Source organism: Diceros bicornis, chromosome 41 (genome assembly GCF_020826845.1).
Source record: "Diceros bicornis minor isolate mBicDic1 chromosome 41, mDicBic1.mat.cur, whole genome shotgun sequence".
In the NCBI taxonomy this organism is placed as follows: Eukaryota; Metazoa; Chordata; class Mammalia; order Perissodactyla; family Rhinocerotidae; genus Diceros; species Diceros bicornis.
In genome coordinates, this window is record NC_080780.1 from 10,691,668 (window position 1) to 10,753,252 (window position 61,585).

The 61,585-nt window shown below is 39.1% G+C and overlaps 1 long non-coding RNA gene across 1 annotated transcript; it reads right to left on the bottom strand.

Moving 5' to 3' along the window:
- Positions 1 to 2,219: 2,219 nt before the first annotated feature.
- Positions 2,220 to 16,835, bottom strand: LOC131400095 (uncharacterized). Its single transcript, XR_009217293.1, has 2 exons — positions 16,652 to 16,835; positions 2,220 to 2,362 (listed from the first exon to the last, which is right to left on the bottom strand). It is a non-coding gene; the product is annotated as an uncharacterized LOC131400095 (long non-coding RNA).
- Positions 16,836 to 61,585: the final 44,750 nt, after the last annotated feature.

Sequence of the window (61,585 nt, forward strand, 5' to 3'; positions counted from 1 at the left end):
TATGCAGGGGGTGGGGGAGTCTCTTGATGACACTCGCCCAGGGACCTGAATGACTGAACTACGAGATGTCCCAAGACAACAGGAAATGCGAACGCCCCAGGGTGGGAGGGCTTAGGGTCATGTGGTGGGCTCTCGGCGGGGAGGAGAGAACGTTCAGGTTGAGGGTAGGGAGGTAGACCTAGGGTCCTGCTCTGGCCAACTCCAGCTATGCCTGACGGATGCCAAAGGAAGGTCCTCACCCTGTGGCCATCCTTCTAGAATACGCTCTGGTCCCTGGACTTGGGAATTTCTGATCCAAACAGTCCAAGCCTGCTTCTAGAGCCTTTACAGATCTCTTCTCTTTTCTGTCCCAAGCACCAAGTGGGACAGGAGCGGCAGCAATGTGGATGGAGCCTGAATACGGAGACTGGCTGCGAGGCTGTCCATGCCGCTCCCTGCCAAGGGCAGGGCTGGGGCTGTGGGAGCCTTCCCTGCACTCCTGCCCTCCACCCCCTGCCAATGTGAGTGCAGGCATGGGGGGCCTGATCTCTTAGGACCTTGCAGGAGGGCCAGGAGTACGCCTGTACCCCTAGGGCAGTGGGAAGCTATTGTATGTTTTCAGCAAGAAGCCATGTGCTTACCTTGACTTTGACCTTATAAATTCACTCTGCAAACATGGATTGAGCGCCTGGAGGCAGGAAGCACTGGAGACACAGCAGTGAGTGAGAGAAGCACACCCCGGGGCCCCCAAAGTTTACCACCCAGCAGGGAAGATAGACTTGAAAAAATAATTACAAGTGAGGTACTCGCTGCAGAGGAGAGAATGGGTTGCACTGAAGCTCAGATGTCTAACTTAGTTTGGATATTGAGATGGGGTTAAGGGTGAGGGGAGACGGAGTCAAGGTGGGACCTGGACACTGAAACAGAGTTAATTATGAGGGCAGGACATTCTAGGTCTAGACACTGCCCAGGAGCAGAAAGAACCTGGAGATTTCCAGAAACTAAAAAAAAAAAACCCTCAGGCAGAAAAGTGGAGAGTAAAATAAAGGAAGCATGATCATGTGACATTGAAAATACATGTTAGGACCAAATCATACAACCCCTGTAGAACATACAGCCAGACAGATTCCATTTTATTCTAAGGGCAATTGGAAGATATTATAAAAGGGTTTAAACCCAAGAGTAACATGATCAATTTGCATTTTAAAAAGGTCACTGACTACAGTGTGGAAACTGGTTGGAAGGAGATAAAAGCAGATGCAGAAAGACAGGTTAGAAAGCTGTACATGGGAGGTAAAGATAGGGTGACTTACATAGAGTCTTGGAAGGAGGGAGGGAGGGAAGTAAAGGTCTCAGCGCTGCGTCCAGACCTAACAGACATTCCATAAATATGTGCTGAATGCTCTGACCCTCCCCACCATGTGAGAGCAGGCGTTATAGCCCAGTTTACAATTGAGGAAACAGATTTCAAGAGGCTGAGCACAGCGTCCAGGGTCGCAGAGCTGGTGACCCCAAAGGCCGGGGTCTGAGAAGATGCGTGAGCTGTGCTTGTCCCACAAGGATGCCCTGGTGCTGCCCTCAGGTGTGAATGTGGACAGGAGGATGACGACAGGAGCTAAGCTGTCTGAGGGATCCGTATTTGCCAGGCACAGGGCACTGGGCATGTATGAGATTCTGCACACAGCCGGCTTGCCCATGAGAACTCAAGCATAGAGAACCTCTGCCCGAGAACACAGAGCTAGTGAGGGCTGCAAGCGGTAATTCACGAGTGAGCTCCAGCCTGGGGGTCCTGCTCCAACCACTCTGCAATACTGCCACCTGCTGTCCTCAACAAACTGAACACCAACCAACACTGCTGGGCTGTATGAACAGCACGTGTGGTCTGCAGGTGGGGATGAGAGCCTTTTCTGTGAAAAAGGTTGTACTTGAACTGGATTGGAGGATGGGGGTGATCGGCAGGTAGCGAGGAGGGAATTGAGGAAAGAAATCAAACACAAGACCCGTTCAATCTGCAGACTGCACAGGGCAATGAGAGGTTTCACATCTTCCCACTTATCAGCGTGCGTGTGAGCAAAAAGGGACAGCCCTCCCACCCAAATGAGATCTGCTGGTCAGCTGCGCTGAGTCTTTGGTCTATCTAAGCCTGTGACCAAGATTGTGACACATCTGCCATGATTGTCAACTGCAGTCCCTCTACCTGTTTACTTAGGCTGATTTCTGACACAGAAAAGTCCAAAATCTCAGTGACTTCAAACAACATGTTTATTTCTCACTCATACTCATCCATAGCAGGTCATGGAACACTCTAAGAAATGATTTAGGGACGTAGACTCCTTCTATTTTTTTTTTTCCACCTTCAAAATGTGGCTTCCAAGTTCACCACCTAAGGGAAAAAGGAATGATCAAGGGTGAGGGAGAGATTGTGTGGGCTGTGCCATTAACCAGCAGTGACATAGCCCCACTAGTGCAAAGATGATGGGAGGCATGTTTAGCTGTGTGCCCAGGAAGAAGACAAAAGAGATATTGTGGAACGCTAGCTGACTTAACCAGACCTTTCAGGCTCCTGAACATTCTTCCCATGCATAGAAGACTCTCGGGTCCTCCCCAGGCAGGCCGCCAGAGAGCCACCAGTTGCTGCATCCAAATCAAGGGCCGAGGCCTCTGGACAGTTCCACTCCAACAGGCCCTGTGTGCCTCTTCTTGGTGCCACAACCTAGAAACTAGAGAGACGAGTGATCGCTTTCCTCCCACTCAATATACAAGGACAGGATAATTGCAATAAACACTGCCATTTGGAAAAAGAACAAAGGTACCAGTCACTGATCCACAAGGACACTTGGGCCTTGCAGGACAGGCATTGTCATGCCCCTGTGCTTGGTTTTGGGGGGATAGACTCTGGATAGACTCCGGTGCTTCTCTCTGGTCTGTTTTTCTCAGAGAACCCTGGATCTTCCGTCTGGGAGTCCTTCCTTTTTTCACTAGGCTCCATCATCTGAACTGGGTGTTGGGAGTATTCCTTCATAGGACCTACATAGTTTTGGATCCCACTTTCTGCCCATGACCCAGTCAAAGACTTTTTAGATTAGGTTTGTAGTTTCTTTGGCAATATAATTCCTTCAAAAACTTAGAAGGCTTCTGATCCATTTGCTTCCAAACAGTTCCATATGGCTGTAACCACACCCAAAGCATTTTCATACGCAAAGTTTGCAAATTTCCTTTTTTTTCTTTCTCATGCCCTTGCCTATATCAGCTTAATAGTGGAAAAACAACTCCTTAATCTGATCACCATTCAGCTGAGTCATAATATGTCTTTGTAGCTCAAAGACTTTATTTCAATATCTTATTTCCTACTGTTTGTGTTCCAGAAGCAGTGGGAATTTTCAACCCTTCACAGCCCCAATTTCTGGATTTTCTGCTTGCAAACTAGCCAATTTTATCTTGAGTTTTTCTTTTTTTTTAATAGCATGCCAACACAGCCAATTGTAGCAAACACACATTAATACTTTGATTTTTTCCCAACCACTTTTGCTGGAGTTGCCAAATCATGAGGCTCACAATCTACCTCCCAAGATATTGCAGGTAAAAACTTTACTCAATATTTCCACTATATTACTTAGATCACCATCTTCGTTGCAACCTGACTCTAAGGTGATGTCAGACATCAGATTTTTGTTTCTACAGTCTTTCAAAGTATCAATTTTTTATATTAGTCCTAATAGTTTAATTGCTGTACCAATTCTCAAATTTCAGTGCCTTAACACAATAAATGTTTCTTCTTCACATCACAGCCCAATCAGAGTTGGCTGGTTTTCCTCCAAGCAGTGACTCAAGGACCCAGGCTCCTTCTATCTCTGGCATCTCCATACGCGACATGCAGCCTCCAAGCTTGCCACTGGAGGAGAGGAGCTTGATATGTGCAGCCTGGAAGTGCTGACATCACACCTTCCACTTCCACTGGCCAGAACACAGTCAACTCCCAATTCACTGCAAGGGCGCTGAGACATCATTTATCTGTGTTTCTGGGAAGATGAAAAAGCAGATACGGCAGAGCTCTGGCAATCTTGGCCACGCTGTTTATAATAATCACAAATGGGTTCCTTTAGTCCCATGCCTCTAGAATCTTACAGGTGATATATAATAAAGTGAATAAAATTAAGTTGGGAATGAGAATTTTGTACTCTCAAGAAGCCATTCAGATTTCAAGAAAAGTACTTGTCAACAGTACTGGTAGAATATTGTCGATGCATTTGTGTGTTGCAAAGCAAGCAGGGGGAGGGGTGGTTACACTGAGGAATCTTTCTGATGCTCGTACATCATTAACAACAGTCATAACATGTTCGTTGTTCATATTACAAACCTTTCCCAAGTGTCTGCTAAATGCTAGGTACCAAGCAAACAAAGGGAGCTGAGAATGCAATGGTGGACAAATTGTTTCAGTCTCCGCTCTTGTGGTATTTACATTCTAACATAGGAGAGACAGATACACAAATAATCACCCACTTAAAGAATAATTGATTAACTTAATAAACGATATGCATAAAAAATACAGGACAATGTAAGAAAGCAAAAGGACAGACATAGCTTGGGAGTCAATAGAGGTTCTAAAGTATTAAGCTGGGACCTGAAAGATTAGGAGTTAGCCAGATGAAGAGATGGGGAAGAAATATCAAGGTTTCTGGCTTTTATGATTAGGCAGGGGATGGTGCCACCCTGAGATAGGGAAAACTGTGTTTGCATCTAGTAGCCTTGGATGGGAACATCATAGTTTCATTTCAGGATACACTGAGTCTAACCCTTGAGACCTCCAAGTGGAGATGTCAAATAGGCAATTGATATTCAAGCAAAAAGCTCATTCAAGAGGTCTGGAGTGGTCCTATAACCTTAGAGATGTTTTATTGATACTCTATTCTATCCTCAAAGATGTGCCTCACCACCCATTCCTTGAATTCATCATCCACGAGGAAACTGCCAATAGTCCCAATGGTCACCTACCCAACATTCAGCCCCTGTCATCACAGGGCTATATAACTCTAGGAGGATTAATTTTAAATGGGAGCATTCTCATTGGCAGACCAAAGATTTCGTTAAATAATGAATCAGTAACACACAAGTAAGAAAGGCTTCCCATTTTTAAGAATCACTTCTCAGATAAAGATGGAAGACAGCAACAGCACTACAAGAAGCAACCACAACAAGCAATTGGCCATTGTAGGAGCCAGGATTCAATAATAATAACAAGAAAATGTTCAGCAAGGGAAGAAGGCAAGGCAAAGTGACTTATTTTTCTATTTTTCTTTTGCCTAGTTTATTCAGTGCCTTAGGCAGTAAGCACTGATCTAAAATTCAGCTCTGCATTGTTTTAAACACATATCTTTGCATAAGAAATGAATGTTCATTATAGGTTCTGAATACGAATAGATCAGTAGGAGTGCCTTTATTTTAACTCGCTTGATGATGACTTTACTAAAGCTTAGGGTATAGTGTCTCTGAAAACCTTTTGAAAATGGTTTGAAATGACGCTTCAGATGAATACAAATATATGAACAGAAAACTGGTTGAAGATCATCATACAAAGAGCCAGCACAAGCAGCAACAATTAAGAACAGGCATCTATTTTAATTTCTCAGGCATGTGTTGATGAGGAGAGTTAGAACTGTTTTAATTGCTAATCTCGCAAAGGAAGGAACCACCATGTTAACTAAATTCACTGATGATAGAAAAGGTGGGGGTCCTTAATTACTTCTAATGGCAGAACAATTTTCTTTAAAAGCTAGCTGTACAAATAAGAACTGGAATTCACCAAGAGAACCCTGTTCTTAGAGAATGCACATGTGTGCATGCACACACACACACACACACACACACACACATACACACACACACAGAAAGCCAAACTCTGCCAGTGCATAGATCATAGGCTGTACATTTTTAAGTTATTTAAAAAGGTCCAGGGGCCGGCCCAGTGGCGCGGGTGGTTAAGTGCGCACTCTGCTGTGGCAGCCCAGGGTTCGCGAGTTCGGATCCAAGGCACGCACCTACGCACCACTTGTCGAGCCATGCTGCGGCGGTGGCCCATATGAAGTAGAGGAAGATGGGCATGGATGTTAGCCCAGGGCTAGTCTTCCTCAGCAAAAAGAGAAGGATTGGCAGATGTTAGCTCAGGGCCGATCTTCCTCACAAAAAATAAATAAATAAATAAAAATAAAAACGTGCGGTAACTATTGAAGAATGGCATCTCTGAACAAAGATGTACCAGGCATCTGCTGTACATATAAAGCAGTGGCTTGAATAATGAAAGAAATTAAATAAATGTATCTCTTCAACTATGTTTTTGGACCATGCATGTTTCTATACAGACTGTATATCAATCATTAGAGACCAAGTTCACTTTTCTGCAGCACCTCATTAAGGTAGCATCAAAAAAAACCTTAAGGGGGGCTGGCCCCGTGGGGTAGAGGTTAAGTGCGTGTGCTCTGCTGCTGGCGGCCTCGGTTCAGATCCCGGGTGCCCATTGATGTACCGCTTGACAGGCCATGCTGTGGCAGCGTCCCATGTAAAGTGGAGGAAGATGGGCACAGATGTTAGCCCAGGGCCAGTCTTCCTCAGCAAAAAGAGGAGGATTGGCATGGATGTTAGCTCAGGGCTGATCTTCCTCACAAAAAAAAAAAAACCTTAAGGGGACGAAGATTTGAGTGTATCATTTTATTGACTGAAAATGCTTTAGACGCCCTGGCATATAATAAAGTACACATCTCCAGGGAGATTCTGAGTTTTGTCTTTATAAATGAAGATGGAAAGGCAAATAAAATAAAGTTACAAGGATTATATAATTTAGACTTTGATCAGGAAAACGTCTGGTTCTCCAGATCCCACACTGGAAATATTAGAATTATTAAAATCTAGAGATGGAGCAGGCAGGCATCCAGCAAGACCTGTAAGCAAGACTGCCACAGAGGTGAAAGGAGGTGGAGGTGCGGTTCTTGGCGATTAAGGCTCCCACCACATTCCTTGGGGAGTATAGATTTTCTGTAAGTGCTGTGTCCAAAATAGTGGCTGGGACGGAGGGCACAACTAGCCCCAAACAGAGAACCCAGCATGACTACGAGAACCAGCCACTACTCATGGCTTAAAATGAAAACTGTTTTGTTGGTGGTCTCCCTCCTAGAGGTCAAGGGGCTTACCTGGAAGCAGCAAATATCAAAAAAAGCAACATAGAACACCTACTCAACAGTCAAGATCCACAAATTTGTATCTTCTAGCTCATACATTTGTTCTTTGTTCTTATCAAAATAGTGGAAACAACACAAAACCCTACTGTTTTTACTTCATCTTCTGACTAATGAATATTCTACCAACACTTTCTTCCATCAGCTTGCTCATAAGGAAGAACTGAAGGAAGAGGAACTAGGGGTGCCCTATTTTTTCCATTTCCTTCTATGTTATCATTTTCAGCATATGTGGTTGGCTAATATCGGAAAGTAACAAGAGCAAGAAAAGTTCCCTGATTGTTCATATTTCTTAGAATGCAAGTTCTAGTTCAGACAGAAAGTGTGACCTCTCGGGGCTGTCAGCACCCTGCTTACTTGGACATAGAGGTAACACCTTGCCTTGTAACTCACTGTGAGTCCCGATGAAGTCCCAGCATGGCGGATCCACAGGAATTCTGTGCTCACGGGGAATCTGAATGCTATATGCAATTAGGGGACAAAGGAATGGCAGGCACACAAATTGTGCATATCTCTTCTCACAAGCAAGCTCTACTGTCGCATCAGACTTCACCTATAAGTAATACAAATTCAGAGATACAATGTTTAAAAATTTCAAGATGGCAGCAGTAGAGCATTCAAGACCCTTTTGAGAGTGGGGTGCTTCTCAGGGTGAGGCCCTTTGCCACTGCACAGTTTGCACACCCATGAAGCACCCCTGTGGGGAAGGACTGATAATGACACCTTGCATCTTGAGAGGTAGGGTCCCTATAAGCCAAATGCTACCCGTCAGAACAGAATAATGTCTCGTAAGAATTTCCACCAACTGTTGGAGTTTTTCAGGGTTTTTATCTGCACAATATGCCAAAGAACCAGGCTGTAGAGTAGGAAAAGATTGCACCCCAGCAATAATAACAGCTACTCCTTGTTTAGCCCTTATCAAACGTGTGCTCCACACTAAAAACTGTGCTGAGGGAATGCTGTCCATCAACCTGCCCTGCAGTCCCGACTTGTGAAGGTAGTTCATCCAAGCCTCTTAGCAACTGTTCAGACTGGATAGATCTTCTCGTACAAGAATGACTACATGGGTAAAAAAAATCAGGACACAAAACTCTGTCTGCAGAATGATCCAGTTTTATAAAGCACTGGAGTGAAAATCCCTGTACCTTAGCAATGTCTATCTCTGGGTAACTGAATTTAAAACTATATAATTTTTATTTCATTTTACAAATTTTCCACATGGAGTTTGCAATTGTTATAACAAGGGGGAAAATGTTGCTACTTTTTTGAAGACGCATAAAGCTTTCTGACATATGAGCACTGTCTCTTCCCCTCTCAAGACTTTGGATCGCTCTTGCTGTGAATTAGAACAGCAGCGTTCAATAAAACAACAAAATTCAGGCCCACTTGGAGGGCAACTTCCCTTTTTTTGGTCCTGGCAAGTCAGCTGGCAATGATAAAATATGTTCAAGTGTAAAGAAGATTAGAAAACAACACCTTTCTTGCAAAGAGAAGCTGGAATTAAACATAAAACACAACCAAACTGGAGGAGGTGACAATCGCAAAAAAAAAAAAAAAAAAACCACAAACACATGAACAAGCAGCTCATTCAGCCTCTCCGGCAGGTGTAGGAGGAACTCAGTAAGTGTGTATGAAATTGCATTAAGGGCTTTCTTGTTTTCTCTCTGTCTGCATTTGGTTAGTTATACAGGTTTTGCTTAACATTTTAGAGTTGAAACAGAAAGGAATTTTGTTTCCTTATTTGTTTTCCCAGATCTGTACCTTTAAGATTTATACTTTGTATATAATTCGAAAAATTTGATATCTCTTTGAAATACATGTATGCACATCTTTAGCAAAATACACCAGAGAATCAAAAATATCAAATTACATAGCAAGTGAAGAAGTGGCAATGATTTCTTTACGAGCAATTGTTTTATTGCCCAAGATGGCTGCTCTGGTCACCTCACTGGTCCAGGAGCAGATTGAGTCATTAAAATGAGCACTGGAACTTTTAAATCTACCCTACCTGCTGCACTTCTCAAATCAAGGTCTTGTTCTTGAATTTTTATTTTTAAATTAAGCTTCCTCTCTTTGCAAAACCACCCAGCTATTCTGACCCAAAAGCCTACTGGAGGACAGGACAGGTGTGGCGAAGAGATCCAAAGGCTGGTGTCTCTCATGAGGTAGTTTACATTAATAAACCTCTTGATCTTTAGACAGAATCTACCCTCAATGAATAAAATCAAAAGGAGGAAGCCAGCAGTCACAGAGCGTTTTGGGCAAGCATATCAGGGAGCTAACTCAAAAACTCAAAAGTTAAAACATACAAAACAGGCCTGTCTCACCATAAACAAGGACATTATGGTAGAGACTGCTGCAAACTGCTGCTGCGACTCCTTTCCTCTTCTTGAGCACACAGCTAGCCACAGTTCCCAGCCTCCCTCGCAGTGAAGAGTGGCCTTGGGGGCAAAGAGCAGGGTGTCTCTTCCAGGCTGGCCTGTGGAAGCCTTCCCCACACAATCCTCCAGGCCCGTTCCCCTTCTAGCAGCAATGTGAGCACTCCCAGGTAACTGCACTAGGCGTCCAGAGAATGGCAGAGGCTCTACCAGCTGATTCTCTGAACAGCTGTGCCACAGAGACGCCTCCTTGGATCCTCTTGGAGGACACAGAACACAATTGCCTCTAAGCCGTTGTATATCTTGGGGACTACTCAGCATAATGATTAGCATTCCTTACTAACTGAGATCTTTACCCAGGAAGAATAGTTTAGGTTTGTTTGGTTATTCAGAATGTTCAAATTTACTTTTTAGAAAATCACAAAATGGAAGCAAAGAGTATGGAAATTTTATAGGGTCAGTAAAAAATTTAGCAATAAGTTATTGATATACTTTTTGACAGTGTTTTATAGCCCCAATTGTGGACTCAAGTTGAATGTACATACTGAGAGGTTTGCATTTGTGTAAATATACTTAAATACTATCATCTAAAACAGTTTTGTGGTGCTGGTGATGGTAATTTGACATGAGGCCAGTTCAGTTTTAGACCTATTTCAAACAGTCTTCACCTTAAATTTTATATATATCAAGTTTACCACATTTCATATTTGTTTTTAATGCTTTCTGCCTCTTTGGGGATTTCTGTCATTCTTTCATTTGTGACGGGAACAGGACTTTTTACCTGCACAAGTCTCCACCCTTTCCTCTTCCCATTTCCCCTTGTCACACCTGCACTTTTGATCCTCTCCAGTTACCGTGGATGAAATGTTGAGGCCAACATCTCAGCTTGTTCACTAGATCTCATTCCCTCTTGTTTACTCTCTCTCTCTGTCTCTCACTCCTCTGCATCAATTGTTTTTCCCACCTTGCTGGGTCGCTCTCATCATTTTGCAAACATTTTGTTACTTCTCCCAACAAAAGAAATCTTTCTTTTGACGCCACTGTGCATTCCACCTGCTGCCTGATTTCTCAGCTCCCCTTTATAGCAAATTTACCCAAGAGAGTTATCTCTACCAAACGCTTGTCATTTCCAATTTCTCTCCTCCCATTGTTACCACACAAATGGCATGATCTGCTCACTGCAAGACAAAAGCCAATTGCCAACAGGCGAGATGGTGGAAAAGAAAGGGCAGTTTATTACAGCTTGCTAGCAAGGGGGAAGATGGCTGACTAATGTCTCAAAGGACCACCTTCCAGAGGCACAAAATCTTACAGCAGTTATATAGGCCGGTGGGTTATAGGGGAAGGGGTTAAGAATGTTGACCCTCAGGTGTTACAGACTGGGAGACACCACACCAGATCTTTCAGTTTTCATTGATGATGGCTATCAGCATAGACTCTCTGTTCAGGGGTCACTACATTCCTAAGGAACTCAAAAGAACAAAGTTATTACCTTATTGCATCTGGGAGGTATATGCACAAGCAGGAGTCATAAAATCTACAGAGCAGTTAGATCTCCTGGAGGGTGCATATCCAGCTGGGTTAGTTTGTCAGAGGTCATTCAAAGTTACAATAGGGTTTCTTTTCTACAATATGGCTTCCCTTATATCAACCTTGTCTTGAGCTGGTATCACCATTATCTCCAAAATCCACTCCAATCAGATTTTTGTCTTCCTGTCTTACACTAATGACCTCCACATTGCTATAGGTTTTATGTAAAACCTATATAAATAGGCTCTATAGATTTTATGCTGTTGAGATTCTTCTCAAGTTCTGAAAACAAGCTCTCTGTCTCTTAATTTTCAGGGTGGTGAGTTTATGTATTTTAGTGGGAAATTAAGGGAGTTAGCCTCAGGAGCTACATCTTAAGAACTGTAGAGGAGGAAGACAATTTCTGTACCCTCTGGGTCCTTCTGGTTGGCCTAAGAATTAAATTGACATGAAACAATTTAATTGGGACTTCAAAGTTTGGGACTTCAAAGAGGAGGGAGGCAATTCACATGGAAATGGAAAAGCAAATGTTTGGTAAACAGAACCATTATAAGAATGGGCTTAGCAAGGACCCTCACAGTCTACCTGTACCCAGAATTATCTATGGCGATGGCCTGTCCTGGGGACAGGCCTTTTATCTTAAATTCTTTTAGGCAGTTAGGGGGAGAAGGTCTCTTGTCCTTAACCAAAGAGACCCATTTTGGGGTGGCCAATTCTGATCCCCCACAGTCCTGCCTTTGAAACTTTAAGAAGTTTCATAGTCCAGAAGTTGAGTTGGTAGATTATTTTATCTCATTGAACCAGTCTCTTAGTTCTGACAACAGGTTAGTCCAGTTAAACTCATTTCAGGAGGCAGTGATGCACTTGGGTTCCCAAAGTTAGGCCTATATTGTGTAAACCAGCAATCAGGTATTTAATAAGTATTTCTATGGAAACAAAAAGAAAAACAAAGTTAATGGTTAGAGCAAATTATAAATCAGTTTCAGAGCCAGAGGACAGCCAGTCAAGACGATTTCTAGATGTTAGGGTCAAAGCATCTTTTGTAGCTTGAAATGTCTCTGATGATGTCATCTGGTGTTCAGGCATCCTTTTGAGTGGCTTACATAGCAACAGGCATGCTATTGTGGTGGTCTCTCTTAACTTTATATCAAGTTATCAAGTTTTAGTTTGCAAGGCTTCAGGAAAAAGGGTGGTTTTAGTTCTCAATGAGTCCAAATGAAAATCATTGAAAATGTTAGTTTAGAGATTTGTTGCCAGATATTTCAGAAGACTAGAATAATTCAGGATCCAGTCCAGTTTATAGGTAGAAAACAAAAACCTCAAAGACAATTAACAGAACTAGAATCCACTGTCCACAATTGTTTATTATATTTTTTACTGAAACATAATTTTTTTCTGTAAAATCTCCCTCATTTTTACTACAGATCACCAAATTAAGACTTGTTGGTTGGCAAAATAAGTCTAGTTTCAATAAGTTTGGCCCAATTATTTACATAAGTACAGCAAGAATAGCAATTGATCCTATAGGCTCTTTCAAATCTGTTTTGCTGGAACTTTTTACAAGGAATCTCAGATTGAGCTTTAAAGGCCTCTCAAGGCCAAGAAAGCAAAGCCAAGGACTTGTCATCAGACAAAGCTTGTAATACCTACAGATTTGCATGAATTCCTCTCTTCTTTTGAGGTTCCCCAAAATATTTCGAGGTTCCAGGCACCTGCCAGAGAAGTGACCCTCTTGACTCGCCTGGTAAGGTTGATGGGAATCCTGTAAGCAAGGTACCAGGTCAATATTGTCAAGTGGCTGTATTTCAGAAAGTCTACCCTTTATTCCTCAAAAGCTGTCTGATCATATCTGACTCTATGTGTGTTTCTCTCAAATATGATATTCCAGTCAAAGCTTTGGTAATATAACCAATGTTTCCAATTGTGTCCTGTTATAAGGAGAACAGATGCTTCTTGAACTTATGAGAATAATTATATTGTCATGAAAACAAGAATATTCTCTCACTAAAGAGTTTCTAAACTCTGGAGGGATCAGGTAGGGAGAAAAAGATAAAAGTTTCAATTTTGCTTACAAAGGTATAATTTACCAAATTGTTATAAGTCATAGTTAGCTTAAAAGAATAGAGAAAAAGTTTTCCTTAAATCTGAAAAAAACAAAACATTAAAAAACTGGCAATATTTTAAACAAAAAGTCATAAAATTGTAATTATCCTTAGTTCATTTAGTGTCATGTAATCAACTCGATTTTGATCTTCTGTTAGCAGTTTCATGAAGTCATTAGTTTCTCCATTAGAGTTCTGTAATTTTTTTTATCCAGTTCAGTTTTATGATCTGCAAGTTTGTCAGAAATCTGTATTCTAGAGTAAATGTCAGAGTCCTATTCATGAATCTCTCTGAAGAGGAAATATTTTTGCAAAAGAATCAGTGTAATACAAAACTATCTGTAAATGATGAAAGACTTAAAAATAGCAATTGACAAAGAAACTTGGTTATTTCTGTGACATACAACACTAAAATATTTACTAGAATTATGAATGACAACCAACACAGATCAGAATTTTAGGAATGTTATATAATTTTTAAAACACTTATATCAATAACATTTACTCACACAATATCATAGGTCCCTATGAAACAATGTTTAATTATCCATTTATCCATGGTGAAAAAGAATTTTAGGTGAACGCAGAAAATTAAATAGTTGAAGGAAACCCTTTAACACTTGTGATTAAAGACCTGATAAAAACAATATAGGAAATTTATTTTGATAAAATGTAAAAACCTTTTATAATCTCTTTACCAAGAGCAGACTAAAAGTTTAAGAAAAGTATTGTTTTAAGAGGGGGAAAAAATCAAATTCTAACCTTGCACCAGCTTACTTTTGATATTAAAACTCATTCACTTACTTAAATTCATTTCAATCTTAGTCAACTTGACGATGCACAACTTTTTCCTCAGGGTTCTTCCTCCACAAACCTTCTATAACTTTCTCCTTACATTCAGAATTTGTCCAATGCCTTCTTTTTCTTTTTTTCCTAGTACTTTAGGACAAATTTGTCTTTGTTAACCAAACAAAAATATTTCTGTTATTTACACCTTTTTTATTAATAACATATATCTCACTTTCCTCGAACATAAAGATGTTTTCTTTATTAAGTTTAGTAGCTTTAATTATGTATATTACTTAGAATTTTTAACCCATATAGACTTTAATTTTTAGTGAAAACTAAGAAGTAAGCAATTATGAACTTTTACATTAGCATTCTGTGGATTGGCAAATTTATAAATGCTTTTTTTAATTTCTAGAAACCTGTTACTTCATAGTCCAATCTTTTAATAAAATACAAGACATGTTTACTAATAGACCCAAACATTTTTTAGTTTCTCTGTAATAAAAGTAGGTAAATTTAGACATGTTTAGCAATTAATGTTTCAGTATTTTATCTTATTTGGAAATGATCTAGACACTCAATGAATTTTTTATCATTTAATTTATCCCAGCAAAACTTCAAAGTTTTAAGTTACCAAAGAGATTTTGGAAGCTATTTTCAGTACACGTCATAAACTATAATTATTGCTAAAAGTTTATCTATGCACTCTTGTCTCGCATTTAAATCATTTGATCCCAACAATTATGTTCAGATTACCCACAAAAACTTCATGAGACATTAGACAAAATCAGCTATTATTTAAAGCTATTATTTTGCTGACAAATTTTTTAAATTGATAACATGAGCTTATTTGACTAGCAAAGCCAGGCTGCAGGTCTGCATCATATCCAATGCTGATAACTCTGAGGACATGTCTATTTTAATCAAACCAACAAACTTAAACAAGCTTTCATTCACCAAAGATTATTTCATATTATGTTAACTTGAAAGACATTTGGGTTAGCTTCTTTTACATTTAGAAATAATTTATGTAAGCACTTACTTTAAGCCAATTAAACAGAGCTCTTAATTTTGTCCATACCATCCAGAGGTAGAATATCACATATATGTAACATATATGTAGACACACATACACAAAGACTCCACAGCTATTGTTTTAAAAATTTAGGACAACGTATCACACCTTTAAAAGTCTGCACAAAGCATTTAACAAAGGCCCATTTTTCTAAGTGTGCAGTTCAACCCCAGACCAATTTACCTTGCAGGAGGGAGCCCCCATTATCTTCTTTATTAGCACCCAATATTAGCCTCCAGCCTTTATTTCACACTGTGTGAGATCAGGCAACCCTATTGACTTCCCTTTAGCATGTTTAATTAACATTGTCTGAAGGGCAGATTTATATGCTGTCTTACAATCAGGCAGGGGAAACAGTCCCCTGTGAGACCAATGTCTACCCGCACAGTTCAATCAGGCAAAAAGAGATGTAATCATTTCACATAAAGCCCATAAATATATCAATTTTTCTACATAAGTTCATCTGAATTCCACCAACTCTTATACCTCTAATCATAGTTTCCATTAGGACTTTATCAACAGGTCTTGATCTTACAATATTGGATAAGGAAGCATTCCCAGTCAAACATTTTTAAAAGATACTCAGGCAAAGTTGATATAACCACTTTATGTAATATTAGCTCAAACATTCCAACCTTTATAACCTTATCAATACTTACACTTTTACATTTTCTCAATGTAATTGTAGCCTGAGTCAGGGTCTTAAGGCTGGCCATTATTTTTTATTTCTTTTTTTTTAATTTGGCCTTTTCATAAGTACCAATAAAATACTTATTAGAGCTCTCAAAAAAAATTTTTTTTCCAATTTAGCAGTTTTTCTGATTTAACTGATCCATCGTCTGGCCACATTGATGAGTAGGATCTTAATAGCAACTCAAGCCAGTAAGCCTTTTACAGCTTAACCATGGATGCAAGAGGTGTCCCCAAAAGAGAGTGCAAAAGAAGCAGCCCTCACGATATCCAAAAAGTTCACTCCCAAAAAATAGTCTAAGAAAGTAAAGGTCTTTGTTGCACAGGCAGAGTGAACAAGAAATGAAGGTTGAAATGACAAATGCCCCTTATGAAAGCAATTGGGAATCCTTATGAAAAACTCCCCTGAGAGCTGACACAGCCAGACAAAGAGAGTGAGACTCATAATCTCAGTCTATTCAACTGGCCGCCAAGATGTGTGCCAGTATATGCATCCTCCAGATGGTGGAGACCAGAAAGGTCACAAAGCCAAGATGATCTCAAGACATAGAACAAGAAAAAAGAAAAAACTTCATCCACACAAGCCCAGACAACAGGCTTATAGAAATGCCTGTATCTTGCTCTATGGTTTTTCCTTTTTATGACAAATGACACAAAAGACAGAACAAGGAAAAATAGTAACCATATCTGGGAGGAAAATGATCAATAAACCAATGAGTACTCAAACCAAATTTCCTAGAGTCGTTGAGTCCAAGAAGCTAGCTTCACCAATATTTTCTCTTGGTAATCTAAACTTAGAAAAGGAAACAAAACTCACCACTCTCACTTCCACTGGACCCTGCAGGTAGAGATCTGGGAGACTGAGATGGTAAGAACTATTACCTCTTGCCAGCTCTTGTCAGGAGTCCAGGATCTCTCAGCTGCAGTAGTTCCAGGAGTGAGCAGCATGCAGCCAGTTAAGTTGTATCCCATCCAAGTCACTAAACTTTAGGAGAGGAAGACAATTCCTTTACCCTCTAGGTCCTTCTGCCTGGGGTCTAAGAATTAAATTCACATGAGACAGAATAACAAGAGAAAATCAAAGTTTAATAACATGTATTCATGGGAGAAACCCAGGAAACTGAGTAACTCACCAGAATGGCTGAAGCCACCACCTTAAATACCATCTTCAGCTAAAGACAAAGGAGGAGGTTAGGGGCAGTGGTTTGGGACTTCAAAGAGGAGGGAGGCAATTCACATGGAGCTGGAAAAGCAAATATGTGGTAAACAGAACCATTATAAGAATGGGCTTAGCAAGGACCCTCACAGTCTACCTGTACCCAGAATTTTTTATGGTGATGGCCTGTCCTGGGGACAGGCCTCTTATCTTAAATTCTTTTAGGTAGTTAGTGGGGGAAGGTCAGAGTTTCTTTCAGAGTCTCTTGTCCTTAACCAAAGAGACATATTTTTGGGGTGCCCAATTCTGATCCTCCACAGTGCCACTTTAAAACAAATCTTTTAAATTATATTTCTCTTTTTTCTTAACTTGCATTTGAGTATTTCATGATTTGTTTTATCAAATTACTTTATGGACACTGCTGTTTTAATTTTAAACAGTCAATTAAATTTTAAGATCTGTTTTTTTTAAAATATTTAGACTATTCTAAGAATATAAAAATATTTACAAAAATTAATTATGTTAAAAAATGGATAATAGCTCAATGGCTATTTAGGAAAATAACGATAGCCTGTCAGAATTCACATCTTTGTTGTCTTTTGTTTGTCTATGATGAATGTTAAGAAGCAGGGACAAAGAAGAACAAACTTGACAATATAAATACATACACTTCCTCTTCCCACTGCTGATACTCTCAGTGAATATTATTCTGGGAATTCTAGCTAAATAGAAAATACTTCATCAATGTAAATATAAAGGCCATCAAAGAGAGGCACTTTACAATATTTTCAGGTTATTCATTCATTTAGTAGTTTTTGAGGCACTAGTCCAGGTGCTATGATCATCTATCTCATTATCCCAAAAAGATAAAGTAAAAACTTTTTTTGCATGTGGTTTTGCATTATGGGTTATATGATGGCAAGATATAAAATAAATACACAGACATAAATTGGTTTCCTATTAATATTCCAGCAAAATAACCAGTAAGAAAATAGAATGGGAAAAGATGCCATCACATTCTCCACAGCTCAGTGCAGTTCTTCTCAAGGTGTAGACCACACGTCACCCACACCAGCATGGGGGAGGAGGGGTACAGTTTCCTGAGACCCATCCAAGACTTTCTAACTCAAAACCTCAGAACATAGGCCAAGGAATCTGAAATTATACAATTTTAAACAGACCATCAGGTAGTTCTTTTCTCTCTAAAGTTTGAGATTCCTTGATGTAGTAAATAAGATAAGATGAATTTGAGCAAATTATTAAATCTATTTAGGCTTCAGTTTAATTACCTGCAAAAAAGGAATAATGATAATACCTACATCATACGGCATTTTGGAAGAATAAATGAAATAATATAGGTGAGGGGTTTGAGACACTGCCTGGTGCTCAGTAAGTACTCAATTGTTATTAGATATTAGTATTAATATTGAAATAAGAATATAAAATATGTAGAAATAATCTTAAGAATGAAGATTCAGGTCTTAAGTGAAGAAAACAACAAAAATGACTTAGAAATACTTTTTAAAATCATATATATTGAGAAGCATACTATGTTCCTACTGGGACAGAGGTGGAGAAGAGAAGGAAAATGAAATATCATTAAGAGACCAATTTTTTCAAAGTTGATTTTAAAATTTCAAGTAGCTCTATACAAAATACAAAATAGACACTTTTCATAATCAGCAAAATGAAGCTAAGGGTCACCTTGAAGAACATGTAGTGTAGAAAAAATTATCCAATCCTCTCCTCACACACACACAAATTGCAGAAGGAAGCATATTAAGAACCACTTTCATTGCCAGACATCATAATATACAGTTACAATACCTTTAACAGTATAGTATCATTATCAAAATAGGCTGACACATCAATGAAACTGAAGAGAAAATATAGAAATCTACCTAAGCACATGATATCTTAGAATATGATAGAATTGGTAGTTCAGATCCATGGGAATAACAGGAATTATTTAACACATGGTAATTGGATTATTGTTTAAGTAATTAGAAAAAATAAGCTCATTTCAAAATGAATTAAAGAGTAAAATTAAACTATAAAAAAAGAAAAATTGGAGTATATAGAATAATTGTGTGTTTGGAAGCATTCTGTATACTATATTTATAGAAACAATATATAAGATTAGTGAATTTAGGAGCCTATGCTTAATTAGTAAAATGTAAGAAGAAATATACAAGAAAAGAAGGAAGAGGTAAGTGGAATATTTATGATCTTTTTATCATGAGAAAATGAGCCAGGAACATTCCATCAAGTGGAGAAAACATTGTGGCTAAGACTAAACTGCCTCAGCACCACTCATGGTTGCCTGGGTTACTGGATACTGTCACTGTGCTAATGATATAATAACGCAAAATTGCAAACAAATGATTAAAATGCAATAAATATTAATCAAGAATGAAATGGCAAGTAGAGCTCCAGAGATTTCCATCAGTCAGACCATTGTGATAACCACACTGGCTCCACCATCTACTATGGTGTCCAAATCTACTTTACATAACCTCTGCCTTAGGTAGGTTAGTGACTTGGCCTCTGCCATCCCAGCATGTTCCCATACATCCTGAAGACAGAGACCATTTTAATTTCACTAGAATCCGTAGCCAACAAGGATAGCATGAAAGTGCTCCCTTCCCCAATGTATGTTAGAGATATGCTCTATTCCAAACACTTTCATAATCATATCTATCTTTGAGAACATAGCAGTGTTTTATGGACTCTCAGGGGACATAAATAAAGAGTGAGGACGGAGGAGCACATGATAGAGGTACTCTAGTATATCAGTCTCCTAAAGGACAAATGATCTCTCCAATCAGTAAAGAGGTGCAAACTTTCTGGAAGTCAATTTGATAATAGACATCACCAATTTGGCAGTACGCATATGTTTTGACCTAGCAATTTCACTTTTTTTCCCCAAATTTTTTATTGTGGTAAAATACATATAACATAAAATTTACCATCTTAACCATTTTTAAGTATACAGTTCAGTAGTAGTAAATAGGTTAACATTTTGCAACCATTACTACCATCCATCTCCATAACTCTTTTCATCTTATAAAATTGAAAATCTATAATCATTGCACAATAGCTCCCCATTCCTCTTCCCCCCAGCCCCTGTTGACTACCATTCTACTTTTTATCTCTATGAATTTGATTACTCTAGGTACCTTATATAAGTGGAATCATACACTATTTGTCTTTTTGTGGCTGGCTTATCTCACTTAGCATAAGATCATTAAGGTTCATCCATGTTGTAGCATGTGTCCAAATTACCTTCCTTTTTAAGGTTGAATAATATGCTATTGTATGTATACACCACACTTTGCTTATCCATTCATCTGTCAATGGACACTTGGGTTGCTTTCACATTTTAGCTATTGTGAATAATGTTACTATGAACATGGGTTTACAAATAGCTCTTTGAGGCCCTGTTTTCAATTCTTTTGGGTATATACCCAGAAAAGAAATTGCTGGATCATACAGAAATTCTATTTTTAATATTTTGGAAAACTGCCATACTGTTTTTCACAGTAGCTATACCATTTTACATACCAACTAATAGTGCACAAGTGTTCCAATTTCTCCACATCCTCATCGACACGTTTTCTGTTTTTTTGATAGTAGCCATCCTAGTGGGCATGAGATTGTATTTCATTGTAGTTTTGATTTGCATTTCCCTAATGATTAGTGATGTTCAGCATCTTCTCATGTTTTTATTGGTTATTTGTATACTTTTTTGGAGAAATGTCTATTCAATTCTATTGCCCATTTTTGAATCAGGTTGTTTCTTTTTTGGTGTTGAGTTTTAGAAGTTCTTTATATATTCTGGATATTAATCCCTCATCAAAATCATAGTTGGCAAATATTTTCTCCTATTTTGTGGATTGCCTTTTTACTCTGTTGATGACAATGTTTTAAAATTTTCAATAGATTCAACTTGTCTGTTTTTTCATTTGTTACCTGTGCCTTTGGTATCGTATCCAAGAAATCATTGTCAAATCCAATGTCCTGAAGCTTTTATGTTATGTATTATTCTGAGAGTTTCATTGTTCCAAGTCTTACATTTAGGTCTTTGATTCATTTTGAATTCATTTTTGTATATGGTATTAGGTAAGAGTCCCACTTGATTCTTTTGCATGTGGATATCCAGTTTTCCCAGTACCATTTGTTGAAAAGATTGTTCTTTCTCCTATTGAATAGTCTTGGCACACTTGTCAAAAATCATTTGACCATATATGTGAGGGTTTATTTCTGGACTCTATTCAATTCATTGGTCTGTATGTCTGTCTTTATGCTAGTATTACACTGTTTTGATTGCTGTAGCTTTGTAAGTTTAGAAATCAGGAAGTATGAGTTTTGTTATTCTTTTTCTTCAAGATTTTTTTAGCTATCCAAGGTCTCTTGAGATTCCGTATGAATTTTAGGATGGATTTTTCTATTTCTGCAAAAAACATCATTGGGATTTTGATATGTACTGCATTGAATCTATAGATCACATTAGGTAGTACTGACATTTTAACAATATTAAGTCTCCCAATTCATGAACATGGGATGTGTTTTCATTTTTTTTTTTGTCTTCTTTAATATCTTTCAGGAATGTTTTGTAGTATTCATTGTGTAAGTCTTTCGTCTCCTTGGTGAAGTTAATTCCTAAGTATTTTATTCTTTTTATGCTATTGTAAATGAAATTATTTTTGTAATTTCCTTTTCAGATTGTTCATTGTTACTGTATAGAAAGGCAACTGATTATTGTGTGTTGACTTTGTATCCCGCTACTTTGCTGAATTCTTTTCCATCCTTTCACTTTCAACCTATTCATGTCTTTGGTTCTAAAATGAGTCTTTAGCGAACGACTTACAGTCAGATCATGTGTTTTCATTCATTCTGCCAATCTTTGTCTTTTGATTGGAAAGTTTAATCCATTTACATTTAGTAATTTCTGATAAGGAGGGATTTACTTCTGTCACTTTTTTATTTGTTTTCTATATTCCTTGTAGCTTTTTTTTGGCCCTCATTTCCTGCATTATTGGTTTTATTGTGTTTAGTTGATTTTTTTGTATTAAAATGTTTACATTTCTTTCTTCTTTCACTTTATATATATTCTATAGCTCTTTTCTTTGTGGTTACCATGGCATTACATTTAACCTCCTAAAGTTATAACACTCTAATTTAACTTTCTACAAGCTTAACTTCAATAGCACACAAAAACTGCTCCTTTACAGCTCCATCCTCACCCCTTTGAGTTGTTGATGTCACAAAATTACATCTTTAAACATTGTGTGCTTGAAACCATACATTAATAATTTTTTTAAATGCACTAGTCTCTTAAGTTACGTAAAAAACAAGATTTGTAGTTACAAAGCAAAGTTACAATAATAATAGCTCTTAGACTAACAATTTTCTTTCTTTAAATGTATTGGTGTCTTAATCGTGTAGAAAACGAAAACTATAATTACGAAGCATTGTTACAATAATACTAGCTTTTATAAAATCCCATATATTTACCTTTATTGAGATCTTAATTTCTCCACATGGCTTCGCATGTCCTTTCATTTCACCTGCAGGACTCCCTTGATTGTTTCTTGCAGGGCAGGTCTAGTAGTCACAAACTCCCTCAGCTTTTGTTTATCTGGGAGTGTCTTAATTTCTCTTTCAATTTTTTTTTTATTTTATTTATTTATTTTTTCCCCCAAAGCCCCAGTAGATAGTTGTATGTCATAGATGCACATCCTTCTAGTTGCTGTACGTGGGACACGGCCTCAGCATGGCTGGAGAAGTGGTGCGTCAGCGCGCACCCGGGATCCGAACCTGGGCCACCAGCAGTGGAGCGCGCGCACCCAACCGCTAAGCCATGGGGCCGGCCCTCTCTTTCAATTTTGAAAGACAATTTTGCCAGATGTAGGACAGGATTCTTAGTTGACAGTTTTTTTCCCTTTGAACTTTGACTATATTGGCCTGCTTGCCTCTGGCCTCCAAGTTTCTGATGAGAAATCTGATAATCTTGATGAAGATTGTGATGTGATGATTGCATGTGATGATTCTCTTCTCTCTTGCTGCTTTCAAGGTTCTCTCTTTGTGCTTGGCTTTTGAAAGTTTGGTTATAATGTGTCCCAGTATGGGTCTCTTTGATTCACCTTGTTTAGAGTTTGTTGAGCTTCTTGGATGTTTATATTCATGTCTTTCATCAAATTTGGGATGTTTTCAGCCATTATTTCTTCAAATACTCTCTCTGCCCCTTTCTCTCTTCTTCTGAGTCTCCCATAAGGTGCATATTGGTCCCCTCGAGGGTGTCCCACAGGTCCTTTAGGCTCTGTTCACTTTTCTTCAATCTTTTTTCTTTCTGTTCCTCAGACTAGATAAATTCCATTGTCCTATCTTCAAGTTCACTGATTCTTCTGCCTGCTCAAATCTGCCTTCTAGTGAATTTTTCATGTTAGTTATTTTACTTTTCAGTTCCAGATTTTTTTGGGTTTCTTTTTAAGTTTCCTATGTCTTTATTGATATTTCCATTTTGTTCATACGTCAATTTCAATTTCATGACTTCTCCACATCTTCCTTTAGTTCTTCGAGCATCCTTAAGGTGATTGTTTTAAAGTCTTTGTCTAGTAGATCTGCCATCAGATTTTTTTTCAAGGACCGTTTCTGTTGATTTATTTTTTTCCTTTGAATGAGCCATACTTTTCTCTTTCTTTGTATATATTGTGATTTTTTTTGTTGAAAACTGGACATTTGAATCTAATAATGTGATAACTCTGGAAATCAGATTCTCCCCCTTCCCCAGGTGTGCTGTTTTTTGTTACTGTCTTTGTTTTTATGAATCCTGTTGTTGTCTCTACGCTGAGGATCAGTCTGAGGTATAAACTTAAGGCATTCTAGGGTCTTTTCTGAGCCTCTCTCTGGGCATGTGCAGTCATTTTCTAATTTTCCTCATACACGCAGTTACTCTTGAATGTCCTAGTCTTTGTATGGCTCCCAAAAGGGAAAAAAAAAGAAAAATGATCAGGGGAATTGATGCTGGCCCTTTAAATCTCCTGGAAGTCACTTAAGTAAGAAAGGAAGGGGCTTGCCACACTGGGGGGAGATGCAACAACAATGGCTTCCTGCATCTTTGTCTATACCTCTGTGATCAGAAGCAGCAATCAGCAATTAAAGCAAAGATCTCTGATATTTGGAGTAAAGGGTCCTGTTTGTGCATCCTGGCTCCTGCAAGTTGCATGCAAGCTGCTTCAGGAACATGTGCACAGCTGCCTGCCACAAGGCTGGGAGTGGAAAATGGGTAACTGCTACTGTGCTAAGAGCTGGAATTAACTAAAGTTAACTGCACTTTGTGGTCCAAGTCTTCCCCTGGAAGTTGCAAGCCTTCAATAGACTCCAGAATTCCAAAATAATTATATCAGACAGATTCTGCCAACATAATTGCTGTGTAGGTGGGCAGACAGAATCCTGGTGCTTTCTACTCCAACATCTTCCCAGAATCCTCTGTTGGAATTTCACTTTTAGTAATTTTTTAAAGAAAATAATTGGAGATATTTTAAAAGATGTTTGTAGAAGACTGATTGTAGCAATACTATTTATCATTGCAAAAAGTAAAAATGAAACAAACTGTTTCCAATAATAGAAAATGGACCAAATAATTATGATACATTCATTGATGACAAATATCATGACATTAAAAATTATGCTATAGATAAAGAATTTTTATGTAGAGAAATACATTAAAAACATTGCCAATTTTACAAAAATCAGGTTGACGTGTTCATGAAACATTAAAAATAGTGTGGTTGAGTTTTTGTAAAATAAATGAGTTTTGTAAAATAGGTATGGGTATGGGTATGTGTGTGTCTAATACAAGTCCACTAACTTGTAAATTTGTACATGAGAAAAGTCAAAATCCACCTGAATTTGTGTGCATGAGATACTAAATTTCATTAAGAAGAGTCAATTGCATTTCCCTTTTTGTTATTTAGATGTAATTCAGGTTCTTATTTTAGAGCAAGACCAGAACGAGTTTTGTGTCTGGGTTGGCACAGGCTAAGAATTAAATAACTCAAAAATATTTTAGGAAGATCTCAATCATAACAATTCAAAAGTTATGAGAGAAGGATGGACAAATTTGTAAAGGGTCCAAGAGAGTTCTTGTGAGAAACAGAGAGAAGAAGAAAATCTCTTCTTTCTGTTTCGAAGCTCAATATTTTATAAGAAAATTCCCAGTGGGCTGAAGTAGCCATGCATGCAGCCTACCAGAGGCCCTTTAGAGAATACACACTGTGCAAGAGGTAGGACAATGGACTTGTGAGCTGTGCCGAACATCATGACATCCAGGCACAGCACACAGCTAATGCTAGAGCCCCAACCCTCCTCTCCTTCTAACTCTCATTCTTTGTTTGGGGAAGGCACTATTCTAAGTGCTGGAGAGACAGGAAAACCTGTGTGGGCCTGACTGTATGTGTGTGTGTGAGTGCATGGGTGCATGCACCATCATGTTTGTGTTTATACACTGAAGGAGTTCTGTGGTGAAGCTTAACATGAGAAAGCAAGAGCAAAAGAGAAAGAAACAATACTAACAGTAAATTACTTTTTCTCAGAGTAGTTGAATTACTGGTGACTTTGCTTTCTTGTTTTTTTAGAATTTATTTTCTGTGTGTTTTGGAGAAAAGTTTGGAGTGATGCCAACTGCACTATAGATTACTCTCCCTCCTCCTAATTTATGCAAGGCATATAAGAAATAAAATTCATTGCAATCTCTTCATCATCAGCTCACAAAATGATTGAGGCAGCTTTTGGGCAAATGGTTTGTATTGTTTGGTTGATTGGTTTATTTTCTCTCCTCTCAGTTCTGCATTTCAGGAGTATTTATTCATTCTGCAGAACTGTTTTGGGGGAACAGTCATCATTTCTGCTGACTGCTTTTTGGAATTGAGTCCTTGGGGAGCAATATGAGAGAGAGATAAGCCTCTGGGTTTCCATTTCAATAAATTTTACAGGTTTTGTAAAAATAGAGTCAGGACACCCATCACCCCTGCTTTTGTGACTGTGGGGGAGCAATGCAGGGAAAGGGTTTTCTGTGCAGTGACACGTGCCCTGGGGTCTGCCTTGATCCTTGTGTCTTCTTGTAAGGAGCAGATCTGAGGACAGCTGGGGGAACTCCCATCCTAGACACAGCAATAAAGGAAGGATTCTTACTTCTCGTCGTCATGCCAATTCTCATTTTCCTTCTGTTCGTTTTATTTTGTTTTTCACCTTTCATTGAGGATTTCGAAGTTACACAAATGTGCCAAACAGTAAAAAGACAAAGATAAAACAAAATAAAATTTGATTGTGAAAGTGTTTATTCCTACTCATATCAGCCCCGGGTCTTGATAATAAAACAGAATCAGGGGAATTTTGGTTAAAGGAGCAGAACACATATGTTTCTCTTTGCTCTCTCCCAAAAGTCTGCTAAAACAACAATAAAGGATTTTTTACAAGACCTTAACCCACAAAGACAAAAATTACAAGAGAAGACAACAACAGTAGGCAAGAGGTTTCAAACAATATTTTGAAAACCATAAGTGGATGGAGCTGTGATAGCGACCAAGGCGATCCAGGAATGGTCCACAGCTCAGTCCCTGCAGAGGGGACTGTGGAAGAGGACAGCCATTCTCCTCCCACAGAAGCCCCAAGGTGGGCACCAGGAACACAAACGTGGTGATGACAAGGGGCCTGAGAAAGAAGCTGACTGAAGTCTGGGTACAGATCAGCTGGAGCCCCAGGTCCTTCCCTGTGCAGTAAGGTAGGGGTCCAAGGGTCATTATCTGGAAACACTCCAAATCCATGGAAGTGGCAGGAATTAAGAAAAGTTCATAAATGGAACTACAGAAATCTCAACTAGCCAGGAGTTTGCCCCCTTCTCCTGCCCACTCCATCTCTACCCCTCTTCACTCCAGGCACAAGATTGAGGCTTCTCTCTGAAGATAGTAAGCAGCCTCAGAGAAAATGCCTTCAGGCACTGAAAATGGAGTGTGTTCCCGAAGAAAAGACCCTCCCACAACTTAATCACTCAAGAGTGATTCATTTTTTCATTGTAGGTGCTCAATAAACAATTGCATAATTAACTCATTCATCCAACAAACATTAAATGGTTGCCTACAATATTCTAGGTGCTGTGGATAAACCAATAAAATTCTTCCCTCGATGTAGCTCATATTCTGGTGAGGGGATGACCAAAAAAAATAAACAAACAAATAGATAAGATAGCAGCTAGTGTGAGGTTATACAGATGAACTAAAGCAGAGTAAGCACATAGGCAGTATGAGGGAGATTGCCCGTTCTATGTGAGAATGTTCAGCAGCAGCAATGTTCAAGGAGGCCAGCAAGGCAAGAGGAAGGCAAGCAAGAAGGAGAGTCCAGGAAGACGACGTGGGAGGAGCTGGGGCCCCGGTCAGCCCACGTCACTGCGAGGAGCCGTGTCCTTGTTAGCACGCGCTTTCCTTTCCTCAGAATAACTGGAAAGTCACTCGAGAGTTTTAAGCAGAGGACAGAGAGGACCAGTCGTGCATCTTTAAGGCTCATTCTTGCCAGTGTGCGGGGAATAGACTGTTCTCTCTCAGATCCCTTCCAGGCCTGCTATTCTGCTCTCTGTCCTAAGTGGGAGGGCAGGAGTCCTGGGACTTGAAGTTCCTGGTGACTCTTCCTGGTGACTCTTTGCTGTTTCCCGGCAGAGGGCCAGGAGAGGCTCCGGGAAAGACGGCGCGCACGCGCGGGGTGGGGGGGTGACACAGGCTGAGGCAGAAGCTCGGTCTTTCTCTCCCTCTTTCTGTTCCAGGCAGCAACTTCTCTGTGGTGCCAGAACCCACTGTGCGGCCCCCACATGATTCTAGGTTTTTCTGTACAACACTGGTTTTCAGAGTCTGGAAACACCACCTCACTCAATTGTCACTCCAGCCCTTGGGGCATTTCCCCACAATCCCATTCGCCTTCTCAGTTCTTCCATCATTATGTAAGTGATTTCCCATATAAAAGTCCCTCTATTTGAAACACCTAGAATAGTTACTATTGTCCTGATTGGACCTTGATTCACACAGAGATGACTGCCATAATCCAGGCAAGAAATGTTCGTGGCTTGGATTAGGATTTGATGGCTAGAGACCAAAACAGAAAAGCAGAAACAACTCAGAGATTGAGAGGAAAACGTCCAAAAAGTTATAACCACCCTCAGAGAGATACAAAAATATACTATAAGCATGAAAGAAGAATCAGACGCTATGATAAAAACAAAAAACAAGGCAGAGCTATTTAAATTTGAAAACATGATAGAACAAAAAATTCAATAGAAGCATGCTATGGACTATGTCTTTGTGCCCCTCCCCCCTCAAATTCACATGTTGAAGCCGTTACCCTCAGTGTGAGGGTACTAGGAGGTGGGGCCTTTGAAGTGTAATTAGATTTTGATGAGGTCATGAGGGTGGAGTTCCATGATAAGATTAGTGCCCTTATAAGAAGAGGGAGGCCTCTCTCTCTCTGCCATGTGAGGATACAGCAAGAAGACTAATAAGATGAGCAGTCTGCAAACCAGGAAGAGAGCTCCCCCCAGATACATGATCTGCTAGCATCTTGATCTTGGACTTTCAGCCTCTAGAAAAATGAGAAATAAATGTTTGTTTTTTAAGCCATCCAGTCTGTGGTATTTTTGTCATAGCAGCCTGAACTAAGACAAAGGGTTTGAGAACAAAGTCTAAGAAATACCCAGAAAGCAGAACAAAACACAACAGAGACTAAAATTGGCAAAGAAAGGACAGCCAAAGACTAATCTAGATGATGGAGAGGACATTATTGAATAAATAACACCTTATTTACTCAACTTTCAGATCTGTAAGAAAATGGCAGCTGCCTGATTTCAAATCTTCCCACACACTCTCCCACACATGAGCAATTAAACGCACACAGGAGCTGTACCTTCACCATTACCAGGAAACAGAGACTACATACCTTTCAACCAAATGCCACATTCCAACAGAGTTTCTACCACCACCAAGCCTTTCAGTGTGAAGAGCAGGGAAGGGGTGACAAGAGACTTTATGAAAGCACAGAGAAGCGTGAGGCATGTAGAGAAGAGGAACAAATCACCCCCTAAAGAGAAAGTCCCATGTTGAATGCCAAATACTGAACACTGGTCAGGACTTGATAAATCTACAGAGAAAAGCTTGAAAGTGGGTGGGACTAGAATCGTCGCCATCAAGAAGCAGAGCTTCTGTGGGAGAATCAGCTGCACAGAAAAGGTGTGGTGCCTTTTGGAAGCATGGTAGTGAAGGCAAAGAAGAAACAAGAGGGAAATTAAGTCTTCCAGGTACAAGAATAGTATGTTAATATTACATGTTCTAACAGAGTGGAAAGAATGCAGCTAAAAAATGGAAGAGAGGGGAAAGTAGAATAAGATCATTAATTGTCATATAGGTAATAAGATGCATCAAGGATACCTCTAAAAACTGATAGATGAGATAGTGAAATGTTAAGTAAGAAAAAAGAATTAGGAGCACTTACTGTAAAGGAAGCTTCTAGAATGATAATACTAATTTTGCTAAATATCAAATGAAATTATTTTTAAAAAGACATATCAAAGAGAGAACATCACAGTAAAACACACACTTGCTTAAGTGAATTCTGCCAACAACCACATGAGCTTAGAAGAGGAGCCCGTGCTCTAGAAAGGAACACAGCCCAACCAACACCTTGACTGCAGCCTGGGAAATCCTGGAAGGAGGACCCAGCTGAGCCACAACTGTTCTCCTGATCCACAGAAACTATGAGATAACAAATGGGGTGGTTTTAAGGCACAAAGTTTGTGATGACTTGTTACACAGCAACAGAAAAAGAACACAGAAGTCTCCAAGAAAAATAAAATAAAATAGAACTGATATTATTAAGTGCACAGAAAATATTACTAATATGCTAAAGACATTGCAATATGTGGGAGAAAATTATGTAGAAATAAATAAATAGACAGAGAAATCAATCAATCAGAGATGAGGGGTATTAATACCAAGAATATATTAAGAATTTTATAAGAAAAAAGAAATATCCATGGGGCTCAAAAGTACATTTCTATATTATAAATACTTATATTTATTTATCCATAAATTATAATGTAGCTATTAACAGTGATATGGATTGGAGGATAGTAATGCAGGAAGTCAATACACTACGTTTAATATGAATAAATCAAGAAAAAGAATAAGGCCTTTTTTTTTTCATGTGGCAATATACTACTGGAATCAGTTAAAAGAGTTGAATCTGATGCCTCCTTGGGAGCAGGTCTAAGTGGTGGGGACAGGTGAAATGAATTCCTGCTGTTTTTTGTGATAAGATGTTAACACTTTTACTTGAACTATCTGCAGATAAATTTTTCATTACATTTGGGGTTACGCAGTGGTATGCCAGAGCAGCCTCATAATGGTTCATTTTCATGGTTTACATTTTCAGGTTTACATTTACATTTTACATGATTTTACGTTTTACATGGTTTATTTTCAGGAATATTGCGTGCCAGCTGGTAAACAAAGCCTTTATTAAAAATTGAATTATATAAACTTACAATTAAATACATTATACTTAAAAGGTAATAAATACTCAAAACTCATCACTTCCTAACTATTTCACTACATTTTATTATTGGTATACTTTTGAGGTTCTGTCTATTGTATTTTATGATAGAAATACAATATAACGGTGTTCTCCTGTGCATTTCTCCCCAATTTCTCACTCACTGCGGTCAGATTAGTAGTCTAAATTGGCTGTGGTGTAAGTATTTACAACATGGAAATCAGCAAATGTTTCAATTAAGAGCTTGATTTATTGTATTTTTATTGTCTAACTTCATAAATTGATGAGAAAAATGTTAATAATGAAGATAAAACTTACAATTGTGCCATATCTGTAGCTGTTATATTGTGAACAGCATAAAAAGTCTTAAGAAATGTTCTTCCAGTGTTTAAAAACTATTATTCAATTCAGCAAAGAAGCCTAGTGACAAAGGAGTGAAATTCCAGCACACGTCTTCATTGTTTCACTTTTGTCTTAGTTGTTAACCCAAATGAAAACATCAACCAACATTTGTCAGAGCTATACTCACTTGTCAATGACAATCATAAATTGGCTACAGATACAAAAGTTGGGCAAATTATCAGTGAAAGCCTTATGTGAGAATCAACTGACTGTTTGGAATTTACAATAAAGAATATTGTACATTTAATTATTATTTGTAAATTAATGCTACATATCCTTTATATCAGTAAAATATATAATAAACTTATTGCACATATAGGATGCATCCTTTTCTCTTATCCAGAAAGCCAGTTATTAAAATGGACTAGGACATCAGTAGGTTCACATCAATTCGTGGAGCTCTATTCCAAGAATTCTGTGTTGTCTCATTTTCCCATGTCTAGAATTACATACAATTTTAAATAAACTTGTACCACCTTTTCCAGAGTTAACAAACATGAGACTCCAGACTGAAAGTGGCCCACCGGAGACCAAACTCGATAAAGGAGTGCTGACAAAGATGAAGTCTTTAAAAACAACTTGCCTTATGTTTCAAGAGCCTTAAAAATATTCAACATTTGGGGGCCGGCCCCGTGGCTTAGCGGTTAAGTGCGTGCGCTCCGCTACTGGCGGCCGAGGTTCAGATCCTGGGCGCGCACTGACGCACCGCTTCTCCGGCCATGCTGAGGCCGCGTCCCACATACAGCAACTAGAAGGCTGTGCAACTATGACATACAACTATCTACTGGGGCTTTGGGGGAAAAAAAAAAAAGGAGGAGGATTGGCAATAGATGTTAGCTCAGGGCTGATCTTCCTCACAAAAAATAAATAAATAAACATATTCAACATTTTTACCAAGTAATTATACATTTAAATATATTTTACAATGGAAATTATTAGAAATGTTAACAATATCTACATAAAAAGATGCTCACATTATTTGCAAAAGCAAAAATTATGAGAAATTAATATTTAAATCTAGGTAAGGGTTAAAGTAATTATAATATATCTATGTGATAACATACTTTGTAGCAAATAATGGGATTTACAAATAATTTTTATGAAATTAAATACATTTGTAATATATTAACAATGCAAAAAATAACATAAAAATCTCAAGTATACAAAGAAACGATGAATAGAAATTTTTTAAAAATATCAACACACATTGTTATTATTGGAATATATGGTTTTTATTTTTGCATCTTTTCACGTATCAGTGATTACCAAATTTCTCCAATAGCACTTTCATAATGAAGAAAATACAACATAGAAAAATTATAAAAGGAAATTAAATAGAACATTATTTGACCCTTGGAGACAGAAGAACTTGCTATATTTAGAAACCATGAAATGATGAAAGAAATTAGATAAATAGGTAAAGGACTTAAATTAGTGTTTCATATTTTAGAATAATATAATATAGAAAACAAGCACATGGGAAAATGCCCAATCTCAGATATTAGCAAAAAAGAAAAACAGTATAAAATTAGTAAAATGAATAAGACGATGTATGGACAAACTGAAATGAAACAGTAACTTAAAAATGTTTGGAGTATAAATTGGAATAAGGCCTTTTGCAAGTATAGATATGCATTATGTATGTATGCATGTTTGTGCATATACACGCATATACATATATACACACTAACTCATCATTCCTAATCACTGACTGAACAACTTCAGCTCTAGATTTCTATACTGAGCACCCAATTCCAAAACAGATAAAGCTTTCTCATAATGCAAACTGCCAGAAAAAAAACAAATACCTAGGAGGAAAATGGTAGGTTGAATCACACACACAAACATACACATACATATTCACACACACTGGGAATATTATACACTGAGTTAAAATTGTGTTTAAAATTTTTCATTAAAAATATGTATATCTGAATAGGGAAAGGTATACAGTATCATGTGAAGTGAAACAAATTACAAAATTCTACAACCACGTAAATAAAAAATAATAATGAATATTCATTAAATACTATATGTTGAACACCATACTCAATGCTTCATAGATTTAATTTTGTTTAATCCTCACAACTCTATGAGTAGGTTCAAGTATTACCCCAATTTTATAGATTATGGAACTTCATACACTAAAAATTACATATAATAAAAATTGAAATGAAATATAACAAATGTTATCAAAACGTTAACAATGTTTAGATTATGAGTAAGTTTTTCTTATTTTTACTTTTCTGTATTTTTTACACATCCTATAAATGATTCATCTATTGTTTTTATCATTGAGATAAAAAGCAATGAACTTAATTTTTTTAAATGGGTTATTTGACAAACACATAGATCAAATAAGTATAGTGAACAAATAATAAGAAAATGTTCGATCTCAGATAGTATCAACAAAAAACAAGAGGAGAGAGCGTAAATAGTGTAACTGTGTATCAAAATGCATTATTTGATCAATAGGAGATCAAGAACAAGTATACACTGAAATATCATTTAATAAGATAGTATTTTTAGTGCCTAGCAATTTTGTAAAAATATTTAAGGTAAATCCAAGCAAAATAACTTCCAGATCAAACAAAAAATAAAACTTTAAATACCTAAAAAGAAAATCTACAAGTAATATAATGGGATATTTATCAGATCTGTTTCAGGAGAGCAATATCAGCTTTGAAGCAATGTAACAAACCACAGTGGGATAAACAAACATGTTTGAATATAAAATATTCACAACCTGCAGAAGAAGAAAAAAACAAACCAAGAAGCAACAGGCTAGAAAAAATTTTTTTTAAATATTACAATTGGGAACTAATCATATTTTTTAAAATTTAACTTTGCATTTTAATTGATCTTTTTATATTAACATCTCATTAGATAGCTGCAAAAAAGATAAAAATATTTCACACACAAAACTGTATACACGTTTACAAATAGTAAACATGAGAAAATATGATCCCAAATAATAACCAAAAATGCAAATTAAAGCAATAGCTGAGCATCTTCACTTAATAACAAAAAATATAGTGTAAAAATGATAAAAACACCCAATGGATGTGATTATCATGAAACTGTATTATCATGGCTGACTAAATTTTACAGCCTTTTAGGAAAATTTTTTGGCACAACATAATCTCACATCTTTTGACGCCCTACTTCCACATAAGGGACTTTGATATTATGAATCCAAGCCCAATGAATTTAGTATCTCATGCTATTCTCACAGCCACTCTGAAAAATAGGTATTATGATCCCTACCTCGCAAAAGAGAGACAAGGCTCAGAGTGCTTTAGTAAGTCGTCCGAAGCGGTTATCAGAACTTCATCTCTGATTCTGGAGATTATGTTTCTTCCACTGACACATGTTCCTGCCCGGCAGTCAAGCGGTCCCCAAGCAGTCACAGGGGACGAACAGAGCAACAAGTATCACCACTTACATTTGCTGGGTCTGCCTGCCATACTCCCGTACATTCAGTCTGTGAGGAGACAGCGAGCCTCGGTGCATTCACAGGCAGTGACTTACAGCAAATGCCAAACAGCATGGTGTCAGGTCCCCAGGTCCTTAGTCCCACAGGGTGACTGAGCCAGAGGGTCCAGACGACAAGCAGCATGGACAGTGGGTCACTCAGCTGCTGAAGAGCCAATTCTAACTGTAGCCATGTAGTTTCATAGCCTGCAGCTGTTCCCACAGGGGCACATAGAGGACTTCCAGTGCTTTCCTGACACCAGGGGTAGAGATGAGAGACAGCCTCCTCTGAGATAGGGAGGGAGAGAAGCTGCTCACTAGGCTGCTCATCTCCCTGCGTTCCAGTGCCGTCACAGGCTGTTCCATCGTCTTGGGTGGGACCGCGGCTAAGCCTTCCCTACGTGACCTCTGTAGAGGCACGCAAGACCATCAGGGCACTGAAGCCGAACTAGTTCTCACACTGCTTTCTGTCTGCCTGTCTGCTTTGTGCCTGCCTTTTCCTCGTTGGTCTGTGTTCCACTGCTATTCTCCCCTGGAAGGCTACCTTTCCACTAGGCCTCCCAAATCAAAGCGAGCTGCGTATCCCCTTTGGACCTCTGGGTCTGACTTTGTGAGAGTGTGAGTGCAGCAGGAATGGCACATGGGCAGAGCCATGCTGCTGGTAAGGGCCCCAGACATCCATGAGGTCCGTGTGCAGGGTTGGGATGAGCTGCAGGTGTGTATTAAATAGAATCACAGTACTTGAGGAGATTCTCCACTTAGACTATAACTAGTTGTTTTAGTAGGTGATTCCCCCATTACCACCACAAGCATCACCATATTCCACAACTCGAGCAGCATCCTCTGGGTGGGACTGCCCTCACCCAGGAACTGCTGCATGTAGGTGTTGCTATCTGTCTGCTGGATTCTCTCTGCCAGCAGCAACCATGATGCAGACCATGAACTTCTGGGGCAGAAGGTCTCTCACAGCAGGGACTTCCACAGTGCCTATTCATACGGCTCATGTGCCAGGATGCCAAGCACAGAACGTTCTTATGGTCAGATACCTATCAGATAAAACATTCAAATAATTCAAGGGGAAAAAGCCCTCAACTTCTCATTTTGTCACCTGTGGGTTCTGATGATCAAACTCTGGCTTGGGTTCACTGAGCAAAGGCATTGTATTTGTTTCTGAGGGCTGTGTAACAAATTATCACAATCTGGGTAGCTTAAAACAACAGAAATGGAATCCCTCACAGTTCTGGAGGCTGAAAGTCTGAAATCCAGGTGTTGGCAGGGTTGGGTCCTTCTGGAAGCTCTGAGGCTCTGAGGAAGAATTTGTTCCACGCCTCTTTCCTAGGTTCCAGTGGTTGCCAGAACTCTTGGCATTCTTTTGCTTGTAGAGCCAATCTCTGGCTCTATCTTCACATAGTGTATTAGTCAGAGTCCTCCAGAGAAACAGAACCAGTAAAATGTACATTTATGAAGAGATTTATCATAAGGAATTGGCTCATGCAATTATGGAGGCAGGCAAATTCCAAGGACTGCAGGGTGAGTCAGCAAGCTGGAGACCCAGGAGAGCCGATGGTGCCGTTCCAGTCAGAAGGCTAGCAGGCTTGGGCCCCAAAAGAGCCTAAGTTTCAGTTTGGGTCTGGAGGCAGAAGAAAAGCCAATGTCTCAGTTCAAGACAATCAGGAAGGAAGGAATTCTCCCTTACTCGGTAAAGGGTTAGCTTTTTTGTTCTAGTCAGGCCCTCAACTGATTAGGTGAGGCCCGCCCACATTAAGGAAGACAATCTGCTTTACTCAGTCTACTGATTCAAACATTAATCTCATCCAAAAACACCCTCACAGAAACATCCAGAATCATGTTGATCAAATATTTGGGCACCCTATGGCCCAGTCAAATTGACATCTAAAATCAGCCATCACATATGGCATTCTCTCTTTATGTCTGTGTCCAAATCTCCCCTTCTTATAAGGGCACCAGTCAATGGATTAGGGCCTACCCCAATTCAGTATGACCTCATCTTAACTTGAATACATCTACAAAAACTCAGTTTCTAAATAAAATCACATTCACAATTACAGGGGTTAGGACTTGAACATATCTCTTTGAAGGACACAATTCAACTCACAACAGGTATCAACAAACGAAAGCTACTTGATTTCTGGCAGATCACATCCTCACAGGACAGTAGACTTTGACTGAAATCAGTTGAAAATTTTGTTGAAAAATAGAAGATAGAGGTCACCTATGCAGTGGCCTCTTGTAATGGGCTGACATGTCTAGTGAGTGAGTTATCAGTTCTGAAGATGTCAGATTGAATTTGATCTGAATACAAAATTGTTTAGTTCCTAGAATGTTACAGTGATGGCCTCCAATCAGACAAGCAATTTCCTTTTCCTGAAAGAGCCAGGGTAGAAAAATGAAGGGGAAATAACCAGTGTTTATAGCTGGTGGGGGTGTAACATGGTACAATCACTTTGGAACACTGTTGACAGTGTCTGCTAAAGTCAAACGCATGGCTGTCCTGTGACACCGTAAAACCCTGCTAGATATACGCCCAAGACAGATGCACACGGACGCCTCTCCTCGCAAAGACATGTACAAGAGTACGCACAAGTCCCCAGAACTGGAAACAACCCAAATTCCACCAGCAAGAAAACCAATAAATATGTTGTTGTATGTTCATACAATGGAATACTTCCCAGCAATAAAAACAAAAAAGTGAACTAATGGTACAGCAACAACATGGATGAATCTCATAGACATAATCGCAAGCAAAAGAAGCCACACATAGAGGAGTACAAACTGTGTGGCTCATTTATACGCAGTTTGAGAACAGGCAAAACCCCTACGTGGTGACAGAGTCTCACCACTGGTTACTTTCTGAGTATTGACTGAAAATGGGGCATGAGGGAAACTTCTGGAGTGATAGAAATGCTCTATATCTTGATGGGGGTTATTTGTGTGTATATGTGTATGTAAAAATTTATTAAGCTGTATACTCAAAACTTGTGTGCTTTATTGGATGTATTTTGTACCTCAATACTAAAAAATGAGTATATTGAATCTCTATTACATGGCAAGCATTATTCTAGGCACAGCAGTAAAATAAAGTCTCTGTTCTCATGGAACTCACATTCTAGGGAGAGAAGACATTTCATAAACTAATAAACAAAAACAAATGAACAAAATAAGTGTGTGTGTGTGTGTGTAGAGAGAGAGAGATAGAGACAAGGGGACAGAGAGAGAGGATATGAGGAACAGAGAGTGTGACATGGTGATAGATATTGAATAAAAATGAAAGAGATAAGAAGATAGAAAATGATTGGTGCCAAGTGACGTGGCCTTTGGCATATAGTGGTCATGAAAAGGCTTACTGATAAGTTAAGCAGAGCGCTTGAAGGTAGGATGGAGGCAGCCAGGAGGCTATCCAGATGAAAGAATTTTTCAGGCAAAGGGAACAGCAGGGGCTGCTGTGGGCTAGTGCAGGGAATGCTCGCGGAACAGCAAAGAGGCGAGCGTGAGTAGACCTGAGTGAAAAAACCAGAGTGGAAGGACTGGGATCTGTGGGGTGTGATGGTGACGGTGAGATTCTGGGAATGTTTCAAAGACAGAGCCAACAGGATTTGCTGATGGGTTTGATGTAGCATTTTTTAAAAGATAGCAGATTTTAATTTTGATCTGATCCTCTGGTAGCCTGAAGTTTTCTTTCACCGATGTGAGGAATATGGGGTGAGATGTAAGTTTGGAGAGGAAAGTCCAGAGTTCAGTTGTGACCCTATTAATCTATTAGATATCCAAGTGCCGTGCTCAGGTAGGCAGCTGGATAGACATGTCTAGAGTTCAAGGGAATGGTCTACACTGGAAATTTTAATTTGTAAGTTCATAGTGTATATTTGATTTCTTTTTTAAATAATGAGACTGGATAAGATTGACAAGAGAAGGGCCAGCCAAGTGGCGGAAGCAGTTAAGTGCGCGTGCTCCGCTGCGGTGGCTTGGGGTTCGCTCGTTCAGATCCCGGGCGTGCACCGAGGCACTGCTTGTCAAGCCATGCTGTGGCGGCATCCCATATAAAGTGGAGGAAGATGGGCACAGATGTTAGCCCAGGGCCAGTCTTCCTCAGCAAAAAAAGAGGAGGATTGGCAGATGTGAGCTGATCTCCTCACAAAAAAAAAAAAAAAGATTGACAAGAGAGAGCCTGGGGGATGGAGGACTAGGGAACTGTTCAGTTTTTTAAAAACATGCTCTATAAAATTACTTGACTCCTTAAATTATGTGGCTGCATAACTTTGATAAAACAAAAAATAAAAATAAACGTAATAGTTAATTAAATATACTCTCATAGTTAATTAATTTCTGTACACATTATATCCATATTTTCCCTCCAAGTTCATTTTTCTATTTTTTTCTTCTTGCTGAAATACATATCAATATGTTTTGGCAGTTGTCAAATCTCTTAGTCTTTTTATATTTAAAAATGTCTAAATTATTTTGAATAATAGTTTGCTTGGTATAATAGGATATTCAGTAGGAAAATTCAAGGCACCAAGATACAAAATGAGTTCTAAGACAGAGAACCCTCTAAGGTATATACATTTTCACAGGAAATGGTTCAACAGTGGTTAAACAACCTTTTAGATATCCTATGGAAAACAGTGGAGAGGAGCTGTGCTGTGTCTCCTATCCTTACCCAGGACAATGGTAGGGTAGAGTGGTGCCAACTCCTACTATGGAGCTCCAACTGAATGATGTAGAGAGCTTAATGTGTAGGCTGTGAGGTGTGGTGGACACACTGGGCTGGCTTCCAAATCCTGCCTGTGAAATCTGAAGGGCTAGTGACAGCAGGTTAGCTGCTGACAGAGGAGCTGAGGGAGAGGTGACCAGAGCAGGATCAGCCAGCACCCCAGAGATTGTCAGGGTGAAAAGAAGCATGAACTTTATCCTGAAAGCGCTGGCATGAGTCCTCTGAGGCCCCGTCCATAGGCTTCTGGTAGGCAGTGGGGTCTCAGCACCAGAGGCTAAAGGTGGACTGTTGGACTCTCCGAGGACAGAGGACAGAGGGCAAAGGTAACTGCAGGAAAGGGAAGATCAGAAGGCATGTAGGTCAGTCCATGCGAATTAGAGCCAGCTTCAAACATTACTCAGGCCCAGAGAGTGCAGAACCACCTCTGAACACGTCCTGCGACATTTTCCTGTTCCCCTCCCCGGCCTCCTCTGCAGAAACCTCCGCTGAAAGGAGAGAGAGTGGCATAATTGTGAATTAAGTTAGGAGATTTAACTATGGAATGAGACTGGACAGTCTAGGTACTGGTTTGAAAATGTGTTTCATATCATAAAGTGCCAATAAAACCTTTTATTAGCCCCAAAGTGCTCAGAAATATCATGGGCCTGCTCATTTTCAGAGGGGACAAGGATTTCCTTCACTGAAAATATTTTAAAGGGACAGTGGGAGACCAACTAAATTTGCAATTATGCCATTCTTCCAGTTGAGCTGTCCAGCATACAAGTCAAATTAGCTACAACAGCGTTTTGAAGATATTATCCCTACTTGCCAGCGCCTACTGTTGCTGTCAGCACGTTCATCCTTTTGTAGATTATTGGTTTCTTCCCTTAGGATGCATTTAGAGTTTCTTTAATTCTTTAATATTCTGCAGTGTGTTATGTGCCCAGGTGTGGATTTGTTTTTATTTATCTAGCCTAGAGAGCTTAGATTGCTCTTTCAGTCTCAGGTCTCAAATAATTTTGTTTGTTTCAGTGCTGAAAGTTATCTCTTAAAATACTGTATCTTCATCATTCCTTCTCTTTGCTTATTCTAGAACTCTCATGAAATATATATAGGAGAGTCTTTTTCCAGGTCCATTTACCAGGTCCTTATACTATTTCTTATATATATAAAAATATAGTTATAGATTTATTTTTATATTTATATATTTATTATATATGGCATAAATATATAAAATATATAGGTATTTCTAGTTCTATTTCTAATATACTATACTACTATTTTCTACTTTTTGTTCTAGCTCCTTCAGTTGTTCTCAGAGACAACTTCTCAGTACCAGATTCTAGTTCACTATTTCACCATTCAATTGCATCTAATCTAAAATCCCTCCCATCTACCTTTTTTCAACAGTATCATTTCTAAGATTTTAATCGACTCTTTATATCTTGCTGTTTTCAGCTTTTCTGCTTTTTTAACATATTATTGTTCACATTTTTATAGATACTATTCCTTTCCATATCTTTTCACATCAAATGTAATTATTGCAAATATGTCAAACTACTACACATAATTTTATCTGCAGTACATTTAATATTTCATTTCTTGATTTTGTCATATCTTTTTATCATTAAATATTTTATACATTCAATAGATTTTGCAAGCTTGTGTTTGGAGAAAGTTTTGTTGTTGTTGTTTTGGTTTTTTTTGTTTTGCTTTCATTTTCTCTTTCTTGTTCTCTCTGTTTACCTCTTCCAATGTAAAGATTTTGTGCCGCCTCCACCTAATCTTCCAAATACCAGCTTATAAACAGGTAGTTTCAGGACTCCTAGTCCATCTTCACATTGGGGACAATGCTATTTGAACAATGCTCTTTGGTCGATGCTATTAAGCCAGTGGGCAGCTTGGGTCAGGTGGGGACGTGAAGTCATCCCCTCTGTCCAGTTGTCTTCCCAGGCCAAAACCTTCTATAAAGGAGACTTTATTTCTTTTTTTCTGTCTTCTTTCACAAGCAAGAAGGCTCACCCCTCAGCTGGCTTCAGTTGTAAGCCCGGCTCCAGAATCTTTACCCAACAGGTGCTAACTCCTTCCCCCCACCCACCACAGCTGTACCCACAGCCACAGTCCAGCAACCTCTACCATCAACATTGCTTCTGTTTTGTCTTTTTTTATATTTTATCTATTTTTGGGGGGGAGGAAGTTGAGGATTTGGATTGCACCAAAGCAGGAATTTAATATGCCATCTTAACCAGAATCTCCCTATCTATTCTATTTTATTGAATTGAATACTGGGTTCATTTATTTCGTCTCTCTGTTTAGAAACAAAAGTATACTGATTGGGAAGGAAGAAATAAAACTGTCTTTGTTCATAGATAACGTGATCATCTACGTAGAAAATTCAAAAGAATCAACAAAAAACTCCTGGAACTAATAAGCAATTATAGCAAGGTTGCCATATACAAGGGTAATATACAAAAGTCAATCACATATCTATATAACAGTAAATGAACAAGTAGAATTTGAAATTAAAAATGTAATACTGTTTACATTAGCACTCCAAAGATGAAATACTTAGGTATAAACCTAACAAAATCTGTACAAGATCTATATGAGGAAAACTAGAAAACTCTGATTAATGAAATCAAAGAACTAAATAAATGGAGAGATATATTATGTTCATGGATAGGAAGATTCAACATTGTCAAAATATCAGTTCTTGGGGCCGGCCCAGTGGTGCAAGTAGTTAAGTGCGCACGCTCCACTGCAGCGGCCTGGGGTTCGCCGGTTCAGATCCCGGGCACGCACCGACGCACCGCTTGGCAAGCCATGCTGTGGCAGCATCCCATATAAAGTGGAGGAAGATGGGCATGGATGTTACCCCAGGGCCAGTCTTCCTCAGCAAAAAGAGGAGGATTGGCAGATGTTAGCTCAGGGCTGATCCTCCTCACAAAAAAAAAAAAAAAAAAAGTCAGTTCTTCCCAACTAGATCTATAGATTCAATGCAATCCCAATCAAAATCTCAGCAAGTTCTTTTGTGGATATCAACAAACTGATTCTAAAGCTTATATGGAGAGGCAAAAGACCCAGAGTAGCCAACATAATATTGAAGGAGAAGAACAACGTCAGCAGACTGACACTACCCAACTTCAAGACTTACTATAAGCTACCGTAATCAAGGCAGTGTGATATTGGCAAAAGAGTACACGAATAGACCAATGGGACAGAATAGAGAGCCCATAAATAGACCCACATAAATATAGTCAACTTGTATTTGACAAAGGAGCAAAAGAAATGTAAGGGAGCAAAGACAGTCTTTTCAAGAAATGGTTCTGGAAGAACTAGACATCCACATGCAGAAAAACACATCTAGACGTAGACTTTACACTCTTCTGAAAAATTAACTCAAAATGAACCACAGACCTAAATGTAAAATGTAAAACTGTAAAACTCCTAGAAGATAACAAGGAAAATCTATTTGACCTTGAGTTTGGTGATGACTTTTTAGATACAATACCAAAGGCACATCTATGAAAGAAATAATTGATAAGCAGGACTTCATTAAAGTAAAAAATTTTGGCTCTGCAAAAGACACTGTCAAGAGAATAACAAGACAAGCCACAGACTGGAAGAAAAATATTTACAAAGACATATCTGATAAAGGACTGTTATCCAAAATCTGCAAAGAATTCTTAAAATTCAACAATAAAAAAAACAAATAATTTGATTAAAAATGGGACAAGTCATTAACAGACACCTCACCAGAGAAGATTATACAGATGGGAAATAAGCATATGAAAAGGTGCTCCATATTGTATCATCAGGAAAATACAAATTAAAACAACAAGATACCATTATACACCTGTTACAATGGCTAAAATCCAAAACACTGACAACATCAAGTGCTGGTGAGGATGTGGAGTAACAGGAACTCTCACGCATTGCTAGTGGGAATGCAAAATGGTGCTGCCACTTTGGAAGACAGTTTGGCAGTTTCTTACAAAACTAAACTTGGTCTTACCATATGACCCAATAGAACTCCTTGATATTTACCCAAAGGAATTGAAAACTTATGTCCACACAAAAACCCACCCAAGGATGTTTATATCAGCTTTATTTATAATTGCCAAAACTTGGAGGCAACCAACATGTCCTTCAGTAGGTGAATGGATAAACTGTGGTATATCTAGACAATGGAATATTATTTGGCTCTAAAAACAAATGAGCTATCAAGCCATGAAAAGACATGGAGGAACCTTAAATGCATATTACTAAGTGAAAGAAACTAATCTGAAAAGGCTACATACTGTATGATTCCAACTATATGCCATTCTGGAAAAGGCAAAACTATAGAGACAATAAAAATATCAGCGGTTGCCAGGGGTTGGTGGGAGAGAAAGATGAATAGGCAGAGCACAGAAGCTTTTTTGATACTATAAGGCATCTATAATATAGTATAATATACATCATTATACATTTGTCAAAACCCATAGAACTTCCTACACCAAGAGTGAAGCCCAAGGTAAGCTATAGACTTTGAGTGATAATGACGTGTCACTGTAGGTTTATCAATTGTGACAAATGTATCACTCTGGGGGGGGCTGTTGATAATGGGGGAGACTATGCATGTCTGGGGGAGAGGGTATATGGGAAATCTCTGTACCCTCTTGTCAATTTTGCTGTGAATCTAAAACTGCTCTAAAAATAATAGCCTTAAAATACACAAAACAAACAAACAAACAAAACATTTCAGGGGGCCGGCCCAGTGGTGCAGTGGTTAAGTGCATGTGCTCCGCTGCGGCGCCGGGGTTCACCGGTTCAGATCCTGGGCGCACACCCACGCACTGCTTGTCCAGCCATGCTGTGGCAGCGTCCCATATAAAGTAGAGGAAGATGGGGATGGATGTTAGCTCAGGGCCAAGCTTCCTCAGAAAAAAGAGAAGGATTGGCATCAGATGTTAGTTCAGGGCTGATCTTCCTCACAAAAAAAAAAAAACATTTCAGGCTTCAGAGTTTGACCAAATCATTAATTTCATTTTCTCAGTAAGCTATGATTATATTCTTTTATGTCCTCTTTGGCCTAAGAGCTATTTAGGAATTTGGGGGCTTTTTGCATCAGAAATATGAATCAGTGAATAAATCACCTCTTTAACTAATTTTAAACCTTTTTTTCAGCTGTTCCATATATACATTTCCCACTATAGGAACCATAAAAGAAAAGCCCCAAGTCATCAACGTCCCTATTTATCTGTCCTCAGGAAGAAACACAAGAAATCCTACCTCAGCAAGCTTCAGCACTATTTCCTGTCCTCCACTGCTGATGAGATCCTGGCTAAGATTCCTCACAGCTGACAATATAACCGAAAAATAATGTGAGATTTTTTTAGTAATACATGCCTAAATTTCATAATGTTAGCTTTACACTACTTTTTTCTCTATCTCATACATACTCTGATGACAATTCAAATTGAGAAGGGAAATAAAAACACTTCAGAAAACTTATTTATATTCATTTTATTAAATTCAAACTCAATCCACTACAGCAGTCAAGAGCGTGCCTCAGAGCTGGAAGCTACTTGGGGCAAATGTCTACATTTTGTCCTACTTTACATTGTTGGATTCGGTAAAAATGCATTGAGGAAACAGGCAGGAACACTGAATGAATTTAAATCTATTTCAGCTGCTGACTTAATCTTATATATACGTACCCCTCTTTAGAGAGTGAACTCAAGTTAAAATGTGAAATAGGCTCTATGCTATGTGAAGGTAAAGGATATTATAGGAGGGAAGTGTCAGCATCCATGTCAGTTGCTCTGGCCCTTCGCCGGCAGTTTTATTGAGCTGTGTGGTGTGCAGGCACCTCACTGGCTAAAACAAGCTGATGAGGAGGAAAAGAAGTTGGAACTGGGCTTGATAGAGGTTTGGAAGAAACTCCACCAGGTATCGGGGAGGTCTTCCCTCTAGACATTGATTCAAAACACTGGTTCTCAAAGTGTGTCCCTGAACCAGGAACATCAGTTTTACCTGTGAGCTTGCTAGAAATGCAAATTCACGGGCCCTTCTGTGATGTATTCAATCAGAATCTCTGGGGATGGAACCCAGAAAACTGTGTATTAAAAGCTCTCCAGGAGGGCCAGCCCCATGGCTTACCGGTTAAGTTCGCGTGCTCTGCTACAGGCGGCCCGGGTTCGGATCCCAGGCGCGCACCGATGCACCACTTCTCCAGCCATGCTGAGGCCGTGTCCCACATACAGCAACTAGAAGGATGTGCAACTATGACATACAACTATCTACTGGGGCTTTGGGGAAAAAAAAAGGAGGAGGATTGGCAATAGATGTTAGCTCAGAGCCGGTCTTCCTTAGCAAAAAGAGGAGGATTAGCAAGGATGTTAGCTCAGGGCTGATCTTCCTCACAAAAAAAAAAAAAAAGCTTTCCAGGAAATTCTTATGTACATTAAAGTTTGAGAACCACTGAGGTAGAGGAAGAGATTCAATTAGCAAACTGGGTACAAGAAGAAATTCAAGGAGTCAGAAATAATTGAGAAGACACATGGAAATAGCCACCTGGCTTCTGAGATTGGTGCAATCAGAGCAAGACCATAGCTCACAGCCGGTAGAGGAGAGGTCCAGGGAGGAGATATAGACTTTTGACTGGCAGGATTATCGGCAGGAATTGTGCAGGATTTTAAAGCCTAGACAAGCTAAGCAGTGTTAACAGCTTTATTCTACTCCCTGCAGGGAACTAGATGGTTAAGTAAGTAAACCAAAATTTAAGTCCAGTCATAAAGGTTAGAATCAAATTAGAATCTAATATAATCATTAGATAAATAGAGCAGGGGCCAAAATGAACACTGCTGTGACACAGGCTATCCAGATGTCTGGAGCTAATCCCCAGCACATCAACATAGGCCTATCGTCACCACGTTAAGTTCAGGTCCCACTGGCTGAGTACACTGAGGACTGATTTAGTTTCCACTTTGGTCAGCACTAATTTGAGAACCAGTTCCATCAAGACATTGCTTGGCAAGTGGGAGAAAGAGACCATAATGGAGGAAATGGCAAACTAATCATCCTGATTTTAGCATTGAAAATCCAAGATCCTAGCAAAACCCTGAGTTCCAGGAAAACCAAGGAATTTGGCCACCCTACAGCCAAGTACATTCTAATTTTCTACAGTAAATGTAACATTTATAATTACTCTTTGTTATCTTGGCACCTTGTTAAGTCAATTAAAAATATTGCTTTAATAATCATTTTTAAATAATTCAACAGATCATGTGATTTGGAAGTATATATTTACGGAAACTTGCATAACTGTTTATTCTTTATAGATCGTGGACCAAAAATAATTGTAGGCACACATTACGTGAAATGGTGTGCTATAGATTTTATTTTTGCAATACCACTATTCAAAAAATGAAAAGGTCACATTTCTAGCTTTCAATCAATGCTTATTAGGTGGGTGAATAGTTGAAGAGCTATGGGACACCTGGAGTGACAATGCTTATTGAAACTCGAGGACAAAACCTTGAAGCAGATGTGTTTTGAATGAATTATGAAGTGGATGAATGAACCACTGAATCACAAAGCTATAGGACATATAAAGAGATTTCAAACAGGTGCAGGATAAAGCCACTGACTCTGATCTATTTTGTCAAATTTGAGGGCTTATGTCATGTTATTTAAAACACTTGTAAAGAAAACCAATTCCCCTTAACTTGCAAAGAATGTTTCAGCTCTTGTTTTATACTTTTGATATAAATCACTAATATTAGAATTTTCTCTGGAAAATTCTTCTGAAAATGACTATATCTTTTAAATAAAGCTAATTTTATAAAATCTATTGAAATGTATATGGGACTTGGGACCCATTCTTCTAAATTATGAGTCTACAGTTATGCACTCTAGGTTCTAGGTTACATAAACAAAAAACAAAGGCTAATTTAACCTAAAAGATTATATTATCTGTTGCAGAGAAACAACTACACAGAGAGTCAGGAATACAATGACTTGAGGCCCTCTCAAAGGCATACATTTTTATATGAATGGTGTTCAAAAGAAACCCTCTCACCAAGTCAGCATTGTGCAATCTGCAAGGAAGAGAGAGTGAATAAAGAGGACTTTTACAGGAGACAATTGTCCTGATAAATTGTAGTCTAATAGTTTGGATCTTCTTAAGTTGTCTAAATTCTATTTGCAATGCTCCAAAAGAGCCTTCAGGAAAGAAGTAAATGGGAAATCAATAATTTATTCTACAATAGTTAGCTAGGAAAAAAATAACTAAAAGAAAATCCATTTTTAATGTCTGGGTCAAGATATTTTACTTTAAAACAACTTCAGTTCTTGGGAGGAGGGAGAAAGACTGCCTGGGTTCTTCCACCCCCATATCATTGATATCAGGCCTCTGAATGTTTCTTTTTTTTCTTTCTTTCTTTTTGCTGAGGAAGATCAGCCCTGAGCTAACATCCGTGCCAATCTTCCTCTATTTTTTTGTATGTGGGTCGCCACCCCAGTATGGCTGGTGAGTGGCGTAGGTCTGTGCCCGGGATCCGAACCCACAAACCCGGACTGCCAAAGTGGGAGTGTGGAACTTTAACCACTCAGCCACAGGGCTGGGGCCTGAACGCTTCTTAATAACACACTTCAACAATATTTCTTAGGACAGAGCAAAAAAAATAACCAATAATTCAAAGAAGTTTTTTCAATGATTTGTTTTTAACATAGTTCATCACATGACACGAGGACACTTTCTAATATCACATAATTTTCAACATGGGATTGTTAAAGTTTCTTACTACTGATGACTCGTGGCCACAATATGTCCAACATGTGAATCTCCCACGAATCGTAAGAGTATGGCTCTGCCTGCGGGCTGCGTGTGTGCATGAGACCCACACTGGACAAGAGAAGCAAGACTGCATTTCTGGAGTGTGAGACATAAACTCTCCAGGATACAAAAGATTCCACAGGTCAGTTACCAGCAGCTTGAATTAAGTAAGTACAAGATAAGGGTTCCATTCAAGATGGTAAGCAGCTAACAAAGTCAAATTGGCCTTTCCCAGCTCTTTTTAAACTGCTAAGTAAGATGGATGGATGGATGGATAGGTAGATAGACAGACAGATAGACTGATATAGAATGATTGAATAAGCAAATAATATCCATAGAGAACTTAGGATAAATTGTGAATTGGCGTGGAGCAGGGAGCAGGTAACATGTGTTTGGGACGGAGGTAGGTAGTGAATGGGTATGGAGTAAGGGTTGGTAGTGAGGGGGTATAGAGTGGGGAATAAGTACTGAGTGGGCGAGGTTGGGGGGTAGTGAGTGAGCATGGGGTGGGGAGTAGGTAGTGAATGGTTGGTAATGAGTAGGTACGGGGCAGAGGTTAGTGAGTGGATAGGTAGTGAGAGGGTATGGAGATAGCGTAGGTAGCAAGTGGGTGTGGGGTGGGAACAGGTAAAGTGGTATGGGCATGGATAGCATGTGGGCGAGAAGAGTAGTTAATAAGTGGGTATGGGGCAGGGATTAGGTATGAGTGGGTGTGGAGAGGGTGGTAGGTAGAGAGTGGGTGTGGGGCAGGAAGTAGATAATGAGTGTGTATGGTTAGGAGGTAACTACCTCTAACTCTTTAACACTTGAGTGAGTGGTTGAGGGGGTTAAGGAGATGAGTAGGATGTGTAGTGGATTGTGGATAGTGAGTGGTTAGGTAGTCAGTTTGTATGACATGCAGTGTAGTTTTTGAGTGGATGTGAGGCAAGGTATTACTAGCAAGTAGGTAGGTAATGAGTGGGTTTGGGGCAGGATGCAGCTAGTAAATAGGTAGGTAGTAAGTGGATATGGACACTGGACATGTTCTTTGTGACATGATTTGCCCAGTTCATTGGACCTGACCTTGGATATGGAACTTGGTTTTGGAACTGAATCTTAGACCAGGATTTTTGATCTAGAGCTTGAACCTCTGTACTAGACCTAGACTTTGATGCTGGATATTGGAACAAGCCCTTACCTCAGACCTGAACCTCAGTCTTGTCATTAGACTTTTCATAGATGTTGGACCTGGACTAACATCCACTTTTTCCTGGATGTTGGACCTGGACCTTCAGCCATGTCTTGGATGTGGACCTTAGAAGTAGAAATTGGCCCTTATACCTGAACCTTGGATGCAAACCTCAAATCTGGCCCTTTAACATAGACCTTGTACTTAGACCTGGACCTTGCACCTGAACCTAGATCTTAGATGTGGACTTACTCCTTGGACCTAGAAATTGGACCAAAATCTGGATCTTGAACTTAGATCTTGAACCTTGCTCTGATTTGGACATTGAACCTGACCTTAGGCATGGAAATTGGACCTGAACGTGGATCTTGGACTTAGATCTTGGACCTGGACCTGGACTTTAGAATTGGACTTTTGCCCTTGGACCTGGGCATCAGATCTCAGACCTGGACCATGATCTTATATCCTGGACCTGAATCTGGACCCAAAATGGAAAGTAGACTTGGACCTGGATTTGCCCAGGATTTTGACTTGAAATTAGTCCTGTGTCTTGGACCCTGACACTATGCCTTTAACTGGAGTTTGCACTTATCTTGTGTTTTCTCATGTTAGGACAGGATCAACTTCCCACAAAATTAGTTCAGATGTCAAAGTTGATGATGCTACACATGCACCAAAAGGATATAAAATGTTTATTACTCATATAGTGAGGCTTTCTAGAGAAAGCAGAGAAGGCTTCCAGAATAGTCCAAAAATGACTGAGAGAGCAAAGAGGGGCAAGTGGTTTGTGTTTTTATTGTGGTTAGGGAAGGGAGCCGAGGTGGGAGCGTGGGCTGGGACTTGTGTGCTTTAAACTTTCTACTAATGGCAAAGGAGGGAGTGTGTGGACTTTCTTGTAGTCCTGAGAAACTATGGGGCAAAAGGGAAATGGAGAGAGGTGAGGTTTGAATGCTGTCAGTGGTAAAACATTAAAAATGGAGTCAGAGTCCTTATTACAATTCACCCCTAATGATTGACTGACTGCTAAAATATGCCATATTTCACAAAATTGAATTTGCTGAGACATGTGTGGCCTTGATTTATATTTTGGGTAGCTGTGAGGCAAGAAATCCCAAGAGCTTTTTACCCTAAGGATTGTGGTCTTAGAAGAGGAGTTGTTGTTGCCATTGGCTAAATCTGATAGTCAGATTATGGACAATGGCCAAGGTCTATAAAAATGTGGAGTCAAGGCTGATTGTTGGACAGGGCATCTTGTGCTAAGATGACTGCCTAAAGTTCAGCCAGTTGTGCTTAACTTTCAGTCCTAGACTTTATCAAGGGCATCTAAGAAAGGGATGGCCAACAGCAGCTCTCCAGCAGACTCCATCACATTTAATGTTAGTAACGCCATCCGTAAAGTAAACCAACTTCCTTTCATATTTACTCAGTTGTTCCCAGAGGGGTCTTCAGGTAACCAATGAATCCAGAAGAGAGGTGTCTTCCTCCAGTGCCATATGGCAAAGGACTAAGGACAAGGGGGAGCCACTTTCTCCTGCAAGGGGGATATGCCAGGTGGCCCAGGTCTTGCTTTATTCTAAAAATGTCATTTTTATTTTAGCAGGTCATGTCAAACCTGCTGGCTGCTGCCTCCAAGACCCAAAGCATAATGGTAGCTAGGGGCAGAGAGACTCCATCTCCAGGAGGACCTAGTATACAGCCAGCAATTTTCACTCTACTGGTATATAACATGGGGCCCGGGAGGGCAGAAGCCCATGGGCAACTTTTGGCCACCTTGGGTAGTTCACAGACTCCAGGAAGCAGAAAAGTAGATTACTAAAGACTTTACAACAAAAGAGTCTCTGGGAGCACTAATGGAAGTGCTGTTATATTGCAATTTGGACAGATTCTAGGACCTTTCGTTGTAGCAGGCCTCATTCCAAGTGAGCCAATTAGCAAGTAACAATAAATGGTCTTAAGTAAAATTGTAAATGAAGAAAATGTTGCCCCCAAAACCCAAAAAGCCCTAAAATATGCCAAGTTGTTTTAACATTGTAGGTGCTGACAGAGACACTAGTTGTTTCTTGACAGTGTCAGGGATGGAGTGGCCCTCAACAGACCAAATAATACCCAGAAATTTTGCTGCGGTAGTGGGGCCTTGTGGTATGTCTGGGACATTCCTTTCTTGTCAGCACTTTTATGAATGTTTGTATGTCCTGAATGAGTGTGCCAAACGAATCTCCTCAGAGAAGAACGTCATCAGTGCAATGTCATACCTACATTTCTAGAGAAAGTTGGATGTTGTTAAGATTGTTCCTGCACAAACTGTGTGATGGCAGGGTACCATGGGGTACCCCATGGGTGGCCAGGGTAAGGTGCACTGTGTCTCTTCAAAAGTAAAGGCAAATTAATGCTGAGAGGCCATTGAAATAGGCACTGAACAGAACATATCAGCCAAATGACTACAAAATGTCTACCAGTTGCTGATTGGATGGAGTCAATAATTTCAACAATACTGGGTATTAAGGACCTTAATGAATGGAACCATAGTATTAAGTAATTCATTATGAGGCACCTTCATTCTTTCCATGTTTAAGAACAGGCTAAATAGGGCCTTAATAGGCCTTATAGAATAGGTTTTGATCCTTGAAAGTCCTGTTTTAATTCATTTTGTGCTGCATTAAGAATTATAATAGATTGGGACAAATCCAGAGGATCCCATTTTGTCAAGCCAATTTTAAGTGCCAAAGACTTAATTTAATTTTACTTTATTATTCATTAGGAATTTAATTTTACTTTATTATTCATTAGGTCAGAGCATTCATGCACTCTGGGATATTTTAGAGCAAATGGAGCTATGACCGTGGGGAATTTAGGCAAGGCAATAGTTCTAATTGGTAAGGTGAGGCATACCTAATTCTATTTTATGTTTGCAACTCCTCTAAGAGTACAAGGGTATATCTTATTTAAATTTAGTGAGATCCCCAGGTATAAGATAACTTATTTAAATTTAGTGGCACCCAGTATCACTGTAATTTGAGCTCCAGTACATATTAAGGCCGTGAAGGTTTACCAGTTGGAGCATTTCAGTTGATGTTCAAGTTAATTTAGAATCTATGCTGTGGAGGTACAAAAGTCAATCATCACATTTTTATCTTTTTGTTATATATATAGTTAGTAAATTTTTGATTTCCAATTGGCCAACTTGTGGTGCAGAAGTCCAAAGCCCAGGTCCAAAGTCTAAGTCCAGGTCTAGTTCTAAGCCCAATGTCCAAATGCAAGGTATGGGTCCAGGTTTCAGGTCTAAGATCATGTCCAAGGAACTGAAAAATTCCAGATCCAAGTTTCACGTCTAATATCTATGTCCAAGATTAGGTCCAGTTCCAGGTCTAGGTCCAGTTCTGAGTCCCTGGTCGAAGGTCTAGTTACAAGGTTCACCTCCATGGTCCTAGGAATAGTTCCAAAGCCCAGGTCTTGGTACAGATCCAAAGACCAGGTCAAATCAATTAAAAATTCATGTTTAACACCTAGTACTAGTTCAAGGTGCAGGTCAATGGTATAGATCAAGGATAGAGGTCCAGGTGCAAGTTCCAGGTCCAAAGTTATGTTCAGATCTAGGAAGGTCCAACACAGACTTGACAAATCCATGTCCAAGGTCCAAGTCCATAACCAATGACCACATTAAAGATCAGGCCCAAAGTGCTAGACAAATCCAGGCCCCAGGTTGATGTCCTATATCCAGGTCCAAAGTCAAAGTCATGGTCCATGGTCCAGATTGAAATCTAAGGTCCAGGTCCAGGTCTGAGGCCCAGGAGTAAGTTCCATTGTCCAAGTCTTTGGTCCACATCAGATAAGGAGTAATATTTACATGTGAGTTCAGTTCTAGATCTCTGAGATCTATATTTAAGAAACATCTCTATAGATCTGAGGTCCAGGAATGTGGTCTGAATTCCACTATGAAAGTCCAGGTGTGAAGTCTAAAATCCAATCCAAGGTCTATGTTTGGGTCTGAAATCTAAGTCCAAGATTCATGCTCATTGTCATATTTAGATCCAGGTCAGAAGTCCAGACCTGAGGTCCAAATTTGAGTTTAGAAGTCCAGTTCCAAGATCCAGGTAGAAGATCCAAAGTCCTCTTCTAATGTCCAGGTCTAGATCTAGGTCCAAGGTCTTGGTCTAGATATAAGATACAGGTTCAAAATCAATGCCCAAGTTCATATTTATATCCAGATCTAGAACAGAGGTCAAGATCCAAGGTTTAGGTCCAAGATTAGAAGTCCAGGTCAAATGTATAAGCCCTGGTTTGAGATCAGGTTCAAAGTTCAAGTATAAGCTTCAACATTGATGTTCAAGGTCCAAATCTAACTCCAGGTTCATTGTCCAGATCCAAAAGTAGGCCTAGTGCAGAGAGTCCAAAATCGAGGTCTAAGGTCCAGGTTCTAATCTAAGTTTAGGTCCAATAGCTAAGTCTGGTACAGGCCTAAGTCTCTGGCCTAAGGGCAGGTCCAAGGAACTTGACAAATCCAGGTCTGATATTCAGGGCCAATGGCCATGTCCAAGATTATTTCAGATCCAGGCCTGAGTTCAAGGTCTGAGGTCCATATCTGAGTTTAGAGATCTAGGTCCAAGGTACAAGTCCACTGTCCAAGGTCTAAGGTCCAAATCAAATCCACGTTGGAGAACCAGGTTCAAATTTAGGAACAGGTCAAGGTCAAGGTCTAAGGTCCTGGTCCAAGTTTGAGGCTCACAATCTTGGTCAAGGATCAAGGGCAAGGTCCTAGTACCAGGGCCACTAACCAAGGTTAGTGGTAGACATCAAGCACTAGTTGAAAGTTTAGTTCCATGACCAAAGACATGGTCCAAAGTCAGTTCCAAGTTTCTTGACATCTAGGTCCCAGGTTAAGGCATTATGTCCAGGTCCAAGGTCCAGATTCAAGGGCTGGATCCAGACTCAAATTCCAGGTTCAAGATCTAAGACCAAGGTCTGGATTCAAGGTCCAGGTCCACAGTTTAGGTAAAAGGTCTAAGGTTTAGTTCAAAAGTCAAGATTCATGTCCAGGTCCAAAGTCCAGGTCTAAGCTCAAGTCCAAGGAAGTGGATAAATCCAAGTTCAAGATCTATGTTTAATGTCAATTTCCATGCTCATTGTCTATGTCCAAGTTAAAAGTTCAGATTAAAGTTGTGCAGGTCAAAGAAAGTGCAGTTGCCTAGAATATGTGATTCTCAAAATGTGTGGTCTTTGTTCAGATACAGCTTATTTTAACCTTAATATATTCTAACATTCAATAAGAATCTATTTTAGAGATCAATGTCTGATTCTGAGCTTGATTTCTTTTATAATGCTGGTTTGTGCACATGCACACTACTTCCTTCCAAATTTGCTCTAACTCATATGAAGGTACTGGTGAAAACAATGTGTAAATCCAAGCTTATTTTCATACATATTGCTTAGGTTCACTTGAATTTGTTCTAACTCACAGGAAAAAAGTATAACTGAGAAGAATGTGTGTTTCTGAGGTTTTTCTTCTCATATAAATCTTGTGCTCACTTCAGTATATTCTAATAGATAATAAGAAGTTACTTTACAGAAAAGTGTCAGAGACTGAGCTTACTTGCCATTATACTACATCTTTCTACCAAAGCTGCTCAGATTCATCCTACCTTACTCTAATAGTGAAAAAATACTTTTGAGATAAAGGTGTGTTTCTAACTTTTCTGCCCATATAAAGCTTTTGTAACAGGCACAAAGGAATTTTAGAGACAAGTCTGATTCTAAGCTTGTTTACTGACATGTTGTTAATGTCCACTAGATTTCATCTAACCCATGATAAGAATATACTTTGAAGAACAATGTATGATATTTAGTTTGTTTACACAGATATTATTGTTTTCATAGATACTGCTTTGATTCATCTTAAATTGCTCTAACTCACAGTAAAATAGTACAGTTGAGAAGAATGTGTTTGTGAACTATTTTTCTCATATAAATCCTACATTCATCTCAGTGTGTTCTAATAGTCAGGAGGTTTCTTTATAAAGGAATATCTGATTCTGATTTTGGTTTCTCCTTAAACTGCTTCTCTGTATACTCCAATTTCATCTATATTTCCTCTAACTCCTACTAAGAAGTTTTAAGAACAATGTATGCTATTGAACTTGTTTATACTTATATTGCTTGTTTTCACAAATACTGCTTTGATATCTTAATTTGGCTGAACTAATATTAAGAAGGTATATTTGAGATTAACATATGATTATGGGCTTATTTACACAAATACTCTTTGGATTCACTATTCACTATTTGCTCTGACTCAAAATAAGAAGGTACTTTTAAGAATAATATGTGACTCTTGGATCCTATTCACAAATCCTGTTTGGATTCATCATAATTTGCTCCAACTCTAAATAGATAGTTTCTTTTGAGAGCAATGTATAAATCTGAGTACCTTTTTACAAATACTGCTTTTCACATATACTAGACCTGGACATTGCACCTAAACTTTTGACATGTATTTAGGTTCTGGACTCAATTTCAATGTGTAAAGCAGTTTTTTTCCCCATATCACCAAGCAATTCTCCAACACCAGCTGAGTGTCCTACAATTCAACTCAATTCTGACACTATCTACCCAGAGATAGCATCAGATTCCACAGCCTAAGGGTTCAGTTCCATAAGACTGTCCTCTACTTCAGACACCAATTGCAAGCCCAGGTCGTTACCTGTGCTTCTGACGAACTGGCTACAAATTGGAGGTTCCAATGACCCCGTCCAATTCAGGATGCCAATCATAAGTCCAGGTTGTTACCTCTACCTATGACCAACTAGCTATAAATCAGAGGTTCCCCCAAACCCTTCTTTGGGTTCAATTAATTTGCTAGAGTTAGCAAACTCATTTACTCACCAGATTACTGGTTTATTTCAAAGGATATTAAAGAATACAAATCAACAACCAGATGAAGAGACACATAGAACAAGGTATGGGGAAAAGGCACAGAGCTTCTATGTTCTCTCAGAGCATACCACTCTCCCTACATCTCCATGTATTCACAAACCATGAAGGTTTCCAAACCCCATCCTTTTGGGTTTTTATGGAGGCTTCATTACATAGACATGATTGATTAAATTATTGGCCATTGGTGATTGAACTCAATCTCCAGCCCCTCTCCCCTCCTTGGAGGTCAGGAGGGTGGTACTGAAAGTTCCAACCATCTAATCACATGGTTGTCTCCACTGGCAACCAGCCTCCATCTTTAGGTGCTTTCCAACTGTCTCCTCATTAAAATAACAAAAGACACCTTTGTTGCTTTCATCACAGGAAATGCCAAGAGTTTTAGGAGCTCTGTGCCAGAAACAGAGACAAAGATCACAACCTGGATCTGGACGTGACCCTGGACATGGAACTTGTACCTGGCCCTCAATACTAGGCTTAGACTCTGGAACAAGGACCTTGGCCCTTGACCTTGAACCTTAAACTGGATCTAGATCCTTGGCCCTTGACATTGGACCTGGACCTCAACCTGTACTTTTGAACTGGACCTTGGATATTAACCTTTAACTCAGACCTTTACCTCAGACCTGGAATTATGACCTGAATATAGACCTGACCTTTGACATGGGCACTGGATCTGGTAATATGACTTGAACATGCATCCTGAACTTGGTCCGGAATTTTTCCAATTCTTTGCACTTGACCTAGAATGTGTTCCTTGACTTATACCTTGGACTTGGACCTTTGACCTAGACCTGGACATGAACCTTACCACAGACTTTAGATCTTGTACCTGAATCTTGGAACTGAAACTCAAACTTGGACTGTGGATTTAGACCTTGGACATAGACCTACAACTTAAAACTGGACATTGGCACTGGATCTGGACCTTTGGCCTGGAATTTAGACCTGGACTTTGGGCTTCAATGTTGTACCTAGATTTTTCCAGGTCCTATGTCCAAGTCAAAACCAGGTCTGAGGTCCACTGAAAATATCCAATGTCCAGTTCCAACATCAAGGTCCAAGTCAAGGTACAAGATTCAAATTCTAGTTCCAAGTCCAGGCCAAATCTAGGCCTTATAACCAATACAAAACTCAAAGGCCCAGATCGATGTCAAGGTACATGATATAGATGCTATTATTATATTATATTCTTTTTATTGATGAGGAAAATGAGGCTGAGAGAGGCTAAGCAACTTTCCTAAAGTCACGTGGCTACTGGGACTGGAATCTGAGACTATGTGAAGCCAAAGCTTGGTCTATACTGCCTCCCAGTGCTGGCAAGAATAATGAAAAATGGGAGCAAGCGGGCCGGCCCCCTGGCGTAGCAGTTAAGTGCACGTGCTCCACTGCTGGCAGCCCAGGTTTGGATCCCGGGTGTGCACCGACACACCGCTTGTCAGGCCATGCTGTGGCAGCGTCCCACATAAAGTGGAGGAAGACCGGCAGAGATGTTAGCTCAGAGCCAGTCTTCCTCAGCAAAAAGAGGAGGATTGGCATGGATGTTAGCTCAGGGCTGATCTCCTCACAAAAAAAAAAAAAAAAAAAAATACGAGTAAGAGAGTAGTTAAGGATTAGATCATGAGGGACTCACAGATTTGCTAAGACACTTGGGCTTTCTCTTGAAACTATGAGAAGTCGTTGAAGAATTTACATAGTAACATTTATTAGAAGTTTTGTCCCTAATTATAAAAGTAATATTAATTATTGTTACAAAAATGATACAACAGGACATCCCCAAAATGGCAACATATGAGGCTCCTGAATTTCCCTTCTCCCACAGATCCACCAAATCTACAGCTACACATGGAGCAATTCTGTTGGAGAGAAATTTAAAAACTAGTCGAGTGACTCTCACACATCAGAACGCTGAGAAAAGACCCACACTGAAAAGAGTAGGAAAGGCTGAGACACTCTCTCACCATAAACGCCAACACTGGCAAAGCACCACACAATTGGGAGGGAACCCCCAACTCCCAGCTTCTCCCTGAGGAGCAAAGGGTTTGGACCACACATCTAGTGCCCCAGGTTTTAACGCTGCCACCTGAGGGATGGGCGCCCAAATCACCAAGCTCTGATAGTCAATGCGCTTGCATTCATGAGTCCCAGGACTATAGCAAAGAAGCAGTTATTAACGGGCACATGAGCACTCTCTGTGGCTCTCCTCCAGGGCTCAGTGCAGAGAGAGCAAGCAAAAATGCCCATCTCCCAGTCTTTCCCTGGAAGGGGTTTGACTGCATACTTCACAAGCTGCTACCTGAGGGTCCAGTTTCTAATTAGCCCAAATCTAGGTGCTGACTGCAGTCTTCCCCAGAGCTTGAAAGAGCCAGTGGTCCTTCCCCTAACTTCTCCTCTGACTCATCCCAACAATAAAACCAAATCACCAGCACCTCTTTAGGAGAAGCTTGTCCACACATCTAGTGCCTCAACTTCTATGACTATCACCTGAAGGACAGGCCCTCAAATCACCTCGTTCTGACAGCCAGGAGAGCTCAGCATTCAAGAGTTCCCCAGAAACATATTAAGCAAACAACAAACAAAGCAGTTTTCAAATGGGCACCCAAGCACTTGCTGTACCTATCCTCCTCAGGCTCAGCACAGAGGGAACAGGCAAAAATGTCATCTGCAAGATTCTCCCTGGCAAAGAAGATCTGACTGCATACTGTCCCAAATGCTGCCTGACCCCTTATAAGAATATCAGCATTTTTTTTTTTTTTTGGTGAGGAAGATGAGCCCTGAGCTAACATCTGTTGCCAATCCTCCTCTTTTTGCTGAGAAAGATTGGCCTTGAGCTTACATCTGTACCCATCTTCCTCCACTTTATATGTGGGACACCTGCCACAGCATGGCTTGATAAGCTGTGCGTAGGTCCCCGCTCTGGATCCAAACCCGCGAAGCCCTGGCCGCAGAGGTGGAGTGCGCGAACTTAACCACTACACCACAGGGCTAGTCCCTCAGCAGATTTTTTAGCAGAAATTCTCGCAGGCAGAGGAGAGTGGGATAATATATTCAAATCACTGAAAGAAAAGAAACTGCCAACCAACAATACTCTACCAGGCAAAGTTGTCCTTCAGAATTAAAGGAGAGACAAAGAGTTTCCCAGATAAACAGAAAGCTGAAGGAATTCATTACCACTAGACTGGCCTTACAAGAAATTTTAAAAGGAGTTCTTCAAGTTGAAACAAAAGCATACTAATTTGTAACAAGGAAACATAAGAAAGTATAAATTCACTGGTAAAAGTAAATATATAGTTAAATTTAGTATGCTCTAATATTGTATGGTGGTGAGTAATTCAATCATTAGTATAATATAAAGGTTAAAACATGAAAGTATTAAAAATAACTATAACTACAATAACTTGTCAGTGGATACAAATATAAAACATGTAAATTGTGACATCAAAAACATAAAAAGTGGGGAGAAGCAGTGTAAAAATGTAGAGCTTTTTTATGTGTTCGAAGTTGTTATTATCAACTTAAAATAGACAGTTATAAGATATTTTATGTAAGCCTCATGGTAACCACACAGCAAAAATCTATAATAGATAAGAAGAGAAAGAGAAAAGAATCTACTCATACCACTACAGAAAATCATCAAATCACAAAGGAAGAGAGCAAGAGAGAAATATAGAAACAAAGGAACTACAAAACAGCCAGAAAACAATTTAAAAAATGACAATAGTAAGTCCATGCTTATCAATAAATACTTTATATATAAATGGACTAAATTCTCCAATCAAAAGACATAAAGTGGCTGCATGGATAAAAAACAAGACCCAACTCTGTACTGCCTACAAGAGACCCACTTCAGCTTTAAGGATACATAGACTGAAAGCAAAGGTATGGAAGATGTTCCATGCAAATGGAAACCAAAAGAGAGCAGGGGTAGCTATACTTATATCAGACAAAATAGACTTGAAGCCAAAAACTGTAACAATAGACAAAGAAGGACATTATATAATGATAAAGTGGTCAATTCATCAAGAGGATATAACAATTGTAAATATTTATGACCCCACATCAGAGCACCTAAATATATAAAGCAAATATGAACAGATCTGAAGAGAGAAATAGACAGAAATACAATAATAGTAGGGGATTTCAATACACCACTTTCAACAATGGACAGGTCATCAAGACAAAAAAATCAATAAAGAAGCATTGGACTTACTCTACACATAGATTACATGGACCTAACAGACATACAGAATATTCTATCCAATAGCAGCAAAATATACATTCTTCTCAAGTGCACATAAAACATTCTCCAGGATAGAAAACATGTTAGACCACACAACAAGTCCTAATAAATTTAAGAAGATTGGAATTATATCAAGCATCTTTTCCAACCACAATGATATGAAACTACAAATCAATTACAAGAGGAAAACTGGAATATTCACAAATATGTGGAGATTAAACAACATGCTCCTGAACAACCAGTGGGTCACAGAAGAAATCAAAAAATATCTGAGAAAAATGAAAATGAAAACACAACATTCCAAAAGTTATGGGATGCAAGCAAAAGCTATTCTAAGGGGGAAGTTTGTAGCAATACCTACAATAAGAAAAAAGAAAGAGCTCAAATAAACAACCTAACTTTACACCTCAAGGAACTAGAAAAAGAAGAACAAATGAAGCCCAAAGTTAGTAGAAGGAAGGAAATAACAAAAATCATAGTGGAAATAAATAAAATAGAGACTAAAAAGACAATAGAAAAAAATCAATGATACTAACAGCTGGTTTTTTGAAAAGATAAACAAAATTGACAAACCTTTAGCTAGAATAACAGAAAAAAGATAAAAGACTCAAATAAAATCAGAAATGAAAGAGGAGACATTACACCTGATAACACAGAAATACTAAAGATGATGAGAAAATACTATGAACAATTATAAAGCAATAAATTGGACAATCTATAAGAAATGGATAAATTCCTAGAAACATATAACCTACCAAGATAAATTCATAAAGAAATAGAAAATCTAAACATACTAATTACTAGTAAAAAGATTAAATTAGTAATCAAAAAACTCCCAATAAAGAAAAGTCCAGGAATAGAAGGCTTCACTGGTGAATTCTACCAAACATTTAGAGAATACCAATCCTCAAACTCTTCCAAAAAACAGAAGAGGAGGGAATACTTCTAAATTCATTTTGCAAGGCCAGCATTACCGTGATACAAAAACCAAAGATGCTACAAGAAAAGAAAATTATAGGCTAATATCTCTGATGAACATAGATGCAAAAATCCTCAAAAAATACTGGCAAACCAGATTCAACAGTATATTAAAATGATCATACACCGTGATCAAATGGGATTTATTCCTGGGATGCAAGGATGGTACAACATTTACAAATCAATCAATGTGATACACCACATTAATAGAATAAAAGCTGAAAATCATATGATCATCTCAACTGATGCAGAAAAAAGCATTTGACAAAATTCAACTTCCTTTCACATAAAAACTCTCAATAAATTAGGTATAGATGAAATGTACCTCAACATAATAAAGGCTGTATATGAG